The sequence below is a fragment of the Aegilops tauschii genome, chromosome 2 (assembly GCF_002575655.3).
Source record: "Aegilops tauschii subsp. strangulata cultivar AL8/78 chromosome 2, Aet v6.0, whole genome shotgun sequence".
In the NCBI taxonomy this organism is placed as follows: domain Eukaryota; kingdom Viridiplantae; phylum Streptophyta; class Magnoliopsida; order Poales; family Poaceae; genus Aegilops; species Aegilops tauschii.
The window spans coordinates 574,826,366-574,893,497 of NC_053036.3; the positions used below are offsets into that span (position 1 = coordinate 574,826,366).

The 67,132-nt window shown below is 45.9% G+C and overlaps 2 protein-coding genes across 2 annotated transcripts; both read right to left on the bottom strand.

The window, feature by feature from the left end:
• Positions 1-25,868: 25,868 nt before the first annotated feature.
• Positions 25,869-27,714, bottom strand: LOC109762320 (exopolygalacturonase-like). The gene is made up of 4 exons (XM_020321157.2): positions 27,562-27,714; positions 27,271-27,420; positions 26,921-27,097; positions 25,869-26,606 (listed from the first exon to the last, which is right to left on the bottom strand). The coding sequence occupies exons 1-4, from the start codon at positions 27,712-27,714 to the stop codon at positions 25,869-25,871; spliced, it is 1,218 nt and encodes a 405-aa protein (XP_020176746.1).
• A 12,570-nt stretch (positions 27,715-40,284) lies between these two features.
• On the bottom strand, positions 40,285-44,382 carry LOC109762312 (uncharacterized). The gene is made up of 3 exons (XM_020321148.4): positions 43,861-44,382; positions 42,251-42,376; positions 40,285-42,161 (listed from the first exon to the last, which is right to left on the bottom strand). The coding sequence occupies exons 1-3, from the start codon at positions 44,212-44,214 to the stop codon at positions 40,572-40,574; spliced, it is 2,070 nt and encodes a 689-aa protein (XP_020176737.1). The 5' UTR covers positions 44,215-44,382; the 3' UTR covers positions 40,285-40,571.
• Positions 44,383-67,132: the final 22,750 nt, after the last annotated feature.

Sequence of the window (67,132 nt, forward strand, 5' to 3'; positions counted from 1 at the left end):
CTTCAAATCACATAACTCATAATATAAATCATCATCAAACGTTAAGCATGCGGACCCTATGGGTTCGAGAACTATGTAGACATGACAGAGACACATCTCCGGTCAATAACCAATAGCGGAACTTGGATGCTCATATTGGCTCCTACATATTCTACGAAGATATTTATCAGTCAAACCGCATAACAACATACGTTGTTCCCTTTGTCATCGGTATGCTTGCCCGAGATTCAATCGTCGGTATCATCATACCTAGTTCAATATCGTTACCGACAAGTCTCTTTACTCGTTCCGTAATACTTCATCCCGCAACTAACTCATTAGTCACATTGCTTGCAAGGCTTATAGTGATGAGCATTACCGAGAGGGCCCAGAGATACCTCTTCGATACATGGAGTGACAAATCCTAATCTTGATCTATGCCAACTCAACAAACACCATCGGAGACACCTGTAGAGCATCTTTATAATCACCCAGTTACATTGTGACGTTTGATAGCACACAAGGTGTTCCTCCGGTATTCGGGAGTTGCATAATCTCATAGTCAGAGGAACATGTATAAGTCATGAAGAACGCAATAGCAATAAAACTATACGATCATTATGCCAAGCTAACGGATGGGTCTTGTCCATCACATCATTCTCTAATGATGTGATCCCGTTCATCAAATGACAACACATGTCTATGGTTAGGAAACTTAACCATCTTTGATTAATGAGCTAGTTCTAGTAGAGGCATACTAGGGACACTATGTTTGTCTATGTATTCACACATGTACTAAGTTTCCGGTTAATACAATTCTGGCATGAATAATAAACATTTATCATGATATAAGTAAGTAAATAATAACTTTATTATTGCCTCTAGGGCATATTTCCTTCAATCTCCCACTTGCACTAGAGTCAATAATCTAGTTCATATCGCCATGTGATTTAACACCAATAGTTCACATCTTTATGTGATTAACACCCATAGTTCAGATCGCCATGTGACCAACATTCAAAGGGTTTACTAGAGTCAATAATCTAGTTCACATCGCTTATGTAATTAACACCCAAGAGTAATAAGGTGGGATCATGTTTTGCTTGTGAGAGAAGTTTTAGTCTACGAGTCTGCCACATTCAGATCCGTAAGTATTTTGCAAATTTCTATGTCTACAATGCTATGCACGGAGCTACTCTAGCTAATTGCTCCCACTTTCAATATGTATCCAGATTGAGATGCAGAGTCATCCGGATCGGTCTAAAAGCTTGCATCGACGTAACTCTTTACGACAAACACTTTGTCACCTTCATAACCGAGAAATATTTCCTTAGTCCTCTAAGGATAATTTTGACCGCTGTCCAGTGATCTACTCCTAGATCACTATTGTACTCCCTAGCCAAACTCATAGCAAAGTATACAATAGGTCTGGCACACTGCATGGCATACTTTATAGAACCTATGGCTGAGGCATAGGGAATGACTTTCATTCTCTTTCTATTTTCTGCCGTGGTCGGGTTTTTGAGTCTTACTCAACTTCACACCTTTGCAACACAGGCAAGAACTCTTTTTTTGACTGTTCCATTTTGAACTACTTCAAAATCTTGTCAAGGTATGTACTCATTGAAAATCTTATCAAGCATCTTGATCTATCTCTATAGATCTTGATACCCAATATGTAAGTAGCTTCACCGAGGTATTTCTTTTGAAAAAACTCCTTTCAAATACTCCTTTATGCTTTCCAGAAAACTCTACATCATTTTCGACCAACAATATGTCATTCACATATACTTATCAGAAATGTTGTAGTGCTCCCACTCACTTTCTTGTAAATACAGGCTTCACCGCAAGTATGTATAAAACTATATATGCTTTGATCAACTCATCAAAGCGTATATTCCAACTCCGAGATGCTTGCACCAGTCCATAGATGGATCGCAGGAGCTTGCACACTTTGTTAGCACCTTTAGGATTGACAAAACCTTCTTGTTGTATCATATACAACTCTTCTTTAAGAAATCCATTAAGGAATGCAGTTTTGACATCCATTTGCCAATTTTCATAAAATGTGGCAATTGCTAACATGATTCGGACAGACTTAAGAATCGCTACGAGTGAGAAAATCTCATCGTATTCAACACCTTGAACTTGTCGAAAAACTTTTTTCGACAATTCGAGCTTTGTAGATAGTAACACTACTATCAGCATCCGTCTTCCTCTTGAAGATCCATTTATTCTCAATGGCTTGCCGATCATCGGGCAAGTCCACCAAAGTTCATACTTTGTTCTCATACATGGATTCTATCTCAGATTTCATGGCCTCAAGCCATTTTGCAGAATCTAGGCTCATCATCGCTTCCTCATAGTTCGCAGGTTCGTCATGGTCAAGTAACATGACCTCCAGAACAGGATTACCGTACCACTCTGGTGCGGATCTTACTCTGGTTGACCTACGAGGTTCGGTAGTAACTTGATCAGAAGTTTTCATAATCATCATCATTAGCTTCCTCACTAATTGGTGTAGGAATCACTAGAACTGATTTCTGTGATGTCTACTTTCCAATAAGGCAGCAGGTACAATTACCTCATCAAGTTCTACTTTCCTCCCACTCACTTCTTTCGAGAGAAACTCCTTCTCTAGAAAGGATCCATTCTTAGCAACAAAGATCTTGCCTTCGGATCTGTGATAGAAGGTGTACCCAACAGTTTCTTTTGGGTATCCTATGAAGACGCACTTCTCCGATTTGGGTTTGATCTTATCAGGTTGAAACTTTTTCACATAAGCATTGCAACCCCAAACTTTAAGAAACGACAGCTTAGGTTTCTTGCTAAACCACAGTTCATACGGTGTCGTCTCAACGGAATTTTAGACGGTGCCCTATTTAACGTGAATGCAACTATCTATAATGCATAACCCCAAAACAATAGTGGTAATTCGGTAAGAGACATCATAGATTTCACCATATCAAATAAAGTACGGTTATGACATTCGGACACACCATTACGCTGTGGTGTTCCAGGTGGAGTGAGTTGTGAAACTATTCCACATTGTTTCAAATGAAGACCAAACTCGTAACTCAATTATTCGTGTCCGCGATCAGATCGTAGAAACTTTATTTTCTTGTTACGATGATTTTCCACTTCATTCTGAAATTCTTTGAACTTTTCAAATGTTTCAGACTTATGTTTCATCAAGTAGATATACCCATATCTGCTCAAATCATCTGTGAAGGTCAGAAAATAATGATACCCGCCGCGAGCCTCAACACTCATTGGACCGCACACATCAGTATGTATTATTTCCAACAAGTCTGTTGCTCGCTCCATTGTTCCGGAGAACGGAGTCTTAGTCATCTTGCCCATGAGGCATGGTTCGCAAGCATCAAGTGATTCCAAAAGCCCATCAGCATGGAGTTTCTTCATGCGCTTTACACCAATATGACCTAAACGGCAGTGCTACAAATAAGTTGCACTATCATTATTAACTATGCATCTTTTGGCATCAATATTATGTGTATCACTGTGATCGAGATTCAGTAAACCATTTACATTGGATGTAAGACCATAAAAGGTTTTATTTATTTAAACAGAACAACAATTATTCTCTAATTTAAATGAATAACCGTATCGCAACAAACATGATCCAATCATATTTATGCTCAACGCAAACACCAAATAACATTTATTTAGTTCCAATACTAACCCCGAAGGAAAAAGGGAGTGTGCGATGGTGATCTTATCAACCTTGGAATCACTTCCAACACACATCATCGCCTCGCCCTTAACTAGTCTTTGTTTATTTTGCAACTCCTGTTTCGAGTTACTACTCTTAGCAACTGAACCAGTATCAAATACCGAGGGGTTGCTATAACCATTAGTAAAGTACACATCAATAATATGTATATCAAATATAGCTTTGTTCACTTTGCCATCCTTCTTATCCGCCAAGTATCTAGGGCGGTTCCACTTCCAGTGACTATTTCCTTTGCAGTAGAAGCACTCAGTTTCAGGCTTGGGTCTAGCTTTGGGCTTCTTCATGGGAGTGGCAACTTGCTTGCCATTCTTCTTGAAGTTCCCTTTCTTTCCCTTGCCCTTTTACTTGAAACTAGTGGTCTTGTCAACCATCACCACTTGATGCTTTTCTTTATTTCTACCTTCGCCGATTTCAGCATCGCGAAGTGCTCGAGGAATCATTTTCGTCATCCCTTGCATATTATAGTTCATGACGAAGTTCTAGTAACTTGGTGATAGTGACTGGAGAACTCTGACAATCAATATCTTATCTGGAAGATTAACTCCCACTTGATTCAAGTGATTGTATTACTCAGACATTCTAAGCACACGCTCACTGGTTGAGCTATTCTCCTCCATCTTGTAGGCAAAATACTTGTCAGAGGTCTCATACCTCTTGACTCGGGCATGAGTCTGAAATAGCAATTTCAGCTCTTGGAACATCTCATATGCTCCATGGCGTTCAAAACATTTTTGATGTCCCTGTTCTAAGCTGTAAAGCATGGTGCACTAAACTATCAAGTAGTCATCATACCGAGCTTTGCAAAACATTCATAACGTCTGCATCTGGTCCTGCAACAGGTTCGTCGCCTAGTGGTGCATCAGGGACATAATACTTCTGTGCAACAATGAGGATAATCCTTGGATCACGGGCCAAGTCCGCATCATTTCTACTATCATCTTTCAACTTAGTTTTCTATAGGAACATATCATAAATAAAACGGGGAAGCTATATGCGAGCAATTGGTCTACAACATAGATATGCAAATACTATCAGGACTAAGTTTATGATAAATTTAAGTTCAATTAATCATATTACTTAAGAACTCCCACTTAGCCAGACATCCCTCTAATCATCTAAGTGATCACGTGATCCATATGAACTAAACCATGTTCGATCATCACGTGAGATGGAATAGCTTTCAATGATGAACATCACTATGTTGATCATATCTACTATATGATTCATGCTTGACCTTTCGGTCTCTGTGTTCCGAGGCCATATCTGCATATGCTAGGCTCATCAAGTTTAACCCGAGTATTCTGCGTATGCAAAACTGGCTTGCACCTGTTGTATGTGAACGTAGAGCTTATCACACCCGATCATGACGTGGTGTCTCGGCATGAAGAACAGTCGCAATGGTGCATACTCAGGGAGAACACTTATACCTTGAAATTTTAGTATGGGATCATCTCATAATGCTACCGTCGTACTAAGCAAAATAAGATGCATAAAAGATAAACATCACATGCAATCAAAATATGTGACATGATGATGTCTACTACGCAACCTTCTTCTTGTAGATGTTGTTGGGCCTCCAAGTGCAGAGGTTTGTAGGACAGTAGCAGATTTCCCTCAAGTGGATGACCTAGGGTTTATCAATCCGTGGGAGGCGTAGGTTGAAGATGGTCTCTCTCAAACAACCCTGCAACCAAATAACAAAGAGTCTCTTGTGTCCCCAACACACCCAAAACAATGGTAAATTGTATAGGTGCACTAGGTCGGCGAAGAGATGGTAATACAAGTGCAATATGGATGGTAGATATATGCTTTTGTAATCTGAAAATATAAAAACAGCAAGGTAACTAATGATAAAAATGAGCACAAACGGTATTGCAATGCTAGGAAACAAGGCCTAGGGTTCATACTTTCACTAGTGCAAGTTCTCTCAACAATAATAACATAATTGGATCATATAACTATCCCTCAACATGCAACAAAGAGTCACTCCAAAGTCGCTAATAGCGGAGAACAAACGAAGAGATTATTGTAGGGTACGAAACCACCTCAAAGTTATCCTTTCTGATCGATCTATTCAAGAGTCCGTAGTAAAATAACATAAAGCTATTCTTTCCATTCGATCTATCATAGAGTTCATACTAGAATAACACCTTAAGACACAAATCAACCAAAACCCTAATGTCACCTAGATACTCCAATGTCACCTCAAGTATCCATGGGTATGATTATACGATATGCATCACACAATCTCAGATTCATCTATTCAACCAACACAAAGTACTTCAAAGAGTGCCCCAAAGTTTCTACCGGAGAGTCAAGACGAAAACGTGTGCCAACCCCTATGCATAAGTTCACAATGTTACGGAACCTGCAAGTTGATCACCAAAACGTACATCAAGTAGATCACGTCAATATCCAATTGTCACCACAGATAAGCACATGCAAGACATACATCAAGTGTTCTCAAATCCTTAAAGACTCAATCCGATAAGATAACTTCCAAGGGAAAACTCAATCCATTACAAGAGATTAGAGGGGGGGAAACATCATAAGATCCAACTATAATAGCAAAGCTCGCGATACATCAAGATCGTATCACCTCAAGAACACGAGAGAGAGATCAAACACATAGCTACTGGTACATACCCTCAGCCCCGAGGGTGAACTACTCCCTCCTCGTCATGGAGAGCGCCGGGATGATGAAGATGGCCACCGGTGAGGGATCCCCCTTCGGCAGGGTGCCGGAACAGGGTCCCGATTGGTTTTTGGTGGCTACAGAGGCTTGCGGCGGCGGAACTCCTGATCTATTCTGTTCCCCGATGGTTTTAGGGTATATGGATATATATATATATGTATATATATAGGCGAAAGAAGTCGGTCAGGGGAGCCACGAGGGTGGAGGGCGCGCCCAGGGGTGGGCGCGCCCCCCTGCCTCGTGCCCGCCTCGTTGATCCCCTGACGTGCACTCCAAGTCTCCTGGATTGCTTCCGTTCCAAAAATAACTCTCCCGAAGGTTTCATTCCGTTTGGACTCCGTTTGATATTCCTTTTCTGCGAAACACTGAAACAAGGAGAAAAACAAAAACTGGCACTGGGCTCTGGGTTAATAAGTTAGTCCCAAAAATAATATAAAAGTGCATAGTAAAGCCCATTAAATATCCAAGATGGATAATATAATAGCATGAATACTTCATAAATTATAGATACGTTGGAGACGTATCAGCATCCCCAAGCTTAATTCTTGCTCGTCCTCGATAGGTAAATGATAAAAGAAAGAATTTATGAAGTGTGAATGCTAGCAGGTGCACAAGTTTGATCAATGATAATTTCAATCACCTTTTCTAGCATCATTATATGTCATAACAGTAGCTCATATCATAGAACTTTGCATGATCAAGTAACAAACTATTCACATGTTAAAGTATAGATCATAAACTTTCTTGAAAACTAACAAATCGTGTTATTAGTCATCAAACAATTACGATTCATCTTATTTTCAGGAAGAGTCTATGTCAGAGCTTTGATTCAGCAAACTTCACATACTCAACTATCATTTAGTCTTCCATGATTGCTACCACTCAAAACATATTTTTAGAACAAATAGTATTCATTGAACACAGAGAAAGATAGGGGCTTAATGTCTCGCCTCCCAACCTTTTACCTCAAGGGTAATGTCAACAGTAATAATTCATGCTCAAATATATTTGAATGGCCATATATGCTCAGATCTTTCCATCACATGATGCTTGCCACTAAAGAGTGGGTTGGAATGAGAAGGAATACTACTGACTCTTGCATAAAAGTAAAAGATAGGCCCTTCGCAGAGGGGAGTAGGGATTTGTAGAGGTGCCAGAGCTCGAAGCAAAAACAGAGATGAAAATAATTTTGATAGGTATGCTTTCATTGTCAACATAACGACCAAGAGTTCCCAATATCTTCCATACTAGATACATTATAGGCGGTTCCCACGCAGAAAGGTAAAGTTTTTACTCCCCCTCCACCAACATTCACACTCCACGGCTTGTCCGAAACAACGGGTGCCGTCCAACTATCAACATTCCTGGGGGAGTTTTGTTTAAATTATTTGCGAATTTGTTTTTGATCTTTTGATCATAGGACTGGGCATCCCAGTTACCAGCCATTTTCTCATGAATGATGAGCGGAGTCCACTCATCGTGAGAATAACCCACCTAGCATGGAAGATACTGACAGCCCCTAGTCGCTACATGAGCGATTCGGGCATACAAAACAGATTATTATTTGAAGGTTTGGAGTTTGGCACATGAAAATTTACTTGGAACGGCAGGTAAATACCGCATATAGGTAGATATGGTGGACACTCATGGAAGAAACTTGGTTCAAGGAATTTGGATGCACAAGCAGTATTTCCACTTAGTACAGATATTTTGGCTAGCAAAGGATTCTAAATAGCAAGCACCACATGTTAGAGGATCCATAACAATATAACTTCTATACAAATATACCCAAGCATAACTCATTATGTTGTCTTCCTTGTCCAACTTCAACTAATTTGCTCAGGTTTGAAAATAATTAATGGGGCTCACAATCATAGAAAGATGTCCAAGATAGTATATTTATATGTGAAATCTCTCTTCCTTCAATATTCTTTCATGAATTGTTCAAGTGACCAATACAATGCTTGTTAACCTTCAATAAATTTACCACCTCTACTTCTTGTATGTGAAGTCATTACTCCCCAAGGGAAAGGCATATGAAACATATATAATTTCAGATTTATGACATTCAAATCATTCAAGCATTTACTAATAGGATATAAGTGAAGCACATGAGTAAATGACAAACTACTCCAAAAATATAAGTGAAGATCAATGAGTAGTTAAATAATTACGTAGCTATGTGAAGACTCTCTCTCATTTAAGAATTTCATATCTTGGTATTTTATTCAAACAGCAAGCAAAGCTAAAGAAAATAAAATGACGCTCCAAGCAAAACACATATCATGTGGTGAATAAAAATGTAGCTCCAAGTAAAGCTACCGATGAACGAAGACGAAAGAGGGGATGCCATCCGGGGCATCCCCAAGCTTAGGCTCTTGGTTGTCCTTGAATATTACCTTGGGGTGCCTTGGGCATCCCCAAGCTTAGGCTCTTGCCACTCCTTATTCCATAGTCCATCGAATCTTTACCCAAAACTTGAAAACTTCACAACACAAAACTTAACAGAAAATATCGTGAGCTCCGTTAGCGAAAGAAAACAAAACACCACTTCAAGGTACTGTAATGAACTCATTCTTTATTCTTATTGGTGTTAAATATACTGTATTCCAACTTCTCTATGCATCACACAATCTCAGATTCATCTGTTCAACCAACACAAAGTACTTCAAAGAGTGCCCCAAAGTTTCTACCGGAGAGTCAAGACGAAAACGTGTGCCAACCCCTATGCATAAGTTCACAATGTTACGGAACCCGCAAGTTGATCACCAAGACATACATCAAGTAGATCACGTGAATATCCCATTGTCACCACAGATAAGCACATGCAAGACATACATCAAGTGTTCTCAAATCCTTAAAGACTCAATCCGATAAGATAACTTCAAAGGGAAAACTCAATCCATTACAAGAGAGTAGAGGGGGAAAACATCATAAGATCCAACTATAATAGCAAAGCTCGCGATACATCAAGATCGTATCACCTCAAGAACACCAGAGAGAGATCAAACATATAGCTACTGGTACATACCCTCAGCCCCGAGGGTGAACTACTCCCTCCTCGTCATGGAGAGCATCGGGATGATGAAGATGGCCACCGGTGAGGGATCCCCCCTCCGGCAGGGTGACGGAACAGGGTCCCAATTGGTTTTTGGTGGCTACAGAGGCTTGCGGCGGCGGAACTCCCGATCTATTCTGTTTCCCCAATGGTTTTAGGGTATATGGATATATATATAGGCGAAAGAAGTCGGTCAGGGGAGCCACGAGGGTGGAGGGCGCGCCTAGGGGGTGGGCGCGCCCCCTGCCTCGTACCCTCCTCATTGATCCCCTGACGTGCACTCCAAGTCTCCTGGATTGCTTCCGTTCCAAAAATAACTCTCCCGAAGGTTTCATTCCGTTTGGACTCCGTTTGATATTCCTTTTCTGCGAAACACTGAAACAAGGAGAAAAACAGAAACTGGCACTGGGCTCTGGGTTAATAAGTTAGTCCCAAAAATAATATAGAAGTGCATAGTAAAGCCCATTAAACATCCAAGATGGATAATATAATAGCATGAATACTTCATAAATTATAGATACGTTGGAGACGTATCAGATGATATGGCCATCATCATCTTGTGCCTTTGATCGCCATCTCCAAAGTACCATCATGATCTCCATCGTCACCGGCATGACACCATGATCTCCATCATCTTGATCTTTATCAACGTGTCGTCACATGGCCATCTTGCCAACTATTGCTATCGCATAGCGATAAAGTAAAGCAATTATATGGCGCTTGCATCTTATGCAATAAAGAGACAACCATAAGGCTCCTGCCAGTTGCCGATAACTTAAACAAAACATGATCATCTCATACAACAAATTTTATATCATCACGTCTTGACCATATCACATCACAGCAAGCCCTGCAAAAACAAGTTACACGTCCTCTACTTTGTTATTGCAAGTTTTATGCGGCTGCTATGGGCTTCTAGCAAGAACCATTCTTACCTACGCATAAAAATCACAAAAAAATTCGTCAAGTGTGTTGTTTTAACCTTCAACAAGGACCGGACGTAGTCAAACTCGATTCAACTAAAGTTGGAAAAATAGACACCCACTAGCCATCTGTGTGTGAAGCACGGCGGTAGAATCAGTCTCATGAAGGTGGACATGTAATGTCGGTCTGGGCCGCTTCATCCAACAATACCGCCGAATCAAAGTATGACATGCTAGTAAGCAGTATGACTATTATCCCCCACAACTCTTTGTGTTCTACTCGTGCATATAGCATCTACGCATAGACCTGGCTCGGATGCCACTGTTGGGGAACGTAGTATTTCAAAAAAATTGCCTACGATCACGCAAGATCTATCTATGAGAAGCATAGCAACGAGCAGGGAGAGTGTGTCTACATACCCTCGTAGACCGAAAGCGGAAGTGTTTAGTAACGCGGTTGATGTAGTCGAACGTATTCTCGATCCAACCGATCAAGTACTGAACGCATGGCACCTCGGCGATCTGCACACGTTCAGCTCGGTAACGTCCCTCGAACTCTAGATTCAGCTGAGGCTGAGGGAGAGTATCGTCAGCACGACGGTGTGTTGACGGTGATGATGAAGTTACCGAAGCAATGCTTCGCCTAAGCACTACGACAATATGACCGAGGTGGAAAACTGTGGAGGGGGGCACCGCACACGGCTAAGACAAATCTTGGAGTGCCTTTGGGGTGCCCCCTGCCCATGTATATAAAGGATGGGGGAACAGGAGGCCGGGCTAGGAGGGGCGCACCTATAGGGGGGGTCCAACTAGGATTCCCAATCCTAATTGTAGTCCCCTTTCCTTTTTCCAAGAGGGGAGAGAGGGAAGGAGTAGGAGAGGGAGAAGGAAAGAGGGGGGCGCCGCCCCCTCCCTAGTCCAATTTGGACCTGCCCATGGGGGGGCGCGGCCTCCCCTTGTGGCCCTTCTCTCCTTTCCACTAAGGCCCATGAAGGCCCAACACTTCCCCCGGTGAATTCCCGTAACTCTCCGGTACTCCAAAAAATATCCGAACCACTCAGAACCTTTCCGATGTCCGAATATAGCCTTCCAATATATCGATCTTTACATCTCGACCATTTCGAGACTCCTCGTCATGTCAGTGATCTCATCCGGGACTCCGAACAAACTTCGATCATCAAATCACATAACTCATAATACAAGTCGTCATCGAACGTTAAGCGTGCGGACCCTACGGGTTCGAGAACTATGTAGACATGACCGAGACACATCTCCGGTCAATAACCAATAGCGAAACCCGGATGCTCATATTGGCTCCTACATATTCTACGAAGATATTTATTGGTCAAACCGCATAACAACATACGTTGTTCCCTTTGTCATCGGTGTGTTACTTGCCCGAGATTCGATCGTCAGTATCATCATACCTAGTTCAATCTCTTTACCGGCAAGTCTCTTTACTCATTCCGTAATACTTCATCCCGCAACTAACTCATTAGTCACATTGCTTGCAAGGCTTATAGTGATGAGCATTACCGAGAGGGCCCAGAGATACCTCTTCGATACACGGAGTGACAAATCCTAATCTTGATCTATGCCAACTCAACAAAGACCATCGGAGACACCTGTAGAGCATCTTTATAATCACCCAGTTACGTTGTGACGTTTGATAGCACACAAGGTGTTCCTCTGATATTCGGGAGTTGCATAATCTCATAGTCAGAGGAACATGTATAAGTCATGAAGAAAGCAATAGCAATAAAACTATACGATCATTATGCCAAGCTAATGGATGGGTCTTGTCCATCACATCATTCTCTAATGATGTGATCCCGTTCATCAAATGACAACACATGTCTATGGTTAGGAAACTTAACCATCTTTGATTAACGAGCTAGTTCTAGTAGAGGCATACTAAGGACACTCTATTTGTCTATGTATTCACACATGTACTAAGTTTCCAGTTAATACAATTCTAGCATGAATAATATACATTTATCATGATATAAGGAAATAAATAATAACTTTATTATTGCCTCTAGGGCATATTTCCTTCAACAGAGGCCCTGAATTATCAGGGATGCCGGCTTTATTATATTCATCATAATATACATTGTCGAAGTATGTACATCACAAGAGCCAGTGGCTCGGGTGTAATAAGGCCGAAGATGAGCAATATTCCATGGTCGGCGGGTCTCCTCCTCCAACGTATGTGAGTCCTTGTGGTCTCGAACATCGATAAGGTAGTATGACCCGTTGTTCAGATTTTTGCTGACCACAAAGGGCCCTTCCCAAGGTGGGGATAGCTTGTGCATATCAGTTTGATCCTGGATAAGCCGGAGCACCAAGTCACCTTCTTGAAAGGTCCTGGTTTTAACCCGGCGGCTGTGATAACGGCGCAGATCTTGCTGGTAAATCACCGAACAAGCCGCTGCAAGGTCACGCTCCTCATCCAATAGGTCAATAGCATCCTGACGTGCTTTTTCATTATCAGCTTCAACATAAGCCGCCACACGGGGCGAGTCGTGACATATATCACTAGGGAGAACCACCTCTGCTCCGTAAACCATGAAGAAAGGCGTGTAACCCATAGATCTGTTGGGGTGGTATTGATGCTCCATAACACTGAGGGTAATTCCTCCACCCAACAACCCGGCGTCCTCTGCAAAGGGACCATAAGCCGGGGCTTGATGCCTCTCAAGATTTCTTGATTGGCTCTCTCAGCTTGACCATTGGACTAGGGGTGAGCCACTGATGATACATCAAGTCGAATATGCTCTCGTTGACAAAACTCTTTCATAGCACCCTTGGACAGATTAATGCCATTATCAATTATGATGTTGTGGGGAAAACCAAAATGGAAAATCACCTTTTTAATGAATTGCACAGCTGTCGCCGCGTCACACTTACTAACCGGCTCTGCTTCAACCCACTTTGTGAATTGGTCAACTGCCACCAAAAAGGTGGGTCTTTTTATCCTTGGACCTTTTGAAAGGTCCAACCATATCAAGCCCCCAAACTGCAAATGGCCAAGCAATTGGAATCATCCTCAATTCGTGAGTGGGCACGTGAGCTCGTCTTGAGAATTTCTGACAACCATCACATTTACTTACCAAATCCTCAGCATCAGCATGAGCCGTCAGCCAATAAAATCCATGAAGAAAAGCCTTGGCCACGAGAGATTTAGAGTCGGCATGATGACCACAATCTCCTTCATGAATCTCTCGTAGGATCTCACAATCTTCTTCAGGAGAGACACAATGTTGAAACGCCCCCGTAACACTGCGATGATGCTACTCTCCATTGACAATAGTCGTTGACTTAGACCGCCAGGTTATCTGCCTGGCCAAAGTTTCATCTTCAGGTAACTCGCCCCGGGTCATATACGCCAAATATGGAACTGTCCAATCAGGAATAGCATGAAGAGCCGCCACCAGCTATGCCTCCGGGTCAGGAATAGCAAGATCTTCCTCTGTAGGCAGTTTGACTGAAGGGTTATGCAGAATATCAAGGAAAATGTTGGGTGGCACCGGCTTACGTTGGGATCCCAACCGGCTTAAAGCATCAGCCGCCTCATTTTTCCTTCGATCAATATGCTCCACTTGATAGCCCTTGAAATGACCAGCAATAGCATCAACCTCTCGGCGATAAGCCGCCATCACTACTGGAATCAGCTAATTTGCCATCTGCCAACTCTTTGCCGTCTGCTAGCTGACGGCAAAGAAGCTCTTTGCCATCAGCTACCCAAAAGCAGACGGCAAAGAAATGGCAGACGACAAAACATGTCTTTGCCATCTGCGAGCTCTTTGCCGTCCGCTGGCAGACGGCAAAGAGAGAGGAGGCCCCCACCCCCCACCCGTTTGGAAAAAACTTAATGCCCCACCTCTTTGCCGTCTGCTAGCAGACGGCAAAGAGACATAAAGGCGGACGGCAAAGATTGGCGGACGGCAAAGAGGAGAGTACCTAACGGTGCCTACCCCCCGGCCCGTTACTCTGTCTTCTCTCCCTCTCTCCTCCCCGACGCGCCCCGCCACCACATCCCACCCCGCCGCCGCCGCCGCCCGCCGCCGCCAAAGTGCCGTAAACTTGTTGAGCTACCAAATCTGAGTCACCAAAACACCTCACCCAGCTTAAGTTCATCTCCTTAGCCATCCGAAGACCATGGAGCAAGGCCTCATACTCGGCTGCATTGTTAGTACAAGGGAACATCAACCTTAAAACATAACAAAATTTATCACCTCGTGGGGAAGTCAAGATAACTCCAGAGCCCGAGCCTTCCAACTGCCTGGACCCATCGAAGTGAATAGTCCAATATGTGCTATCCGGCTGCTCCTCAGGCATCTGCAACTCTGTACAATCATTTATGAAGTCCACAAGTGCTTGAGACTTGATGGTTGTGCGAGGCATATACTTCAAACCATGGGGTCCAAGCTCAATGGCCCACTTGGCTACTCGACCTGGGCTTCTCTGTTTTGAATAATATCCCCTAAAGGGGCAGAACTAACCACAGTGATGGGATGACCCAGAAAATACTGCTTGAGCTTTCGACTAGCCATGAACACCCCATATACAAGCTTCTGCCAATGCGGATACCTCTGCTTGGACTCAATGAGCACCTCACTGATGTAATAAACCGGCCGCTGAACCGGATATTCCTTGCCTGGCTCCTTCCTTTCCACCACAATTGCCACGCTGACAGCTCGGCTACTGGCATCCACATACAACAACAAGGGCTCTTTATCAATGGGAGCAGCAAGAACCGGCGGCTCAGCTAACTGTTTCTTCAAGGCCTCAAACGCCTGATCAACAGCATCACTCCAGACAAAGTGATCTGTCTTCTTCATCATCTGGTAAAGAGGGATAGCCTTTTCAGCCAACCGGCTTATGAACCGGCTTAAGGCCGCAATACCCGCCAAACGCTGAACATCATTGATACACGCCGGTTTAGCCAGGGAAGTGATAGCCTTTATTTTCTCCGGGTTAGCTTCAATACCCCGTTCAGAAACCAGAAAGCCTAAGAGCTTGCCTGCTGGTATGCCAAAAACACACTTGGCCAGGTTAAGCATCATCTTGTAGACCTGGAGATTGTCAAATGTCTCTTTCAAATCATCTATCAAGGTTTCCTTCTTCCTGGATTTCACTACAATATCATCCACATAAGCATGAACATTACGCCCAATCTGATCATGAAGGCAATTTTGCACACACCGCTGGTAAGTCACCTGGGCACTCTTGAACCCAAAAGGCATACACACATAACAGGAGGCTCCAAAGGGAGTGATAAAAGCTGTCTTCTCCTGGTCCTTAACTGCCATCTTGATCTAATGATAACCAGAATAAGCGTCCAAAAAGCTCAAACGCTCACAACCCGCCGTAGCATCAATAATATGATCAATACGGGGGAGAGCAAAGGGATCAGCCGGACAGGCCTTGTTTAAGTCCGTGTAATCCACACACATACGCCAAGTACCATATTTCTTAAGTACCAGCACCGGGTTAGCCAACCACTCAGGATGAAAAACTTCAACAATAAACCCAGCCGCCAAGAGCCGGGCCACTTCTTCACCAATGGCCTTGCGCCTCTCTTCATTGAAACGGCGAAGGAATTGCTTGACCGGTTTAAAATTTGGATCAATATTGAGAGTGTGCTCAGCGAGTTCCCTCGGTACACCCAGCATGTCTGAAGGTTTCCATGCAAAGATGTCCCGGTTCTCACTGATGAACTCGATGAGCGCGCTTTCCTATTTCTGATCTAGATTAGCACTGATGTTGAACTGCTTGGATGAATCGCCAGGAACAAAGTCAACTAGCTTAGTATCATTCGCCGACTTAAATTTCAACAGGGTGTCATGCTTTGTGGTTGGCTTCTTCAAGGATGTAATATCCGCCGGGTCAACATTATCCTTGTAAAATTTCAATTCTTTTGTTGCACAGACAGACTCAGCATAAGCAGCATCGCCTTCTTCACACTCCAAGGCTATCTTCCGGCTTCCATGCACTGTGATGGTGCCCTTGTGACTCGGCATCTTAAGCTGCAAATAAACATAACAAGGCCTTGCATGAACTTAGCATAAGCCGGCCGCCCAAACAGAGCATGATAAGGGCTCTTGATTTTAACCACCTCAAAAGTCAATGTCTCAGATCTGGAATCATGATCATCTCCAAAGGCAACTTCCAAAGATATTTTGCCCACTGGATACGCCGACTTACCAGGCACCACACCATGAAAGATAGTGTTTGACGGCTTAAGATCTTTGTCAGTCAAGCTCATGCGACGAAAAGTTTCATAATACAGAATATTGATGTTGCTGCCTCCGTCCATGAGTACCTTAGTAAATCTGTACCCTCCAACCTGAGGCGCCACCACCAGAGCCAAATGACCCGGATTATCAACCCGGGGCGGGTGATCCTCACCACTCCAGAGAATAGGGTGTTCAGACCATCGCAAGTAACGGGGAATCGCTGGCTCAACTGCGTTTACTGCCCTTTTATGGAGCTTCTGATCTCGTTTGCATAAACTCATGGTGAAAACGTGGTACTGTCCACTATTCAACAGCTCTGGGTTACTCTGATAACCAGACTACTGCTGTTGATTCCCTTGACCAGACTGTTGATTAAAACCACCTTGATTGCCTTGGCCCTGGAAACCAGAATTAGAACCGCCACCACCATAACCTGGACCGTGAGAGCCGGATCCTGAGCCGCCGTCCGGCCCATGATTGTTCTGGAAAAAATTGGTATTTCTATACTCCCTCATAATGAAGAAATACTTCCATAGGTGAGTGGCCGGCTTTTCCCGCGTACCATGCTTCGGGCAGGGCTGATTCATCATGGCCTCAAGATTGAATTTTGGCCCTCCAAACCGAGGGGGCGGCTTTCCCTTGCGGTGCTGATTATTATTCTGCGTATTGGTGTTGGCCACAAAATCCAAATTACCATCAGCTTTGCGCTTACCATTTCCACCCTGACTTGTCGGGTTATGCTGCTGCCCTTTCGTGTTGCTGCTCTTCTTTCCCTTACCCGGCCATTCATCATCAGACCCGGGGTCTTTGGTACTATCTGAGTCAGCATACTTGACGAGAGCCGCCATTAGCTCCCCCATGTCGTTGCAGTGGCGTTTAAGCCGCCCCAGTTTCTGCTTAAGAGGCATGAAACGACAATTCTTCTCCAACATCAGGATTGCTGAACCGGCATCGATACGACTCGATGAGTGTAGGATGGCTGAGACCCGGCGCACCCAATGGGTTGTTGACTCGCCCTCACCTTGGACACAGGAGTCCAAATCCATGATTGACATAGGTTGCTTGCATGTGCCTTTAAAATTCTGGATAAACCGGACTTTTAACTCGGCCCATGATCCAGTGGAGTTGGAAGGCAGCCCTTTCAACCAAGTACGAGCCGTCCCATCCAACATCATGGTGAAATACTTAGCGCATGCAGCGTCGCCAACATCCAACATCTCCATCGCCATCTCATAACTTTCAATCCAAGCTTCAGGGGGTTGATCTGTTGTGTAGTTAGGAACCTTACAAGGACCCTTGAAATCCTTGGGCAAACGCTCGTTACGCAGATGTGACGCCCCCGATTCAATCGTACACTAATCATACACGCAAACGTGTACGATCAAGATCAGGGACTCACGGGAAGATATCACAACACAACTCTAAAAATAAATAAGTCATACAAGCATCATAATACAAGTCAGGGGCCTCAAGGGCTCGATTACAAGTGCTCAATCATAGACGAGTCAGCGAAAGCAAAAATATCTGAGTACAGACATAAGTTAAACAAGTTGCCATAAGATGGCTAGCACAAACTGGGATACAGATCGAAAGAGGCGCAGGCCTCCTACCTGGGATCCTCCTAAACTACTCCTGGTCGTCGTCAATGGCCTGCACGTAGTAGTAGGCACCTCCGGTGTAGTAGGAGTCGTCGTCAACGGTGGCGTCTGGCTCCTGGGCTCCAGCATCTGGTTGTGACAACCAGGAAGAAGGGAAAGGGGGGAAAAGGGGGGAAAGCAACCGTGAGTACTCATCCAAAGTACTCGCAAGCAAGGAGCTACACTACATATGCATGGGTATGTGTGTAAAGGGGTAATATCGGTGGACTGAACTGCAGAATGCCAGAATAAGAGGGGGATAGCTAATCCTGTCAAAGACTACGCTTCAGGCCACCTCCATCTTGCAGCATGTAGAAGAGAGTAGATGGTAAGTTCACCAAGTAGCATCGCATAGCATAAACCTACCCGGCGATCCCCTCCTCGTCGCCCTGTTAGAGAGCGATCACCGGGTTATATCTGGCACTTGGAAGGGTGTGTTTTATTAAGTATCCGGTTCTAGTTGTCATAAGGTCACGGTACAACTCCAAGTCGTCCTGTTATCGAAGATCACGGCTATTAGAATAGATAAACTTCCCTGCAGGGGTGCACCACATAACCCAACACGCTCGATCCCATTTGGCCGGACACACTTTTCTGGGTCATGCCCGGCCGCGGAAGATCAACACGTCGCAGCCCCACCTAGGCACAATAAAGAGGTCAGCACACCGGTCTAAATCCTATGCGCGCAGGGGTCTGGGCCCATTGCACACCTGCACGTTGCGTACGCGGCCGGAAGCAAACCTAGCCTAGCAGGCGTTCCAATCCAATCCGGCGCGCGCTACTCAGTCGCTGACGTCACGAAGGCTTCGGCTGATACCACGACGTCGAGTGCCCATAACTTTCCCACGTAGTTGGTTAGTGCGTATAGACCAAATGGCCAGACTCAGATCAAATACCAAGAACTCGTTAAGCGTGTTATTTTGAAGTAACCGCGGACGCCGACCAGGGCCAGGCCCACCTCTCACCTAGGTAGTCTCAACCTGCCCTGTCGCTCTGCCACAAAGATCCACACAGAGGGCCGTTGGGACAAAGGTCCTTTCAGCCCCTAATCCGTGAATCACTCGCGGGTGCTCCACGAGCCGACCCGACTTTAGTCACCACATGTATCATGTATAAACTATATAGTATAAACCCGTGATCACCTCCCGAGTGATCACGGCCCGATAGTATAGCATGGCAGACGGACAAGAATGTAGGGCCACTGATGGAATACTAGCATCCTATACGAAGCATTTAGGATTGCAGGTAAAGGTAACAACAGTAGTAGCAAGGACATGCTATGCATCAGGATAGGATAAACGGAAAGCAGTAACAGGCTACACTACTCTAATGCAAGCAGTATAGAGAAGAATAGGCGATATCTGGTGATCAAGGGGGGGCTTGCCTGGTTGCTCTGGCAAGCAGAGGTCGTCAACACCGTAGTTGAACTGGGGGTCGTCGGCAGTCTCGGGGTCTACCGGAAAGAAGTAGCGGAGGGGAAACATAATAAATAACAGAGCAATCAAAGCATCACAAAAGCATAACATGGCAAACGCGGTGCTAGATGTGCCCTAACGCGGTAGTACGTGATACTGACGAAGGGGGGAAACATCCGGGAAAATATCCAGAGTGTTTGGCATTTTCGGATAGATGGACCGGAGGGGGAAAGTTGCGTGTTTGCTATGCTAGGGATGTGTGGCAGGCGAACGGGCTCCGTATCCGGATTCGTCTCGTCGTTCTGAGCAACTTTCATGTACAAAGTTTTTCCATCCGAGCTACGGTTTATTTTATATTAATTTTAAAAGATTTATTCAATTTTTGGATTTAATAATTTAATTTAATTCGAAAACTAATTAATGCATCAGCATGATGTCAGCATGACGTCAGCAGTCAACATTGACCGTTGACCTGACAGGTGGGTCCCATGTGTCAATGACTGTTTAGCTAATTAATAGCAGTTAGTATTTATTAGTAGGTTAAGTAGGTTTAATTAGTGAACTAACAGAACTAATTAAGTTAATTACTTAATTAATTAATTAATTTCGCTATTATTATTATTTTTATTTTTACATAACGTTCTGCGGGTGGGCCCTGGCTGTCATTGGCCAGGGCCATAGCGGGGCGGGCTAACGGGCGCATGCCCGAGAGGCACTGGGCACGCACGACGCACGCCAGCGCCGGCGGCCAGGGCCATGGGAGGCGGCGGAGGGTTGGGGCCGCGACGGGCAGTGGGGGCTGGCGAAGGCACATGGATGGCTGCGGGGGCGCACCGCGCTCGGCAGAGCGAGTAGCAGGCGACGGCGACGAGGCCATGGGCGGGGGCGCGAGCAGCGCGCGGCCTGCGAGGCGCGGGGCGGTCGGGGCGAGGCCAGTGGCAGGGAAGCGGCGACCGGAGCGGGGTGGCGTGTGGAAGGGAGAAGGGAGTAGAGGCCGGAGGTGGCCTCACCGGCGTTGGAGAGAAGCGGGGCGGCGAGGCTCGGGGGCGACCGTTGTGGAGGAGGATGGGGATGAGGCGTCGTCGCAGCGTCGGGGAGGCGGGTGTAGTCCGGCGGGGAGGAGGACGGGGACGCGGCGACAGCGGGGCAGCGTCAGGCGGCTTCGGGTCCTCGTGCGGCGGCGATGTCGGGTCGCGCGGTGGTCGAGGTGGTGAAGAAGCTGCGGGGTGGAGGCGGCAGCCCTCGGGCGCGGGCGTGCTCACCGGAGCAGCGGCGGAGTCGATCGGGACAGCAGGGCACCGGCGAGGAAGGGCGTCGCCGCGGCAGTGGTGGCGGAGGTGGCCGCAGTGCCCCAATCCAGATCGGGTCGCGGGGGAGGAGACGAGGGAGCGAGGGGAGTGGGGGAACATGGGGAAGCGAGTGGGGCGTGGATAAGTTAGGGTTAGGACTCAGGGGCGGGGGGGATTATGGCAGGCCAGGTGGGCCGGCCTGGCTGGCAGTGGCCGCTGGGCCACGGCCCAGCTGGGGGGGCTTTTGTTTTGAACAGTTTTCTTTTTGTTTTGCTTTTACCTTTTTATTTATTTTACCTTTTATTTATTTTAGTTTTGTTTCCTATTATTTTAGTTTTAGTAAAATATACACTTAGTATCTAAATTAGAATTTCAACTTAGCCCATAGTCACAAAAATTCTAGTCCTCAAATAATTAGTTTGACATTTTATTAATTACAAAAGGTATTCAAATAATTGTTTTTACTGTTGTTTTATTCATCTGATAGTATTTAAACATTTTATAAAGGTGTGGTTTCTCCAACATAATTACCTATGCAATATTTGGTTCACTCCGGACATTTTAGTTTAAATATTTGAAAACTTTTATTGTTTGCTTGATTTTGAATTTGAATTGGTTTCGAACTAACGTGAGATTAGCAACAGTAATCGAAGTGATGTGGCATCATTAGCAGAGGGTTGTTGTAGCTTAACTACCCGGGCGTCACAGCAGGCCGGCACTAAACATGGCACACCCAAGGTTCTAGAAGTCACGCCTGCCTCCACCGAAGCTGACGGATAAATCAGAGAATGTTGATGAGCCGCTTGCTGAGCCGCCAGCTCGGCCTCCCGACGCGCTCTGCCCTGATCCACCAAAGTCTGAGCATTGGCACCACCACGCGCCGGGTCATGCCCACGAGGCTGGTTACGGCACTGTTCAATGCTTGAAACTGCTGGTGAGTCAATGTGCCTGCTATAACTTCGGCTTGGACGAGGGGTTGAGTGAATCCGCTCGCAGCTGTAAAATAAGCTGCCTGTTGAGCCACAGCTGTCTGAAGAAGCTCTCTAGCCCTCCGTGTCTCTATCGTCGTTGGAGACTCGCCTTCAACTGGTAGAGCCGCCAGTCGTGTTGCCGCAGCAATCATATTATCCAAAGGGTTAGAATAATGACCCGGAGGTGTCGGAACATGCTGAGGCGGCGTGGCAGGTCCATAGCGCGTGGCTGAACCGGCGCTCCAGTCCTAAGCGCTTCGACCGCCCGGGTCACCACCGGCGGATCACTGGTCCCTGCTCCAGGTGTGTTGAAGAGGTTTCTCGGCTCATAAACCGGGGGTAAATGACTCTGGTGCCTCCTCCTCATGACCTCATTTGAAGCGTTCTGATCCAGTGTGAGCCGGAAGGACTCCGCCTGAATCCGTTGTGCCTGGGCATCCAAAGTTGCCCGCTCTGCAGCCATCCTAGCGTTCTCAGCCGCCAGCTCTTCCTTGGCTTGAGCTATCTCATCTCGCAGCTTCGCCACATCCACCTTGTGCTGTTCCTGGTTGTTCGGGGTTACCTCCACCCCCATCAGAGTCGCCAAGGCCTCCAGTAATTCTGTCAAAGCTTGAGCCGGCGGGCGTGCCGCGCCGCTAGCACCAGCCACCGCCGCGGCCGTTGAGCTGGAGGTCATAGCCGCGGCGGTTGTTGAGCCAAGCGCCGGCTATGTACCGGCCATGAAGATCGCGACCCTATTCAGCGGCTCGTAGGGGTCCGGAATACTGTCACCATCGGAACAGCCCCCAAGTCGGCTGTCTTGCAGTTGATACATTGAATTAGTCTCGCCTGTGGACGATTCACCATTAGAGTAGATGACCATCTCACCACCAGACACAGATCATTCTTCAACTTCCGCCCCATCGATGAAACCAACAAAGGCACGCTTCATAGCGGGTTGAACTCGGGTGGGTCGTGCACGCTGAGCCGTCTCGATGATGTCGGTGCAGATGTCCGGCTCAGGGCCCGATTCGCCGATCTTGCCGATGAAGACGTGGATTCCGCCAAGGGGACCCGGTACCCGTACTCAATTGAGCCAGCCTCGGGGCCCCAGCCTGCATCATCAATGTAGAGCTTGCCGCGACGACTCTTGGTCATCCGGCCCACAGTGTATCCCTTGATCCCTTCGAAGTTGCCCTGTAAGAACTCAAAACCACCGTTCGCTGGCCCCACGGTGGGCGCCAACTGTCGTGGAATTGTCACGGCAGATGTCCTAGCGAAAGGACTTAGTCGTGGAGCCATCGCAACTAGGTTAGCTTCAAGGGCTTAATCGAGACAAAGGACACAGAGAGTTATACTGGTTCGGCCCCTTGCGGTGAAGGTAAAAGCCTAATCCAGTTTGAGGTGGTATTGCTAGGGTTTCGATTACCAGGGAGCGAATACGCTTGACCTAGTTCTCGATCTCTTGTTTCTTGCCCTAAACCGCCGCCGGGTCGTTCCTTTATATACACAGGTTGACGCCCTGCGGTTCACGGGTTCCAGCCGGCTCATACCCAACGTGTCAGGCTCGGTGACTAACTACGCTTGCCTTACAATACAAGTCATACACACATGGCGGTTCATCCTCCTGGGCCTCAAGTCACCTTTGGGTCTTGGGCCGTCAACGGGCTCGTATGATCCGCCATCTTCGTTGGTAAGCCGCCGGTGGTATAACCCGGCACCTCCTTGGCGGTTCATACCCAATAGTCATATCCCCAACACTATCAAAGTACCATACCCCTTTGCTACTGATCACCTTGTGGCACAAATTAAGTCTTTTAGGTGTGATTGAATTGACAATGCAACTGCTAATACTTGTGAATATTCTTTGGCTCCCCTTGTGTCGAATCAATAAATTTGGGTTGAATATTCTACCCTCGAAAACTATTGCGATCCCCTATACTTGTGGGTTATGAAGACCTTTTTCTGGTGCCGTTGCTGGGGAGCATAGCTCTATTTGCTTAGTCACTTGGGATTTATATCTGTTGATCACTATGAGAAATCTTAAGGATGATAGAACCAAGATCGTTCCCTCTAAGACGAGGGGAGATAAGGAACTGTTATCTAGCTCTGTACTTGATTCATCTTCTGTTTTGAGTAACCTTGCAACACTACCACCTTCTATTAATCATGATATGTCGCAAGTAATTGATGATGCTACTTCTGCTATGAATGATGCATATGATGATGCTAGTACTTTGCTTGATAAGACTGCCACTGGGTGAATTTCTTGATGAACAACTTGTTAGAGCTAAAGAAATTGAGAGTGCTGAAACTTATGAAATTGTTGAAACTGAAAATGATGAAACACCTATTAGACCTAGCTCTCCTAGATATGAATTGCCTAAGATACATGAGAGTTATGTTATGGATGGAGAGATAGCTAGAGAATTTCTTGCTTGCAATGATAGAGATGATCCTCAGAAACTGCTCTGTAAGCTGAAAGAAAGATCTCTGAATGCTAGAATGAAATGTGATCCTGAGTTTGCTACGTTTCCCATCTTTGTTACTGATAAGAATTATGAATTCTCTGTCGATCCTGAGTTAATTACTTTGGTTGAATCCGATCATTTTCATGGCTATGAATCTGAAACTGTTGTGGCACATCGTACTAAACTGAATGATATAGTCACCCTATTTGCTCATGAGGAAAAATTTCGCTACTACTACATTCTTAAGTTGTTTCCTTTTTCATTACAGGATGATGCTAAGACATGGTTTAATTCTCTTGCTCCTGGTTGTGTGCGTAGTCCCCAGGACATGCTTTATTACTTCTGTGAAAAATATTTTCTTCCTAATAAGAAACAAGCTGCTTTACAAGAAATATTTAACTTTGTGCAAATTAAAGAAGAGAACCTCCCTCAAGCTTGGGGAATACTTCTCCAATTGGATAGGATAGGGGACATTGGGTCTCCTTGTCTTAAGCCCTTGTGAGTTTAGAAATAATGACCCACATCATCATTCACCTTAATCCCGACAATGCCCTTTTGGATAAAGGAGTCCGCCTACTTCCTCCAGGTTTCATCAAACCCCTTCATGCGCATGGCCTGTTGTAGGAATGGCCATTTGACCTTGTCATATGCCTTCTCAAAATCCACCTTGAAGATCACCGTATCTAGTTTCTTCGAGTGGATTTCATGAAGAGTTTTATGTAAGATAACAACCCCTTCCAAGATGTGACTCCCAGGCATGAAGGCCGTCTGACTCGGTCGCACCACCGAATGGACAATCTGTGTCAATCTATTGGTGCCAACTTTCGTGAATATTCTGAAGCTCACATTCAAAAGACATATTGGGCTAAAGTGCTCATTACAAACTGCTTCTTCTTTCTTTGGCAACAACGTTATTGTTTTAAAGTTAAGATGAAAGAATTGCAAACTAATAGCCCCATAGTTTGAATCGTGAGCAGGCTTACAACCTAGAAGGGAATTCACCGTATCAAACAGTATGAATTTATCAAATTCTACGGCCGTGGGCATGGCCTGTCATTTGCTCTTCTTATGCATTCTTCATTGGCATGTATCCTTTGCCAACTTTTCAAAACTAAAAGTACATCGTCTTTCTTAATAGGTGGTTTTGCCAGCCTCAACTCCGGATCCACACATAGAAAGTGACTCGACGAACTTAGCTGGTAAGCTTGATGGCGAATTTGATGGCCGGGTGAAGGTTTGTTTAACTTGTATATGACGAGCCACTAATCCACTATTATTACAATTGGTAATTAAGTTAGAGATCCTCTTCCAGTAGCCTCGTGTGTATTAGAACTGACTTATTGTGAACTAAATACAATTATTTCATGGTCCTATATATAAGCAACAAGAAACAACAAAACGTCTAGAAAACGCTAACTATAGAAGAAGAAAAAGGAAACCCAATTGGCCGTACGTCTAGATGCATGGCTGTGGGTGCTGGTAGCCAACGTAGGTGGCATTGGCGTTCTCGCAGTGTGACAAGGTGCCTGCCTGTCCGTTGTAGCTGAGGTCGACGTTCTGCAGCACGACGCCGCGGCACGGCACGCCGCACCGGAGCAGCACGGCCACGGGCAACGTCGACGTTCCCTTGATGTTCTTGAACTTGATGTCCTCGATTGTGACCCCGGAGACGTACCTGTGCTCGCAGTTGTAGTAAGGGCAGTACTTCTGGTCGATGATGATGGGGGTCTGCACGTCCTTCATCACCATGTTCTCGAACAGCATGCGCGCGGCGAAGCTCTTGGTAGGGGAGTTCTCCCATGTCTTGATGCGGACGCCGTTCATGGTGCCCTGGAAGGTCATGTCGGTGACGTGGATGCTAGTGACGTCGCCCTCGCCGACGTAGCGGCCGAGGCTACCAACGCTCATGCCGTGGCCCGGGCCGCAGTGGACACGGGCGATGTATATATTGTGGTTCCCCTGGCCGATGGAGATGCAGTCGTCGCCGGTGCCGATACGGGAGTCGGAGATGATCACGCCCGTGTTCCGCTCGATGTGGATGCCGTCCGTGTTGGGGCTGTTCTCGGGCGCGTGGATCCGGAGGTTGCTCATCCTCATGTTGTTGTTGTGCAGCAGCGCGATGTGGAAGAACTTGCTGTTCACCGAGGTGATGTCGCGCACCACCGTGTTCTGGTTGTTCAAGAACATCACACTCTGCACCCCATCCATTTAGACATTTTAATCGTCAGATCCTATGTTATTATAACCAAGTAGTTGATTCTCACTAACATATTTATCTCAACATACAACCGTGTCATCTCATCACGCCATGGAAAATGGCTCACCTCAACACGCAACATTTTTTTAGAAAAGGACCTCAACACCCAACATGCATGCAAAAAAAAGTCAAATGTTTTACTTGCATTATTCTCATCACACTCAATAAGTATTTTGTAATTGCATGTGTGTTTTGTTTTAGTTTCCATATATTGTAGTAACATGCATGGGTGGATAGGAAGGATACTCACGGTGGGAAGGACTTTGCAATCCTTTCGGACGGGACACTTGTTAAATGGCCAGGAGGCGGCGCCCTGGCCGTCGATGACGCCGCCGTTCTGGCCAACCACGGTGAGGTTTGTCACCCACCCGAACTCAATCCAGTCATTGCCAAAACGCTTCAGATCCGTTGCCGCCATGAGCACCCCCTGCAGAACCATATATAATGAGTCCCGTTTTTGTTCCCTATCACGCGGCTATCGTGTCGTGCATGGACGTACACGAGTTTATCAGTTAATTTTGTGTTCCATGTCGGGTTATATAAATTAGTGAGTTAATTATTGAATCAACGTTGATCTGAGGCGGTGAGTCCACGATCGACACAAGTGCTTGCCTGGAGGAAGAAGGTGATGGCGACGGCTTCGCAGGGGCCGTGGAAGTGCGCGGGCCCGATGTAGTAGGTCCCCGGCGGGATCACCAGCGTCACCGTGCCAGGCGTCCCGCACGCTTTCTTCCATGCCGCCACCAGCGCCTGCATGCGCACCGCCAACATGAATCGCACGCACGTACGGATATCGATCGATCGAGCACAACGTAGATCATATCATACCAACGAAGAAGGGAACAAATTAGACGATCAATCTATGGAGGAAACGAACACGCACGCACGTACCTTGGTATCGTCGTCGACCCCGTTGCCTTTAGCGCCGAAGTTCTTGGCGTCGTAGGTGGTCACGTTCTCGGCCTCGGCCGCGGACACGCAGAGAGAGAGGACGCAGAGCAGCGCGTTGACGGCGACGGCCACCGGGCGCGGCCGCGGCTCCATGATCGACTTGGCTGGTGAGCTCGCTCGCCTCCTCACCCGCAATGCGCGCGACCCCGGCTAGCTAGCGGAGAATGAGATCCTGTGTCGACTCGACTTGGCCAGCTACTTAGCTCCTCCTAGGTGAGCAGCACGCCGTCTGCGCAGTTTAGGGCATGCCGGCGTCGATCGGCTTGGGGCAGTTGGGCTGTGCCTGGATCACGGCGGAACTGGAGAGCAGCGACGTGCGGACGTGCGGATGCGTATAGGATGCCCGCGGGGGGCGCGCGGGAGCGCTGGCGCGCCTCACGCGTGGCGTACGAGGGCGGACCCAGCGACTGAAATCTTCGGATCTGGTCTCTAAACATAGATCCCTTCACACCTTATCCAATCAGCCGCCGCGTGTCTGACCTCATGATCATACGATGGTGGATGTACTGTTCCTAATCTGAAGAAACAATATGTTGTTTAGTACTCCCTCGTTTCTTTTTATTTTGCACTCAAGGTTAAACTTTGACTAACTTTTATATTAAAAAATGTCAACATTCATAATATGAATCAATATTAGTAGATGCACCGTGAAATAAATTATTATTTTTTAAGAGTATGCAAATTGCGTATCATAGCTTTATAGAAGAAGAGAATTGTAAGTACAAGACGACTACCACTCACTGCGAACAACCAGTGTAGCAAAACTCCACACCCGGCTAGTCCAGAGGACAGCCACCCACGACAACACAACAACAACAACACAAATGAAACCCAAAAACCGAAAACCTCGCCGCGTCTCGATCGATGTCGGTCACGTCGGAAGAACAACTGCTCCCAAAAGCTTGACACACCATCCCCCCTTGATGCCTAAAGGAGGTGGCAAGAGGATGGCAGGACTCGATCCGACCCGATGAAGGCACCATCGGATTCACCAGCGACGACCGTACATAGCGCTAGAGAAGAGCGACGGGGGCAGCGGCGAACACCGGAGGAGTACACCATAGGAACTCCATGTCTCCCGGCACGATGCTCCCAACAGAGGAACGACGCCGAAGACGCCGCCATCGTATCGATCCATCACTGGATCGAGGCTTTCGCGCGGAGACAACTGTCAACACCAAGCAAGGGAGGGAAATGGCGACACATTCGACGACGCCTCTAGGGAGGGAAACGACACCCACATGTGCCATCACCGCCGGTCCGGCCAAAACCGAACAGGATTTTCATCTGTAATGGCGCACATCTCCACTCCTTCAAGGTTTCGGGCAGCACTATCCAAGATGCCTCGCACCGCCGTCACCGCAGCAATATGACGCCGAAGTCGCGCAACAATGGATCTCCCCCACCCACACTACCGAGAGAACGCGGCCAAGACCAACAGCAACAACACGGACGAAGAGCAACCGCAACCAGCCATGCTGTGCAAGGGGCAGATCAGCCGCGTCAGCCTTCACCCACACCAGGGGACTGCCACCAGATCCGGTCTCACCCGCACCTTCGAGCACACCCCCGCACCAGCTCTCCCGAGGCAGCACCGAACGCACCGAGGATCCTTCCTGGCAGGGCCTCCATGGCACCACCGCCTCCATGGTTGAGCACGCGCCACCACCACAACTAGTGCTGGCGCACCACCCTTGACCACCACCCTGCAGCGCACCTCGCCGGCTCCACCGTCCTATCGTGCCGCGCTCCTCACCGTGCTCCGGCGACCGTCCCCACGAATCACGCCGCCGGCCTCCCTGTTGGAAATATGCCCTAGAGGCAATAATAAATGGTTATTATTATATTTCTTTGTTCATGGTAATTTTCTATTGTTCATGCTATAATTGTGTTATCCGGAAATCGTAATACATGTGTGAATACATAGACCACAACGTGTCCCTAGTAGGCCTCTAGTTGACTAGCTCGTTGATCAACAGATAGTCGTGGTTTCCTGACTATGGACATTGGATGTCATTGATAACGGGATCACATCATTAGGAGAATGATGTGATGGACAAGACCCAATCCTAAGCATAGCTCAAAGATCGTGTAGGTCGTTTGCTAGAGCTTTTCCAATATCAAGTGTCTTTTCCTTAGACCATGAGATCGTGCAACTCCCGGATACCGTAGGAGTACTTTGGGTGTGCCAAACGTCACAACGTAATTGGGTGACTATAAAGGTGCATTACGGGTATCTCCGAAAGTGTCTGTTGGGTTGGCACGGATCGAGACTGGGATTTGTCACTCCGTGTGACGGGGAGGTATCTCTGGGCCCACTCGGTAATGCATCATCATAATGAGCTCAATGTGACTAAGGCGTTAGTCACGGGATCATGCGTTGCGGTACGAGTAAAGAGACTTGCCGGTAACGAGATTGAACAAGGTATTGGGATACCGACGATCGAATCTCAGGCAAGTAACATACCGATTGACAAAGGGAGTTGTATACGGGATTGATTAAATCCTCGACATCGTGGTCATCCGATGAGATCATCGTGGAACATGTGGGAGCCAACATGGGTATCCAGATCCCACTGTTGGTTATTGACCGGAGAGGCGTCTCGGTCATGTCTGCATGTCTCCCGAACCCGTAGGGTCTACCCACTTAAGGTTCGGTGACGCTAGGGTTGTAGAGATATGAGTATGCGGAAACCCGAAAGTTGTTCGGAGTCCCGGATGAGATCCCGGACGTCACGAGGAGTTCCGGAATGGTCCGGGGGTGAATAATTATATATACGAAGTCCAGTTTCAGCCACCGGGAAAGTTTCGGGGGTTATCGGTATTGTACCGGGACCACCGGAAGGGTCCTGGGGGTCCACCGGGTGGGGCCACCTATCCCGGAGGGCCCGATGGGCTGAAGTGGGAAGGGAACCAGCCCTTAGTGGGATGGGGCGCCCCCCATGGGCCTCCCCCCTGCGCCTAGGGTTGGAAACCCTAGGGTGGGGGGGCGCCCCACTTGACTTGGGGGGTAAGTTACCCCCCTTGGCCGCCGCCCCCCCCCCCCATCTAGATGGGTCTTGACCGGCGCCCCCCCCCCCCTCCCAGGGGGCCTATATAAAGGGGGGAGGGAGGGCAGCAATACAACAGCCTTGGGCGCCTCCCTCCTCCCCTGCTACACCTCTCTCTCTCGCAGAAGCTCGGCGAAGCCCTGCCGACATCCCGCTACATCCACCACCACGCCGCCGTGCTGCTGGATCTCCATCAACCTCTCCTTTCCCCTTGCTGGATCAAGAAGGAGGAGACGTCGCTGCACCGTACGTGTGTTGAACGCGGAGGTGCCGTCCGTTCGGCACTCGGTCATCGGTGATTTGGATCACGGCGAGTACGACTCCATCAACCACGTTCATTGGAACGCTTCCGCTCGCGATCTACAAGGGTTTGTAGATGCACTCCTTTCCCCTCGTTGCTAGTATACTCCATAGATGGATCTTGGTGAGCGTAGGAAAATTTTAAAATTCTGCTACGATCCCCAACAGTGGCATCATGAGCCAGGCCTATGCGTAGTTACTATGCACGAGTAGAACACAAAGCAGTTGTGGGCGTAGATGTTGCCAATTCTTCTTGCCGCTACTAGTCTTATCTTGTTTCGGCGGTATTGTGGGATGAAGCGGCCCGGACCGACCTTACACGTACGCTTACGTGAGACAGGTTCCACCGACTGACATGCACTAGTTGCATAAGGTGGCTAGCGGGTGTCTGTCTCTCCCACTTTAGTCGGAACAGATTCGATGAAAAGGTTCCTTATGAAGGGTAAATAGAAATTGGCACATCACGTTGTGGTTCTACGTAGGTAAGAAACATTCTTGCTAGAAACCTATTCAAGCCACGTAAAAACTTGCAACAACAATTAGAGGACGTCTAACTTGTTTTTGCAGCATGTGCTATGTGATGTGATATGGCCAGAAGATGTGATGAATGATATATGTGATGTATGAGATTGATCATATTCTTGTAATAGGAATCACGACTTGCATGTCGATGAGTATGACAACCGGCAGGAGCCATAGGAGTTGTCTTTATTATTTTGCATGACCTGCGTGTCATTGAATAACGCCATGTAAATTACTTTACTTTGTTGCTAAACGCGTTAGCCATAGAAGTAGAAGTAATCGTTGGCGTGACAACTTCATGAAGACACAATGATGGAGATCATGATGATGGAGATCATGGTGTCATGCCGGTGACGAAGGTGCCCCGAAGATGGAGATCAAAGGAGCAAAATGATATTGGCCATATCATGTCACTATTTGATTGCATGTGATGTTTATCATGTTTTGCATCTTATTTGCTTAGAACGACGGTAGTAAGTAAGATGATCCCTTATAATAATTTCAAGAAAGTGTTCCCCCTAACTGTGCACCGTTGCGAAGGTTCGTTGTTTCGAAGCACCACGTGATGATCGGGTGTGATAGATTCTAACGTTCGCATACAACGGGTGTTGACGAGCCTAGCATGTACAGACATGGCTTCGGAACACACGCAATACACTTAGGTTGACTTGACGAGCCTGGCATGTACAGACATGGCCTCGGAACACGGAGGACCGAAAGGTCGAGCATGAGTCGTATAGAAGATACGATCAACATGGAGATGTTCACCGATCTTGACTAGTCCGTCTCACGTGATGATCGGACACGGCCTAGTTAACTCGGATCATGTTTCACTTAGATGACTAGAGGGATGTCTATTTGAGTGGGAGTTTATTAAATAATTTGATTATATGAACTTAATTATCATGAACTTAGTCTAAAATCTTTACACTGTGTCTTGTAGATCAAATGGCCCACGTTGTCCTCAACTTCAACGCGTTCCTAGAGAAAACCAAGCTGAAAGATGATGGCAGTAACTATACGGACTGGGTCCGAAACCTGAGGATCATCCTCATAGCTGCCAAGAAAGATTATGTCCTAGAAGCACCGCTAGGTGAAGCACCAATCCCAGAGAACCAAGACGTTATGAACGCTTGGCAGCAGCGTGCTGATGATTACTCCCTCGTTCAGTGCGGCATGCTTTACAGCTTAGAACCGGGTCTCCAAAAGCGTTTTGAGAAACATGGAGCATATGAGATGTTCGAGGAGCTGAAAATGGTTTTCCAAGCTCATGCCCGGGTCGAGAGATATGAAGTCTCCGACAAGTTCTTCAGCTGTAAAATGGAGGAGAATAGTTCTGTTAGTGAGCACATACTCAGAATGTCTGGGTTGCACAACCGCTTGTCTCAGCTGGGAGTTAATCTCCCGGATGACGCGGTCATTGACAGAATCCTTCAGTCGCTTCCACCAAGCTACAAGAGCTTTGTGATGAACTTCAATATGCAGGGGATGGAAAAGACCATTCCTGAGGTATATTCGATGCTGAAATCAGCGGAGGTGGAGATCAGAAAAGAACATCAAGTGTTGATGGTGAATAAAACCACTAAGTTCAAGAAGGGCAAGGGCAAGAAGAACTTCAAGAAGGACGGCAAGGGAGTTGCCGCGCCCGGTAAGCCAGTTACCGGGAAGAAGTCAAAGAATGGACCCAAGCCTGAGACTGAGTGCTTTTATTGCAAGGGAAGTGGTCACTGGAAGCGGAACTGCCCCAAATACTTAGCGGACAAGAAGGTCGGCAACACCAAAGGTATATGTGATATACATGTAATTGATGTGTACCTTACCAGTACTCGTAGTAGCTCCTGGGTATTTGATACCGGTGCGGTTGCTCATATTTGTAACTCAAAACAGGAACTGCGGAATAAGAGGAGACTGGCAAAGGACGAGGTGACGATGCGCGTCGGGAATGGTTCCAAGGTCGATGTGATCGCCGTCGGCACGCTACCTCTGCATCTACCTACGGGATTAGTTTTAAACCTCAATAATTATTATTTAGTGCCAGCTTTGAGCATGAACATTGTATCTGGATCTCGTTTAATTCGAGATGGCTACTCATTTAAATCTGAGAATAATGGTTGTTCTATTTATTTGAGAGATATGTTTTATGGTCATGCCCCGCTGGTCAATGGTTTATTGTTGATGAATCTCGAACGTGATGTTACACATATTCATAGTGTGAATACCAAAAGATGTAAAGTTGATAACGATAGTCCCACATACTTGTGGCACTGCCGCCTTGGTCACATTGGTGTCAAGCGCATGAAGAAGCTCCATGCAGATGGACTTTTGGAGTCTCTTGATTACGAATCATTTGACACGTGCGAACCATGCCTCATGGGTAAGATGACCAAGACTCCGTTCTCCGGAACAATGGAGCGAGCAACCAACTTATTGGAAATCATACATACCGATGTGTGCGGTCCAATGAGTGTTGAGGCTCGCGGAGGATATCGTTATGTTCTTACTCTCACTGATAATTTAAGTAGATATGGGTATGTCTACCTAATGAAACACAAGTCTGAAACCTTTGAAAAGTTCAAGGAATTTCAGAGTGAGGTTGAGAATCAACGTGACAGGAAAATAAAGTTCTTACGATCAGATCGTGGAGGAGAATATTTGAGTCATGAATTTGGTGCACACTTAAGGAAATGTGGAATCGTTTCACAACTCACGCCGCCTGGAACACCTCAACGAAATGGTGTGTCCGAACGTCGTAATCGCACTCTATTGGATATGGTGCGATCTATGATATCTCTTACCGATTTACCGCTCTCATTTTGGGGCTATGCTTTAGAGACTGCCGCATTCACTTTAAATAGGGCTCCGTCGAAATCTGTTGAGACGACACCGTATGAATTATGGTTTGGGAAGAAACCTAAGCTGTCGTTTCTAAAAGTTTGGGGATGCGATGCTTATGTCAAGAAACTTCAACCTGAAAAGCTCGAACCCAAGTCGAAAAAATGCGTCTTCATAGGATACCCTAAGGAAACCATTGGGTATACCTTCTACCTCAGATCCGAAGGCAAGATCTTCGTTGCCAAGAACAGGTCCTTTCTGGAGAAAGAGTTTCTCTCGAAAGAATTGAGTGGGAGGAAAGTGGAACTTGATGAGGTGATAGTCACCCCTTCCGAACCGGAAAGTAGCGCAGCGCGGGAAGATGTTCCTATGGTGCCTACACCGACTGTGGAGGAAGTTAATGATGATGATCATGAAGCTTCAGATCAAGTTACTACTGAACTTCGTAGGTCCACAAGGACACGTTCCGCACCAGAGTGGTACGGCAACCCTGTCCTGGAAATCATGTTGTTAGACAACGGTGAACCTTCGAACTATGAAGAAGCGATGGCGGGCCCAGATTCCGACAAATGGCTAGAAGCCATGAAATCCGAGATAGGATCCATGTATGAAAACGAAGTATGGACTTTGACTGACTTGCCCGATGATCGGCGAGCCATAGAAAATAAATGGATCTTTAAGAAGAAGACAGACGCGGATGGTAATGTGACCATCTATAAGGCTCGACTTGTCGCTAAGGGTTATCGACAAGTTCAAGGGGTTGACTACGATGAGACTTTCTCACCCGTAGCGAAGCTGAAGTCCGTCCGAATCATGTTAGCAATTGCCGCATACTATGATTATGAGATATGGCAGATGGACGTCAAAACGGCATTCCTTAACGGCTTCCTTAAGGAAGAATTGTATATGATGCAGCCGGAAGGTTTTGTCGATCCTAAGAATGCTAACAAAGTATGCAAGCTCCAGCGCTCAATCTATGGGCTGGTGCAAGCATCTCGGAGTTGGAACATTCGCTTTGATGAGATGATCAAAGCGTTTGGGTTTACACAGACTTATGGAGAAGCCTGTGTTTACAAGAAAGTGAGTGGGAGATCTGTAGCATTTCTCATATTATATGTGGATGACATACTATTGATGGGAAATGATATAGAATTCTTGGAAAGTATAAAGGCCTATTTGAATAAGTGTTTTTCAATGAAGGACCTTGGAGAAGCTGCTTATATATTAGGCATCAAGATCTATAGAGATAGATCGAGACGCCTCATTGGTCTTTCACAGAGTACATACCTTGACAAGATATTGAAGAAGTTCAATATGGATCAGTCCAAGAAGGGGTTCTTGCCTGTATTGCAAGGTGTGCAATTGAGCACGGCTCAATGCCCGACCACGGAAGAAGATATAGAAAAGATGAGTGTCATCCCCTATGCCTCGGCCATAGGGTCTATTATGTATGCCATGTTGTGTACCAGACCTGATGTAAACCTTGCCGTAAGTTTGGTAGGAAGGTACCAAAGTAATCCCGGCATGGAACACTGGACAGCGGTCAAGAATATCCTGAAGTACCTGAAGAGGACTAAGGATATGTTTCTCGTTTATGGAGGTGACGAAGAGCTCGTCGTAAAGGGTTACGTCGACGCTAGCTTCGACACAGATCTGGATGACTCGAAGTCACAAACCGGATACGTGTATATTTTGAATGGAGGAGCAGTAAGCTGGTGTAGTTGCAAGCAAAGCGTCATGGCGGGATCTACATGTGAAGCGGAGTACATGGCAGCCTCGGAGGCAGCACAGGAAGCAGTCTGGATGAAGGAGTTCATTACCGACCTAGGGGTGATTCCCAATGCGTCGGGCCCGATGACTCTCTTCTGTGACAACACTGGAGCTATTGCCCTTGCGAAGGAGCCCAGGTTTCACAGGAAGACCAGGCATATCAAGCGTCGCTTCAACTCCATTCGTGAAAGTGTTCAAAATGGAGACATAGATATTTGTAAAGTACATACGGACCTGAATGTAGCAGATCCGTTGACTAAACCTCTCCCTAGAGCAAAACATGATCAACACCAGGACGCAATGGGTGTTCGATTCATCACAATGTAACTAGATTATTGACTCTAGTGCAAGTGGGAGACTGTTGGAAATATGCCCTAGAGGCAATAATAAATGGTTATTATTATATTTCTTTGTTCATGGTAATTGTCTATTGTTCATGCTATAATTGTGTTATCCGGAAATCGTAATACATGTGTGAATACATAGACCACAACGTGTCCCTAGTAGGCCTCTAGTTGACTAGCTCGTTGATCAACAGATAGTCATGGTTTCCTGACTATGGAAATTGGATGTCATTGATAACGGGATCACATCATTAGGAGAATGATGTGATGGACAAGACCCAATCCTAAGCATAGCTCAATGATCGTGTAGTTCGTTTGCTAGAGCTTTTCCAATGTCAAGTGTCTTTTCCTTAGACCATGAGATCGTGCAACTCCCGGATACCGTAGGAGTACTTTGGGTGTGCCAAACGTCACAACGTAATTGGGTGACTATAAAGGTGCATTACGGGTATCTCCGAAAGTGTCTGTTGGGTTGGCACGGATCGAGACTGGGATTTGTCACTCCGTGTGACGGGGAGGTATCTCTGGGCCTACTCGGTAATGCATCATCATAATGAGCTCAATGTGACTAAGGCGTCAGTCACGGGATCATGCATTGCGGTACGAGTAAAGAGACTTGCCGGTAACGAGATTGAACAAGGTATTGGGATACCGACGATCGAATCTCGGGCAAGTAACATACCGATTGACAAAGGGAGTTGTATACGGGATTGATTGAATCCTCGACATCGTGGTCATCCAATGAGATCATCGTGGAACATGTGGGAGCCAACATGGGTATCCAGATCCCGCTGTTGGTTATTGACCGGAGAGGCGTCTCGGTCATGTCTGCATGTCTCCCGAACCCGTAGGGTCTACACACTTAAGGTTCGGTGACGCTAGGGTTGTAGAGATATGAGTATGCGGAAACCCGAAAGTTGTTCGGAGTCCCGGATGAGATCCCGGACGTCATGAGGAGTTCCGGAATGGTCCGGAGGTGAAGAATTATATATAGGAAGTCCAGTTTCAGCCACCGGGAAAGTTTCGGGGGTTATCGGTATTGTATCGGGACCACCGGAAGGGTCCCGGGGGTCCACCGGGTGGGGCCACCTATCCCGGAGGGCCCCATGGGCTGAAGTGGGAAGGGAACCAGCCCTTAGTGGGCTGGGGCGCCCCCCATGGGCCTCCCCCCTGCGCCTAGGGTTGGAAACCCTAGGGTGGGGGGGGCGCCCCACTTGACTTGGGGGGTAAGTTACCCCCCTTGGCCGCCCCCCCCATCTAGATGGGTCTTGGCCGCCCCCCCCCCCTCCCAGGGGGCCTATATAAAGGGGGGAGGGAGGGCAGCAATACAACAGCCTTGGGCGCCTCCCTCCTCCCCTGCTACACCTCTCTCTCTCGCAGAAGCTCGGCGAAGCCCTGCCGACATCCCGCTACATCCACCACCACGCCGTCGTGCTGCTGGATCTCCATCAACCTCTCCTTTCCCCTTGCTGGATCAAGAAAGAGGAGACGTCGCTGCACCGTACGTGTGTTGAACGCGGAGGTGCCGTCCGTTCGGCACTCGGTCATCGGTGATTTGGATCACGGCGAGTACGACTCCATCAACCACGTTCATTGGAACGCTTCCGCTCGCGATCTACAAGGGTATGTAGATGCACTCCTTTCCCCTCGTTGCTAGTATACTCCATAGATGGATCTTGGTGAGCGTACGAAAATTTTAAAATTCTGCTACGATCCCCAACACTCCCCACCACAATGGCTACCCTGGGGACGTCCAGCTCCGCGCGAAGGGGGGCCGATGAGGGGGCTCAGCCAGCACCCGCCGCCCTCATCAGTTGGGCGCGGCCGCCACTGCCGGCGCTGGCGGCGGCAACGGCCGGGGGAGTGGATCTGAGGGGGACCTAGGGTTTGGGGGGCCTCCGGAGCCGCACGCGCGTGCGACCCGGGAGGTGAGTTGTGATAAGGCCGTGGAATAAATTTTCATATTACATGCTCTTACAATTGTAGATGTTGATGTTTTTTTATATAAATTTGGTCAAACATTGCATAGTTTGACTTCAAACAAATCTTATATACGAAGTAACAAGAAACGGAGGGAGTAATTGTTCAGGGTGCTGTAATTGTTTTTTGGTTCTTTAGATCTGTGCAGCTCCAGACCTACACTTGCTTTGTTGGTTGCCTTTAGGACTGCTGCACTATGCTAATACCAAGAAGCGATGACACCAAGTTACAAGAACTGGTTTTGCTAGGTTTCTCTACTTTATCACCATTTGCACCTATTGCAGATATATGTTTGATAGATGTATCAATATCTTGTGAAGTTGCAATAATTGTACACATGCTTCTAGTTGGCACATGTATTGTTGTTGCAGTTGTGATTTATTTCACGGTTGCAATGTAGTTTACTGACATCGGAACATCTATTTTGCAAAACACGGTACATGTACTTGCTATTTTGTTGTGTCAAGGAAGTGTTATGTAATTATGAGAAGGAGCGAATACAAGACATTATGCATCTTCACCGTCTCACTTCACCTCTTCTCAACCACAAGTATACTTTATACTTCACGCCCTCACTGAAAAACGTTGCTACTCCATTCTCTGCAGAGGACATGGAACAACTGCCGGATGAATTAGCAATGTTTCGATTGGTTTAATCCATAAATAAATAACGGTGATAGCAAAAAAAAATAACTAGGTAATTTCCCGCGTTGCGGCGAGAATTTAGAGATTAATTCCAGAAGAATTATGTATGAAGAAAATGATTTAAACAAAAGCTACTTTTTTTAATGTAGAAATATTTCATCCTTGCATTGCGTGAGAAACTGTGAACAAAGAGTGCATAGAAATAGTATATAATTACGTGAATGATTGAACTGATGAGATTCACATTGATTCACCTATTTATACCAAGGGATAGTAGGTACTCCCTCCGTTCTGATTTATTCGTCGTGGTTTTAGTTTAAATTTGAACTAAAACCACGACGAGTAAATCGAAACAGAGGGAGTACATCTTTGTGAGATAAAATCCAACCGCAAATTGTAGTTGCTACTACGACGTGAGACAAAATGGCAACTGTTATTGTAAGCAGTTGCTAATCTGTGAGAGCAGTCCAGCTACTAATGTGTGAGACAAACTATAACCGCTGGTTGCAGTTATCCTTGGTAATGTGGTTGGCTAGTTAGCACGGCAGTCGGGGCAGACAAAAAATCTGCGCGCCCGGCTCTCCACTCCCCAGTGGACACTGAAACCACTCCCCAGTGGACACTTCAGTCTCCCCTGGTGAACGCCAGTCGGGTGTGTGCGGTGTCACTTTCAGACTAATCACAATGGGAGTAACTTGACTAGTAACATCGCACATTTCAATATAAGATTGCTTATGTGGCAGCTAATTAATGAGAAGAGAGGGGTTTGTAGTAACTTAGCTAGTTACTGTAACATCATACATTTCAAGACATAATGAGTCTATAGCCTAATAAATGAACTCTTTCATGATACCACTCATATGTTACTACCCACTATGGAGGTTGTAACATAGACTAGTAACATCGCCCACTATGAAGGTTGTAACATAGACTAGTAACATCGGCAAGTTACTACTCTATGCTACTCCCCACTGTGAGCAGTCTGAATGAACGAGGCCTGCACCTTCTTGGGAGAAGAACGACGCATACGCTTTCCCAAGGCAGGCCAAGATAGGTTCCTTGGTCACAGCATTTTGCGTCTTTTCACACTCCAAAACGTGTGCTACCTCCAAAATCATTGAAAAAAGAAACGAATCAGGAACGCCGAGTCAGAGCAGCATATATAGGGAGAAGGGAGATAGACGATAGAACACAGTGAAAAGCCTAAAAACATCGATTCCTGGACGTGAACTTTGTCTGAACATTGCTGCCTGTTTATGTCTATATTACATCATGCCCGGATCTCACCGCAGCCTATCAAAATAGTAGAACCATATCCCCAGAGCCACGGTAAGATACAGAAGCAGCACGGCCCACAAAGGCCGACTTGACTCGATTGATCTATTTCGGTTCTTTACTAGTACATCAATTACAACTTACAAGTGACCCTAAGACAACAACAGGAAGAAAAAATCGAAGCGGCGAAGTAATTTCTGAGATTATTTCTTCTAGCCTTGCACCTCTTCACCTAGATCTTCTGCTTGAGCACCTGGCGGAGCTGCACCTTCTGGCTCACCATCCGCGCCTCCATGAGCTTCTCCTTCAGGCTGTGCTTCTGGGACGCCCGCGGGTACTCCATGCAGCCCCTGAAGCCGCGGTTGAATTGGATGTTCATCGAGTCCGGCGAGCTCCACTGCCCCACGCTCGGCGAGCTGAGGCCGATGTCCTGAACGCCGCTCTCGATGGTGGAATGGGTCCCGACCGACAGCCGCACGTTCGATGATCTGCCGTTCAGTGCCTCCGTGGCATCCTTCTTGGAGACATCGCTGTTCTTTGGGCGAGACGACTTCCAGAGCTTTGAGATGGCTGACTCTTTCTTCTTGGGCTGGGTCATGGTCATCAGGTATGCGTCGGCCAGATCATCCTTCAGCTTCTCGATCTCCCCGTACTCGAAGTCGTTTCTGCTCGTCCAGGAGATGCTCCCGTCGAAGATCTTGTTGATCGACGACTGGCTTCCGTCGGGTGAACCACTTGAACCCTGCATCTCTTCATGGCTTATTGTCTCCCAGCTGCTGGCATCTCCAGCTTCACTCTCATTGTGAGGGTTCTTATTCGAGTACACCGCCTTGGCTGGCTTCTCCAGGAATATATCTGTCATTGGGCTGGCCTCTTGGATCTCTGATTCACATACAATGGAGCTGTTCTTGTAGCACTGCTCGATGTCCTTGATGACAGGCTCTTCGCTTGGACGCAGCTCTTCGAAAATTGAGAATATGTCCTCTGATTCTGCTGGTGGCTCATACCTGAATTCAACATCCTGTGCTCTGACTGACTTGATTGCATGTATAATGTTCTCCGCTTGTTCCACTACTGTGATGTCTCCTCTAGCAGAACTGCATCCAGCAACAAAGGCCTCAACATCCTGCTGCAGTCTGCTCAGTTCTGTGTATTTGGCATCCAAGGTGAGTTTTGCGTCAACAAGCTTCATCTGCACCCGTTCTTCGCGCCACACCTCAGCCATCTGCAGCATCTTCCGCTCCTCATCCACCTCCTCTCGCAGCTTCTGGATGTCATGTTTCAAGGCCTCGATCTCGGCTTTGTCTTCCTCCACCTCCCTTGCTAGCTCGTTGCACACCTCCTCGGTGAGCTCCCGAGTCTTCCTCTCCTCATCATACTCTTGCACCAGCTGGTTTGCTGACATCTTGGTCTCCTTCAGCTCATTGACGAGCTTCATGTTAATCAGCTCCAGCCGCCTCCTGTTTTTCTTCTCATGATCAAGGTTTGCCTTCATATCTTCAAGAACAGCACGCATCTTCTCGTGCTCTCTACTGCGCCAAGCTGCTTTCTCCTCGGCAAGCTTCTTGAACAAGTGGTCAAGTTTCTTCTTAGTTGACCGGCGCTCGCTTTCCAGCTCACCCACCCGATCACGTGCTTGCCGGAGTTCTAACTGGAGGTTAGCAACATAGGATGCATCTTGCTGCTCATCCAAAAGATTCAGTTGGCTGGCTATCAGATAGGCATCATGTGATTCCATTCCTTTCATGTTCTCAGGCTCCCATTTTGTTGCTTTCTCCATGGTGGTAACAGGTATCATAGGTGAAGAACCATGAAACTGTACCTGCAGAATTAAATCCATCAGATCTTACAAATAATTTTACATACCAGTACATGCAAAATAGTCGAGATTATAATTAACTTCTGACTCACCTTGTGAAGCTCTTCACTCTTTCGCTCCAAAACAGAAATTGGGCTTGAAATCTCATTCTTAAGACTCTGATGATGACCCAAGGTGTCTTGTTTAAGAAGCTGGACTTGTAGATGCCTCGGGATATGCTGTCATATAGCAAATACAGCAATTATAAGTCATGAGGAGAAGAAAACTCATCAGTTTGTACACTACAACTAATGCTACATGTGCATTCCCTGTTCCATGATTAAGCAAATCAGAAAAGTCTCCCCAAGCCCCAATCCACCCAAGAACGAGGATGATCTGCATGCATTCAAGTTACTGTTTCTCACAGTGTGGCTATTTGAAAGGGACACAAAAGGCTCCCATCATCCATGTACAACCAAAAAGGTGAACTGCTCGAGGGACATGATCAAAAGACATAGAGAATCTGAAGGGGGCCAAACTATCATCACATGCAGATGCAGACCCCTCTCAAATGAGAGCATGCACAGTGAATCCAAATTCCAACCTACCAGGCTACATATACAGTGTCGCGAACATTTATCGCATTTTACCCAAGATTCAATCAAAAATATCTTATGTTGATGGGGCAAGAATAGTCCCCAAGTGGATGAGACAAGCAGCTAGTGGCTTGCACTGGGGTAACATCGCTGAACCCAGGATGCACATGTTTGTTGCCGCACGGCACACGAGTTCAGTCCAATCATTCCGGCTAATTGGGTGCCTATACTGCCTAAACAAACAAAGATTTGGACCGCAGCTATCCAATTACACCCACCAACCTATCTGCAAGATCCAAACTCCAATCCGTGCTCTTCCCACAAACCATTCCGCGAAAGGGAAATAAATGGCCGTTCACCGGCAAAGTGGCGAAGACATACGGACAATGCATTTGTGGCTGCACGGGCATGGGAAGGATCCTATGTATGCCTGGGCCCCAACTCGGGATCACATGACGAGATCCGAGCGCAGAAAAAATGCAAGTGCCTTTTGGATGAGTAAATTTATGGGACAGCGATCACGGCCGTCTCCTTCCCGTGGCTGCACAGCACGGCTGCCTCCATTAAATGGAGGTGTGCTTCAGCGCGACGCGTCCTGCGTTAAGACGGCCAGTAAATGCGTCGACGCTACAACGGGTAGCAATGCTGCCGCCGATACTACATCAGTAAGAAATGAGAAATGGGTTCGTAGATTTGACTAGTCAAGGTAAAATACGCAGCTAAAAATAGAGGAACAAAAATGTACGCGGTTCAGTGGAGAAATCGCACAGAGAATGCCCACAATGTATGCGAGAGATCTGTGGGTTGGAGATACGAATGAGCGCCATTTTAGCTTCGGTTTCTATGCCTGCCTTCGCACGCTTTATATGAAGCTAAAAACACATCAAATCAGAACAAAATCTAAGAGACAGCGCAGGCCTTTTTAGCTTGATTTGACTAAGGCAGATTCACGCAACACGCAGCAGTTAGCTACTAAAGTAGTGCGGGAAACAGATGGTGAGCAAGCAAAGCAGCTGGACAAATTACAGGAAGCACGAGCCTCCAATGAATGAGCAGAGCACCACCTACTCCAACTAGCAGGAAACGAACGAAAACGAAAACGAAAAACCAGCCGCGCGCGCACGCACCTCGAGCCCGACGTGAACCCTGCCCTCGCCGCCGCCGCCTCCACCGTGGCCGCCGACGACCGCCTCCGGGGGCCGCAGCCGCCACACCCCGGCCGCGAGCCGCCTCACCGACACGTCCCGCGCCTTCTCCCGCGGGCCGGGTCCAGGCCCGGCCCCCGGCTTCTCCCCGCGCTTGTCGGGCGCCCCATTGGCGACCCCCGCGTCCCACCTGAGCAGCGGCGTGGCGGGCCCGCTCCGCCGCCCGCCGCCCGACCCCGGGGCCCTGAGCGGGCGCCGGCGCAGGCGCCGCGGCGTCCGGAGCGACGGCGCCGTCGGGGCGGCGGCGGGGGCGGCGGAGCGGTTCCTGGAGCTCATCTGCGGGGAGGGCTTGGCGCGCGGAGCTCCCGCGACATCGGAGAGTGAGAGAGCGCGGCGGCGTGCGGGGGTGGAACAGTGGAGGAGGCGGGGAGGGTCAGGTCAGAGAGACGTTGGGCTGGGTTGGGGTGACAAGTTGGGTCTTGGGTGTGGTCTGGGGGAGGAGGCGTTGGGAAAAGGGAGGTGGGGGGGAGTAAACTAGGCAGGATTCGGCAATGGCGTGGTGTTTGGGTCTGGGGGAGCGTGGCTGCGTGGGGTGGGGTGGAAGGACGGATCTGGGCCTGGCCGCGCGGGGTGGGAGCTCCGCTGGGAAGGGAGGGGATTGATGGATTCCTCGGCTCGGCTGCCTGCGCGGGCCGGGTTTGGTTGGCTTCTTGTGGGCGTTTTCGACTCTTTTGACGATGCCTCAGCTCGTGAGGAGCCGTGACTTGCGCAGTGTGCCCGGGCACTGCACGGCTGCACGAAGATCGCCGAGATAGGCTTATCATCTGAAGGGGCCCGTGGTGTCGTGGGGATGTGTGAAGGAAGCACCACTGATCCGATGATCTGAGAGAGTTCGTACATGGTACATTGCCCGTTTATGCGCATGTAAATGCTTGTACGACGAAAATAGTGCGAGCAGTAACAAGCTACAGGCGTCAATATTTTCTACATGAACACGAACGTCATTATTTTACAAAACATCATCATCAGGTCCAGTGGTGCACTAGTCCTTGTGCCCTCCTGCTAACTCATCTAGGAATTCCCTCCCTCTCGCCTCTCGCCGGCGCCGCCCCTGGTTCACCTCGTCTCCTATGATCCTTGTACCATGGAGGCACGGTGGATCCCGGCCCTTTGTCGGCGGGGGCTTCATTTTTAGGTTATTTTCTGAATCTTGTTAGGTTTGTGATATGCTCAAGAAGACGAGGCGGCGGCGTCTTCTTACATATGGAATAAGGTCCTTCCCGTCTGGCCCCGTCCCGATGATGTTTCAAGTGTCGTTGGAAGGCATGTGTAGGTTTGTCTCTGACGGATCTCGTGGGATCCGGTCCAGCGTTTGTCTTCGATGGATCCGACTGGATCCATTTTTCGTTCGTCTACGTCCGTGTGTCTGCAGGTTGGATCCTTTCGATCTACACCCTTCTTCATCGGTGATGATTGTTGTTCTGATGCACTCGTCCTATGGGGCCTTGGCACAACGACTTCTCGACTGTCTGCTACAACAATGTTTGCCCGACCCCGACGAGGAAGGGGCGATGACGACGTGTGACACCCCAAAATTTTGACCTTATTTTATTTTATTAAAATTTTGCCAGGAAATAAAACTTTTCCAATTGTCAAGATTTACCCTTTTGTTATTGTGGATTTTTACTTCAAGTGGAAAACTTTCAAGAGGTATTGTTGGACTTGAATACTCTCTATGATAAAACAATTCTTTATCAGTGGATTTAAATTGCAAGATTTGTTTTCTCAGAGCTTTATTCTTTTAAAATGATTTCTTTTGAATTTGGAGCCTGTTTTGCACTACAACCATTTGACAAATGCATTTAAAATTTCCACCAAAATTTGGGGATGTCATGTGATGTTTCCACATCACTTTTTTGCAAAAATACCTTTTGGCCATTAGAGATTTTGAGCTCTACACCAACTTTTCCAATCTGGTCCAGTAGGCACTTTTGCACTACAACCTATTTAAATATTTCTTTAAAAATTATTCCAAGTGTTTGGAGATGTCAGTAGATGCATACAATTCAACTTTATACCAAAACCCAGAGTTGTTCTTTGAAAAATTTGAGTAAAACAACCTCTTTTGCATTCTGGTCCAGTTTCATGATTTGAACTGCAACCTTATTTTATTTTGCTCTAGTGACCCTGAGCTTTTTCCTACTTGTAGCCCTCCCTTCAAAACCCTTAAGTCCAGGAGAGTGGACTCATTGGAGGTTTTTAAGTGCATGCAATAAACCCTTTTTCTTTCTGTCCAAAACTGAAGTTTTGCAAAACTTGCACTAACAAGTTTCTGGTTTTGCCCATATGATCTTGCCTTCACCATCCACACCTAAAGAGACCCTGATCTGGAGATTTTGGCCACTCCAAGAGTTGCCTAAGTGCACTTGGCATTCTGTCGAGCACTTGGTGTGCACAGTCAGTTTTGGGCATGTTTCCTAGTTTGCACTGTGAACTTGCTCCAATGACCCAGCAACCTTGTCCACTGAACTCCTAGGTGTCTCTATCCTAGTCCTGTTAATTGCCAGCCCCACCCTCGCGCTCTAGACCACCCTGGCATTTCGTCGAGCAGGTTCCGTGCGTGCTCTGGGCGCGCCCAGAGCGCACGTTTTGCACGCGCGCGCACTGAGCCGTCGCGCCGCACTGCCGCACTCGACGCGACCCGTCCCTGGCCCCTGCTCCACCGCTGAACCGCGCACTAGCTCGCCCCCTCTCCACGCCATCTCTGGCGCCCTGCAGCGCCGCTGGCAGAGCGTTTGGCGGCACGCCGGCGTCGGCAGCGAACCTCTGACATGGACGGCGCCGCCCAAACCACACCAGCGCGCCAGCCGCCCCCTTGAACAGCTCAGTCTTATCTCGAAGCTCGTCGGCACGCGCTCGTCGCCGCCACGTCGCCCTGCAGCTACAGCACGGCTGTCGCCGGCGATCTTATCCTCAGCCGCCGCGGTCCAACCTCGAGCGCCTATTTAAGGGATCCCCGAGCTCGTTCAAGACCTCAGGCAACCTCAGACTTTGCTCCTAGCGCTCCCCAAGCAGTGGATGGACCCGTAGTGGCCATCTTCCTCGTCTCCGGCCAGTGCGGCCGCCGCTAAGCTCCGGTGCAATACGTCGCAGCCAGCCACTCTCTCGCCCAACCAGCGCCACCAGTAGCTTCCCCTTGTCCTTGCGGAGCTGCCCAGCAACCCAACCTCGATCGGAGACCACTGGACCCCAAAAACCACTTCACCACCATAGCCCCCTCTGCCGCGGAGCTCGCCGCCGGTGATTTCTTCCACCCCCGACGACCCAGCGACCACCAAGCGGACCGCCTCGGTCTGGCCGGTCCATCCCCGCCCTCAGATGCCCTCGAGGAGCCGCCGTTCGTCGCCGGCGATCGCCGGAGTCCCGCTCCCGTCGGGCAAAGAAGAGGAGGGAGAGGGAAGAACGGTCAAACCTGACCAGTGGGCCCTCTGGACCCACTGTCAGTGACCCGCGCGCCATCTCCTCTGTTTAAGTGAAAGCGTATACCCACGGAGTACGTCTCCCCTACCCCGAAAGCGTATTCCCCTCGAAACGTTTTCTTTTCTGGTTTTATTTTAAAAACAGAGATTTGACCAAACTTTGACTGGCTATAACTTTTAAAATAAAACTCCAAATGGGTTGATTCTTTTTCCTACCTCTCTCAAATTTCATCTAGTTTATTTTAAGATTTATTTCAAAAATATTTGAGACAACCTTTTGTACTGTGTTTGAGATATGTGTTGTTTGGATATTTCTCAAAATAGGATTTTTGGAGAAAAGGGAAAGCTTCCAAAAAGTGCATCCCTTGCATACTATTGAAGGCAAGCATTTCTGAACTCTGGCATAATATTTTGTTGTAGTGTTCTGATACGATTACAACACCATTTGGCTTGGAGTATGCGTTATCTTTATGTAACGATAAAGTCTCGTGCATGAGTGCTTTTTGGAGATATTTTGTGGTCAGCAATGGATACGCTAGTGATTTGGATCATCCTCGTGAGCTCCTCATGCATGCCGGTAGGAAGCCGGGAAAGTCGTGGTCTTGGGTAGACACGAGCTTGTCCCTAGTCCCTCGTCGAGACGAGTATGTCCGGTATGGCATGGTGAGGCTTGATGAGTGGTGATTTATTCCACTAATGGTAATATTGTTGGAGGATACTTGCACCACCTGAGTCGGTCGTAGATCGAGTCTTGATCAGTAACTTCCTTATTTGTTGGTACTACCACTTGTCCCTGTCGCAGACGGGGTATGGTTCAGTAAGTTGTCAACCCCTTACCAAAGCACACACCGTACAGAGAGGCCATAGTGGAAGATATCGGAGGCCTCCGGTAGGCATGCCACTTGGTCCGGGGGCATGGGTGTTTCCGGTTGGGACCGAGAGGGGGGGCACCCCTTAGAGCGCGCGAATATAAATTTGATCCCATGCTAAGTCGAGGTTGTAGCCTCCCCACTTAGAGTTTTGCTTGGCAGGTGTCGTGGGTGATTCCAGACACCGATGAGTGAAGCTGGTGTGTGCAGGTCAGGCGTGTTTTCAATTAAAAGGCCGTAGGCGGAATTAGTCCCGATGGACTAAATAATTCCGTTACTCGTGGGAAATCGTACTCCCTCTGCAGAGGATATATCCTGTTGGATAGCCATGTTCATAGTTAAGGACCACAGTCTGAGTGGAATCTAGTAACGGTATTCGGATGGAGAACGAATTAGCTAGAACTCAGTGACGGTTTTTCGGATGGAGACACGGTTAACTGGATCATAGTAACGGTATTCGGATGGAGAACGAATTAGCTAGAGCTCAGTGACGGCCTTCGGATGGAGAAACGGCTAGACTAGATTTTCAATTATGACCTGTGACATCTGAGGATCATGCTTTAATTTTATTATTAATATGGACTAACCATTTACATTATGTATTTTATTGAGTATCCCGGGATGGTTCTACCTCCTGGATATTCACTGTGATTATTCTTTTATAAGCCCTTTCTGTGGTGTCGCTCAGACGCCCGACTGCGGCATGCTTGTTGTTTATTTATTCTTTTATAAGCCTTTTATGTGGTGTCGCTCAGACGCCCGACTGCGGCATGCTTGTTGTTTATTTATTCTTTTATAAGCCCTTTATGTGGTGTCGCTCAGACGCCCGACTGCGGCATGCTTGTGGTTTATTTATCTTTTATAAGCCCTTTATGTGGTGTCGCTCAGACGCCCGACTGCGGCATCGTTAATTTATTTGCAACCTTTCGAGGAGTCATTTTAGACACTCGCTCAGTGCATTTCTTTTACTTCCGTATTGCACGTCCATATTTTCTCTGCACGCGTGCATCACAGATTTTTTGTTTACTTCATGGCAGACTTATCATCATAAGTGTTTTGGAGTGTGATTATCTCCTGTTATATTATACCCGTGTTCTTAATGTTTGTGAGTACATTCAAACGTACTCACTGGCTTGTCCCTGGCTATTGTCTTGGCCAGATTTTCGCGCATGGGGATAAGCATCGCGGTGACAGCCCCGGAACCTACGTATTGACGATAGCAGCCTCGCGAAGATAGGAGTTATCCTGGTCAGCTGTTCTTGTGGGAATGGAGTCCCATAGACGCAGTTGTATCGCAGACCGCTTCCGCCATCAACCACTAGAAATCAAATGTTGTACTCCTAGGCCACAATGGTCTTGTACTACAGATTTTTGTACCTTGCTTGGAATTCTTGTATCAAGTTGGTGTCTCATCAGCTAACAGTAATCCTGGGGCTGGTGAGCACAAAGGCCGTTTTCTGAAGAAAAAAAAATCCCGAAAATCCGGTCGTGACACGACGGCGCGCCTTCGGCTCGCACCAATGCTTATAATCATCGTTGGGTGGTCTACAGACCTGGATATAAATTTAATTATAGTGTTCTTTTCTACTTCCTCTCTCTCAGTTTACAGGGCGTGCGCGTACCCCTAGATCGTCAATTTGACCAACCTAATACAAGCCATATATTATAAAAAATATACCAATATAAACTTCAGATCAGAGGCGGAGCCAATGGGGGGGCGAGCGGGGGCTAGACCCCCCTATGGTTCGGCCCCCCTAGTGAGTTGCAGCGGGGACTGTACTAATTAGCAGGCTTAATTATCTGACTATTAGCAAATATATGGGCTAAACTAATTAGTGTCAAGCCCAAAAGGCGAAACGAATTTGCAACATGGCTAAGCTGCACGTAGGGATGAAAATGAAATGGAAAGTTTTCGCTTTTCCGGAGGAAAAATGAAAACGGAGAGGAAATATGAAAATGAAAATTTACAAAACAAAAATGAAAATGGAATATTTTATGCGAAAACGGAAACAAAAACAGAACAGTGTTTTTAGGTGGAACAGACGTGGAAACGGAACTTTCCGTTTCCGTAAATATGGAATTTCCATTTCTACTATAGGCCTATTGCTGCTTTTTAGCCCAACTATCAAACAACACACAACGACGCAATGAGTAGAATGAGCAGAATGGATCATTTGAGGACCAACTTTTACTACCACACACGTACTCAACTAGACCCTATACGAAATTGTCATGCACTACTACAATACTATCCTATGTTACTAACACAACCATATTATTTTGTAGTCAGGTTAACAATTCCATAAATTTGCTTGTTTTTGTCTATATTTCTCTATGATTCAAAGGGGTTTTAAGTTCTAGTCAACAAACCGTTTTGTTTCTGTGTCCGCTCTGTATTCACTCCGTGTCTGTTTCTGGTAGTATTTGTTTCCGTATTCGTTTCCGGGGTTTCTGTATTCGTTTCCGCTTCTGCAAAAAAATATGAAAACAAATATGGTAGCACCTAGTTCCGTCTGTTTCCGCGCCGTTTTCATCCCTAGCTGCACATACTCGCTAATCGATCAACAACTCACACGCACGCGGTCTGACGGTTGAGGACTTCGTGGACTGTTTCTTTCGCGACGCGCTAGGTCTTCCTTCTCGCCGGCCGCTGGGGGTCGCGCCGTCAGTGCTTGGTGATCAGCAAAGCTACCTGGCTGCCACTTGCCGCGCGTCAGCTGAGTAAGGCTGGTCATAGTGGGAGTAACATAGATGCCACATAAGCAAAAAGAGTGAGGTGGCAAGTAGTTAATGAGGAGAGAGGTAAATAGAGTAACATAATATGTTACCGTCACCTAGCGCTTCCCAATGCAAAATGAGTCTACAAAGTAATAAATGAAGGTATCTGTGTTACCATATATATGACACTACCACTATGAAGATAGTAATATAGACTAGTTACATATGCATGTTACTAGTCTAAGTTACTCTCCACTATGACCAGCCTAAGACTATCCACAGTGGGAGTAACATAGGTAGTAACATCACACATATCTAGATAAAATAGATGATGTGGCAAGCAATAAATGAAGAAATGGAGGAAAATGATAACATAGCTAGTTACTAGTAGTATAAGTAACATCACACATATCTAGATAAAATGAGTTTATAGCCTAATAAATGAAGTGTTGCATGTTACCACACATATGTTACTCCTCGCTATAGAGGTAGTAACATAGACTAGTAACATGTGCATGTTACTAGTCTATGTTACTAACCATTGTGACTAGTCTAATGGAGATTGTACAGATATACGGACTACGACCAGCCGGACGGTACATCCACCCAATTCCTACTTGATCCCATGAATCAGACTATCAGATGAAGGTATTATTGTCTACAGCTTTATACAATTGTAGTTGTCACTTGTCGGTCAATTTGATTACACAAAATCAATTAATCAATTGTTACTTGTTCATATATTTTGTCACTTGTCAGATCAGTTACAAATTGCAAATTTGCTTTTTGTACTAATATTAGAATTGCGTAGGTCATGAAGAGAAAGACTTCACCGATTAGTAATATTTTAGGGCCAACTGCAACAAACCCTAACTCTACTGTTGAAAACGCAAATCCAGATGGGGATGTAGATATCACAGAGCAACCAACTGGACATAATGTCCTCAATTCAATGCGTTGATGAGATTACTGAGATTACTGATTTGTTTGATCAACTGAGGGGGGGGGGGGGGGGGGAGCATAGATCCTCATTCAAACTAGTAGAAATGTATTCCCTTCGATCTAAATTAATTGATGTTAGTTTACTATAAAATTATACTAACTTTGTACAAAACCAACGTCAATTAATATGGATCGAAGGGAATAGTTTTTTATTGTAAAGCTTATACTGTTACGTAAGAGTATTTGATATCCCTACAATATTTAAGACTTGAAATATTTTATGTTATGTCTTTTGTGTGTTAAAATGTGTCCTTTGCCTCCTATGGTCAAATCCTGGCTCCGCCCCTGCTTCATATGTTCTATTTTCAAACCGTATAATTTTGGTGTTATATAGTTTATATTAAGGTGATAAAATTGACAACCTAGATATACGCGTAGGACTTGTAAACTGAAACGGAGGAAGTATCTTGATGAATAGATCGGATTTTTTTAATAAAAAAACATGAGCGTCATTGTCTCAGCAAAGACACCATCAAAAGGCGTCCCACACCAGATGTCCATAGGATTAGAATCTATGAAGCCGAGCGCACCATGATCAATGATCAGATCGCCGGGATCCGACCCGCCGCTCCACGTAGCTCCAAAACGGAGGGCAGCAACGGAACAGCCTCCCCTCCATGTCGTCGGGTCCGTCCACCCAATCCAGTCACCATCCAGATCCAAGCGAGCGGCGCACCCACCACGTCGTCTGTCCAGGTCCAGCAGCGAGCGTAACGTGGCCGCCGCGCGCACGTGCGGACCCGCGGGAAGGCATCCGAGGCGCGGAGCACGAGGTGAGGCGACGCAGCCGCGCCACGCCAGACGCCGGGGGCCGGGCCCCGCCTGCCAGCGACGGCGCGCAGCCCCACGAGGGATGGTGTGGGTTGGGGAAGACGACGCCGTACGTGGCCCGTGCGCCTCTGTCGCTCTCCCCGTCTGAGCGCTGTAACTTTGGCAGCGGCAGGCACCGAGCGCTGTGATTGTCTGCCAATGCAACAGGGTAAGATTTTTTGAAATTTAAACCGGTCGATCGAGGGCGTGATGGTGAAAATGAGGCGCCACGAACGCACCGTGATCGGTGGTCTGTGCGCTGTGTCCCGCCGTCTAAGCCACACGGCCACTGGCATACATTGCATATTTTTCTCCTTCCGATGGATGGCATCGTTCAAGGTGTGGTAGGAGGGAGACAGCTGGGTGTAAACAATGTCGAGCCCGGAGCGAACGACCCGATGGAATACGGTGTACGGGGTCAGGGGACAGACCAAGGGAATACGATGCAGTAGCACGTACGCCGCCGAAGGGAATACGATGTGGGTTGGTTGACGTGTAGGCGATAGGGAGGAGGTAAGGTCGCCGTCGACCGTAATTTAATTACTGTGGATACTCTCGCGCGTCGCGCCTTCTGCATGTGCGTTGTCGATGGTTTTAGTCGACGTCGCATCATTGGTGTTCGGTCGGCGTCTGCTGGCTCCGTAATCATAGGCGTGGTTGTAGATCTGGGTCAAGAGCCTCAGGCGGCCGTCGTCCATGCATGTTTATCTGACTGACTGACTGACCGGCCGATCGAAGATCGGCGTGATCGGGCTGTTGGAACATTTCGTCAGAAGCATGGTGGTTAGATCGACCGTGAAATGGTGCGTGGTGTGGTTGGGTGAGCGCTTGAGCTGGTCGACGGAGCAGCGCCCAGTGTATCTGTGCATGTACTGTGTCTGTACTCTGTAGAGAAGCGGCCTTCTTGGATTCTCGTAGCACGGCTGCAGTAATAACTAGGACTACACTTGTGCGCGTTCTCAGTTAGAGTAGCATCCTCCAACTGTATGCGGGGCACGCCGTTTTGCCACGGGAGTGATCAGGCCGTCGTCACCATCCGTCTATCTATCACTATGACCGACTCCTCATGTATCGATTGGAGGGGGGGACCGGGGAAGAACAGTCCGTCGTTCTCTTCGAGTCGCGGCGGAGGAAAGGGGATCGCCTTACGTTAACGTGTGAGATGATGCTTTCTGGCCCTCGCCTTCTCCTTGGGCCTGGGCCTCTTTCTGGGCCTGTCCGATTGCACCGAACAAATGCGAGTTTTCATCATTAAATAAATAGAAACCCTTTTGGATTTTTTTTCATTGTATTGAAAGAATTTCCTAAATTTAAACGAGAAATTAATTAGAGTGGTGAGCCTGACTCATGGATCAGCTAACAAATGGTTACCCCTGAAAGAAAACTAACAAATGGTTACTCATGGATCTACTTTTCGCTTTTATTTTTATTCATTCTTTTTTTTTTGAGTTTTTTCATGAAAAAAATTGTCAAAGCCTATTAACGTGGGATTCAGTTTTGAAGATCTCGATACGAGAAATCCATCGGTGAAAATAGTTCGTGATTGCGACAAGTGACGCAGATGCAGTGTGCCCACTTGTCAAGAGAAGGTAAAAAGTGACCTTTGCAAGGGGTAGCCTTTAACTAGTGATCTCGCTCATTCATGGTGGCATTTGCTCATCGACTACATCATGGCGAAGTGCATATGGGCGCTTGTAGATAAAGATGTGATAGACACCTACTGTGACCAAATGTAATGCTTCGCTTAGTTAAAGCATCTTGCGTGGAATCAACAAGCATGCTTTTGTTTCAGGTAACGTGATTGGTACATCTATTGTCCATCACCCATTTAGTGCCCCCAGACACATAGCCCCGCGGAAGAATTAGTTCTTCTTAACTACGCACATTTGGTTGAGTAACTTAGAAGCATTTGAATGATACATATCATTAGAGGAATAACACGTGAATCATTTGAGTAATGCTTGGAGCAGAGTTAGAATAATCAGGTAAATATGCAGAGTAATTATTTAAGGTTTTGTGCACATAGTAATCTGAAAGATAATGCTCATACTCATAAGATGAAGGGTTAGCACGTTTGTCCTTTGAAGACTTTGCAGGGTAGCCTTTCGCCTGCTTGCCTCCATTTGAAGAATTTCGGCCAAATGCCTGTGAATTTTTTCCTCGTGGGGGTGATGCTCATCACCCTATGGATTCAACATGACATTCACATGAGTGTTATCAATAAGCTCCTTGGTGCTACGTCCATTTTGCATCCTGTTTTTCTACTGTTATTTATTTAATTTTGAATCATCATTTTCACTTTATGATGCAATTATAATGCAATTTCTCTTTTATTTTACAAGTTTCACATGAAGAGCGAGATTGCCGGCAGCTGGAATTCTGGATCTGAAAAGACTACAACAGAGATAGCTATTCTGCACAGCTCCAGATGACCTGAAAATTTATGGAGAATTGTTTTGGAATATATAAAAAATGTTGGTGAAGAATTGCTAGAAGGGGGGTCAAAAGGGAGCGACGAGCTCAGGGGGCGCGCCCGGTGAGCTCGTGGGCCCCCTGGCAGGCCTCCGGTGCCCATCTTCTGTTAATGAAGTCATTTGCCCTAGAAAAAATAGAAGAAGACTTTCGGGACGAAGCGCCGTGTCTCAAGGCGAAACCTGGGCAGGAGCACTTTTACTCTCCGGTGGAGCGATTCGCCAGGAAAACTTCCCTCCGGGAGGGGAAAATAGAAGCCATCGACATCAACAAGGATCCTCTCGTCATGGGAGGGCCAATCTTCATCATCATCTTCACCAGCACCAGTTCATCTCAAACCCTAGTTCATCTTTTGTATTCAATCTTTATATCAAAACCTCATATTAGTACATGTGGGTTGCTAGTAGTGTTGATTACATCTCGTAGTTGATGCTAGTTGGTTTATTTGGTGGAGGATTAAATGTTTAGATCCTTAAGCATATTCAATACCCCTCTGAGCTTGAACATGAATATAATTTGTGAGTAGTTACTTTTGTTCTAGAGGATATGGGAGAAGTCTTATTGTAAGTAATCATGTGAATTTGGTATTCGTTCGATATTTTAATGATATGTATGTTGTTGCTTCCTTTATTGGTGTTATGTGAACGTCGACTACATGACACTTCATCATACTTGGGCCTAAGGGAAGGCATTGTGGAGTAACAAGTAGATGATGTGTTGCTAGAGTGATAGAAGCTTAAACCGTAGTTTATGCGTTATTCCGTAAGGGGCTGATTTGGGACCATATGTTTCATGCTATGCTTAAGTTTATCTTAATTCATATTTTGTAGTTGCGGATGCTTGCGAGAGGGGGTAATCATAAGTGGGATGCTTGTTCAAGCAATAACACCCAAGCACCGGTCCATCCACATATCACATTATCAAAGTAGCGAACGCGAATCAACTAAACATGATGGACGTGATTAGAAAACAATTCCCGTGTGTCCTCGAGAACACTTTGCCTTATATAAGAGAACCTTCCGGCTTGTCCTTTGATATAAAAAGAATTGGGCCACCTTACTGCACCTTGTTACCTTTGTTACTTGCTATTCGTTACGAAATATCTTACTACAAAACTATCTGTTTCAGCACGAGCGCAGAAGGATCGAAGATGATCCAAGTAGAACACTTTAAGTGGATCCATAGCAATAGATTTTTAGCAAGCAAAGATGCAAGCAAATAGAAGGCACATGGAAACACAAACAAAAAGGCATACGGGAAGAAGGCGAATAAAACGGCAAGGGTGAAGTGAGGGAGAGGAAAACGAGAGGCAAATGGCAAATAATGTAATGCGGGAGATAAGGGTTTGTGATGGGTACTTGGTATGTTGACTTTTGCGTAGACTCCCCGGCAACGGCGCCAGAAATCCTTCTTGCTACCTCTTGAGCACTGCGTTGGTTTTCCCTTGAAGAGGAAAGGGTGATGCGGCAAAGTAGCGTAAGTATTTCCCTCAGTTTTTGAGAACCAAGGTATCAATCCAGTAGGAGGCCACACACAAGTCCCTCGCACCTACACAAACAAATAAATCCTCGCAACCAACGCAATAAAGGGGTTGTCAATCCCTTCACGGTCACTTACGAGAGTGAGATCTGATAGATATAATAAGATAATATTTTTGGTATTTTTGTGATAAAGATGCAAAGTAAAGAAAGTAAAATAAAAACGGCGCCTGAAATAGCTTGTTGTCGGGAGATTAATATGATGGAAAATAGACCCGGGGGCCATAGGTTTCACTAGTGGTTTCTCTCAAAAGCATAAGTATTACGGTGGGTGAACAAATTACTGTTGAGCAATTGACAGAATTGAGCATAGTTATGAGAATATCTAGGTATGATCATGTATATAGGCATCACGTCCGAGACAAGTAGACCGACTCCTGCCTGCATCTACTACTATTACTCCACACATCGACCGCTATCCAGCATGCATCTAGAATATTAAGTTCATAAGAACAGAGTAACGCTTTAAGCAAGATGACATGATGTAGAGGGATAAACTCATGCAATATGATATAAACCCCATCTTGTTATCCTCGATGGCAACAATACAATACGTGCCTTGCTGCCCCTACTGTCACAGGGAAAGGACACCGCAAGATTGAACCCAAAGCTAAGCACTTCTCCCATTGCAAGAAAGATCAATCTAGTAGGCCAAACCAAACTGATAATTCGAAGAGCCTTGCAAAGATAACCAATCATACATAAAAGAATTCAGAGAAGAATCAAATATTGTTCATAGATAAAGTTGATCATAAACCCACAATTCATCGGTCTCAACAAACACACCACAAAAGAAGATTATATCGAATAGATCTCCACGAGAGAGGGCGAGAACATTGTATTGAGATCCAAAAAGAGAGAAGAAGCCATCTAGCTAATAACTATGGACCCGAAGGTCTGAAGTAAACTACTCACACATCATCGGAGAGGCTATGGTGTTGATGTAGAAGCCCTCCGTGATCGATGCCCCCTCCGGCGGAGCTCCGGAACAGGCCCCAAGATGGGATCTCACGGGTACAGAAGGTTGCGGCGGTGGAATTAGGTTCTTGGCTCCGTATCTGGTAGTTTGGGGGTACGTAGGAATATATAGGAGGAAGAAGTACGTCGGTGGAGCAACGTGGGGCCCACGAGGGTGGAGGGCGTGCCCTGGGGGGTAGGCGCGCCCCCCTACCTCGTGCCTTCCTGATTGCTTTCTTGACGTAGGGTCCAAGTCCTCTGGATCACGTTCGTTCCGAAAATCACGTTCCCGAAGGTTTCATTCCGTTTGGACTCCGTTTGATATTCTTTCTCTGCGAAACTCTGAAATAGGCAAAAAAACAACAATTCTGGGCTGGGCCTCCGGTTAATAGGTTAGTCCCAAAAATAATATAAAAGTGTATAATAAAGCCCAATAATGTCCAAACAGAATATAATATAGCATGGAACAATCAAAAATTATAGATACGTTGGAGACGTATCAAGCATCCCCAAGCTTAATTCCTGCTCGTCCTCGAGTAGGTAAATGATAAAAACAGAATTTTTGATGTGGAATGCTACTTGGCATAATTTCAATATAATTCTTCTTAGTGTGGCATGAATGTTTAGATTTGATATGATTCAAGATACAAGTTTAATGTTGACATAAAAACAATAATACTTCAAGCATACTAACTAAGCAATTATGTCTTAACAAAATAACATAGCCAAAGCAAGTTATCCGTACAAAATCATATAGTCTCGCAATGCTCCATCTTCCCCACACAAAATATTCATATCATGTACGACCCCGGTTTTAGCCAAGTAATTGGTTCATACTTTTAACGCGCTTCAGCCTTTTCAACTCTTACGCAATACATGAGCGCAAGCCATGGATATAGCACTATGGTGGAATAAGGTATAATGGTAGGGGTTATGTGGGAAGACAAAAAAGGAGAAAGTCTCACATCAACGGGCTATGGAGATGCCCATCAATTGATGTTAATGCGAGGAGTAGGGATTGCCATGCAACAGATGCACTAGAGCTATAAGTGTATGAAAGCTCAAAAAGAAACTAAGTGGGTGTGCATCCAACTTGCTTGCTCACGAAGACCTCGGGCATTTGAGGAAGCCCATCATTGGAATATACAAGCCAAGTTCTATAATGAAATTTTCCACTAGTATATGAAAGTGACAAAAATGAGAGACTCTCTATTATGAAGATCACGGTGCTACTTTGAAGCACAAGTGTGGTAAAAGGATAGTAACATTGTCCCTTCTATCTTTTTCTCCCATTTTTTTATTTGGGCCTTTGCTCTTTCTTTCTTTTTATGGCCTCTTTTTTTTCTTTTTTTTAGTCCGGAGTCTCATCCCGACTTGTGGGGGAATCATAGTCTCCATCATCCTTTCCTCACTTGGCACAATGCTCTAATAATGATGATCATCACACTTTTATTTACTTACAACTCATGAATTACAACTCAATACTTAGAACAAAATATGACTCTATATGAATGCCTCCGGCGGTGTACCGGGATATGTAATGAATCAAGAGCGACATGTATGAAAGAATTATGAACGGTGGCTTTGCCACAAATACAATGTCAACTACATGATCATGCAAAGCAATATGACAATAATGGAGCGTGTCATGATAAATGAAACGATGGAAAGTTGCATGGCAATATATCTCGGAATGGCTATGGAAATGCCATGATAGGTAGGTATGGTGGCTGTTTCGAGGAAGATATAAGGAGGTTTATGTGTGATAGAGCGCATCATATCACGGGGTTTGGATGCACCGGCGAAGTTTGCACCAACTCTCAAGGTGAGAAAGGGCAATGTGCGGTACCGAAGAGGCTAGAAAATTGCGGAAAGGTAAGTGTGCGTATAATCCATGGACTCACATTAGTCATAAAGAACTCATATACTTATTGCAAAAATTTATTAGCCCTCGAAGCAAAGTACTACTACGCATGCTCCTAGGGGAAGGGTTGGTAGGAATTAACCATCGCGCGATCCCGACCGCCACACTGCTACCTCTTGAGCACTGCGTTGGTTTTCCCTTGAAGAGGAAAGGGTGATGCAGCAAAGTAGCGTAAGTATTTCCCTCAGTTTTTGAGAACCAAGGTATCAATCCAGTAGGAGGCTACGCGCGAGTCCCTCGCACCTACACAAAACAAATAACTCCTCGCAACCAACGCGATAAGGGGTTGTTAATCCCTTCACGGTCACTTACGAGAGTGAGATCTGATAGATATGATAGGATAATATTTTTGGTATTTTTGTGATAAAGATGCAAAGTAAAATAAAAGCAAAGTAAAAAAGCAAAGGAAATAACTAAGTGTTGGAAGATTAATATGATGAAGATAGACCCGGGGGCCATAGGTTTCACTAGTGGCTTCTCTCAAGAGCATAAGTATTTTACGGTGGGTGAACGAATTACTGTTGAGCAATTGACAGAATTGAGCATAGTTATGAGAATATCTAGGTATGATCATGTATATAGGCATCACGTCCGAGACAAGTAGACCGACTCCTGCCTGCATCTACTACTATTACTCCACTCATCGACCGCTATCCAGCATGCATCTAGAGTATTAAGTTCATGGAAACAGAGTAACGCCTTAAGCAAGATGACATGATGTAGAGGGATAAATTCATGCAATATGATAAAAAAAACCATCTTGTTATCCTCGATGGCAACAATACAATACGTGCCTTGCTGCCCCTACTGTCACTGGGAAAGGACACCGCAAGATTGAACCCAAAACTAAGCACTGCTCCCATTGCAAGAAAGATCAATCTAGTAGGCCAAACCAAACTGATAATTCGAAGAGACTTGCAAAGATAACCAATCATACATAAAAGAATTCAGAGAAGATTCAAATATTGTTCATAGATAATCTTGATCATAAACCCACAATTCATCGGTCTCAACAAACACACCACAAAAAGAAGATTACATCGAATAGATCTCCACGAGAGAGGGGGGGGACATTGTATTGAGATCCAAAAAGAGAGAAGAAGCCATCTAGCTACTAACTATGGACCCGAAGGTCTGAGGTAAACTACTCACACTTCATCGGAGAGGCTATGGTGATGATGTAGAAGCCCTCCGTGATGGATGCCCCTTCCGGCGGAGCTCCGGAACAGGCCCCAAGATGGGATCTCGTGGGTACAGAAGGTTGCGGCGGTGGAATTAGGTTTTTGGCTCCGTATCTGATCGTTTGGGGGTACGTAGGTATATATAGGAGGAAGGAGTACGTCGGTGGAGCAACAGGGGGCCCACGAGGGTGGAGGGCGCGCCCCCCTACCTCGTGGCCTCCTCTTTTGTTTCTTGACGTAGGGTCCAAGTATCCTAGATCATAATCTTCCTAAAAATCACGTTCCCGAAGGTTTCATTCCGTTTGGACTCCGTTTGATATTCCTTTTCTGCGAAACTCTGAAATAGGCACACAAAAACAGCAATTCTGGGCTGGGCCTCCGGTTAATAGGTTAGTCCCAAAAATAATATAAAAGTGAATAATAAAGCCCAATAATGTCCAAAACAGTAGATAATATAGCATGGAGCAATCAAAAATTATAGATACGTTGGAGACGTATCAGGCATCCCCAAGCTTAATTCCTGCTCGTCCTCGAGTAGGTAAATGATAAAAACAGCATTTTTGATGCGGAGTGCTACTTGGCATAATTTCAATGTAATTCTTCTTAATTGTGGTATGAATATTCAGATCTGAAAGATTCAAGACAAAAGTTTAATATTGATATAAAAATAATAATACTTCAAGCATACTAACAAAGCAATCATGTCTTTTCAAAATAACATGGCCAAAGAAAGTTATCCCTACAAAATCATATAGTCTGGCTATGCTCTATCTTCACCACACAAAGTATTTAAATCATGCACAACCCTGATGACAAGCCAAGCAATTGTTTCATACTTTTGACATTCTCAAACTTTTTCAATCTTCACGCAATACATGAGCGTGAGCCATGGATATAGCACTATATGTGGAATAGAATGGTGGTTGTGGAGAAGATAAAAAAGGGGGAAGATAGTCTCACATCAACTAGGCGTATCAACGGGCTATGGAGATGCCCATCAATAGATATCAATGTGAGTGAGTAGGGATTGCCATGCAATGGATGCACTAGAGCTATAAGTATATGAAAGCTCAACAAAAGAAACTAAGTGGGTGTGCATCCAACTCGCTTGCTCACGAAGACCTAGTGCATTTTGAGGAAGCCCATCATTGGAATATACAAGCCAAGTTCTATAATGAAAAATTCCCACTAGTATATGAAAGTGACAAAATGAGAGACTCTCTATCATGAAGATCATGGTGCTACTTTGAAGCACAAGTGTGGTAAAAGGATAGTAACATTGTCCCTTCTCTCTTTTTCTCTCATTTTTTTATTTGGGCCTTTTCTCTTCTTCTTTTTTATGGCCTCTTTTTTTTCGTCCGGAGTCCCATCCCGACTTGTGGGGGAATCATAGTCTCCATCATCCTTTTCCTCACTTGGGACAATGCTCTAAAAATGAAGATCATCACACTTTTTATTTTCTTACAACTCAACAATTACAACTCGATTCTTAGAACAAAATATGACTCTATATGAATGCCTCCGGTGGTGTACCGGGATATGCAATGAATCAAGAGTGACATGTATGAAAGAATTGTGAACGGTGGCTTTGCCACAAATACGATGTCAACTACATGATCATGCTAAGCAATATGACAATGATGGAGCGTGTCATAATAAACGGAACGGTGGAAAGTTGCATGGCAATATATCTCGGAATGGCTATGGAAATGCCATGATAGGTAGGTATGGTGGCTGTTTTGAGGAAGGTATATGGTTGGTGTATGATACCAGCGAAAAGTGCGCGGTATTAGAGAGGCTAGCAATGGTGGAAGGAAGAAGGGTGCGTATAATCCATGGACTCAACATTAGTCATAAAGAAATCATATACTTATTGCAAAAATCTACAAGTTATCAAAGCAAAGTATTACGCGCATGCTCCTAGGGGGATAGATTGGTAGGAAAAGACCATCGCTCGTCCCCGACCGCCACTCATAAGGAAGACAATCAATAAATAAATTATGCTCCGACTTCATCACATAACGGTTCACCATACGTGCATGCTACGGGAATCACAAACTTTAACACAAGTATTTCTCAAATTCACAACTACTCAACTAGCATGACTCTAATATCACCATCTTTATATCTCAAAACAATTATCAAGCATCAAACTTTTCTTAGCTTTCAACACACTCATAAGAAAGTTTTTACATATCTTGAATACCAAGCATATTAGGATTATTTAAGCAAATTACCATGCTATTTAAGACTCTCAAAATAATCTAAGTGAAGCATGAGAGATTAATAGTTTCTATAAAACAAATCCACCACCGTGCTCTAAAAGATATAAGTGAAGTACTAGAGCAAAACTATATAACTCAAAAGATATAAGCGAAGCACATAGAGTATTCTAACAAATTCCAAATCATGTATGGCTCTCTCAAAAGTTGTGTACAGCAAGGATGATTGTGGTAAACTAAAAATCAAAGACTCAAATCATACAAGACGCTGCAAGCAAAACACATATCATGTGGTGAATAAAAATATAGTTCCAAGTAAAGTTACCGATGGAAGTAGACGAAAGAGGAGATGCCTTCCGGGGCATCCCCAAGCTTTGGCTTTTTGGTGTCCTTAGATTATCTTGGGGGTTCCATGGGCATCCCCAAGCTTAGGCTCTTGCCACTCCTTGTTCCATAATCCATCAAAATCTTTCACCCAAAACTTGAAAACTTCACAACACAAAACTCAACAGAAATCTCGTGAGCTCCGTTAGCGAAAGAAAACAAAAGACCACTTCAAGGTACTGTAATGAACTCATTATTTATTTATATTGGTGTTAAAAATACTGTATTCCAACTTCTCTATGGTTTATAAACTATTTTACGAGCCATAGATTCATGAAAATAAGCAAACAACACACGAAAAACAGAATCTGTCAAAAACAGAACAGTCTGTAGTAATCTGTAACTAACACAAACTTCTGGAACTCCAAAAAAATCAGCCAAAATAGGACGAGCTAGAAAATTTGTTTATTGATCAGCAGCAATTGGAATCAGTGTTTTATCACGTTCTGGTGATTTTTAACAATTATTTTCGTGAACAGAAAGTTTCTGGAAATTACAGCAAGATCAAATAACTATCATCCAAGAAGATCCTATAGGTTTAACTTGGCACAAACACTAATTAAAACATAAAAACACATCTAACCAGAGGATAGATCAAATATTTATTCCTAAACAGAAGCAAAAGCAAAAAAACCAAAAATAAAATTGGGTTGCCTCCCAACAAGCGCTCTCGTTTAACGCCCCTAGCTAGGCATAAAAGCAAGGATATATCTAGGTATTGCCATCTTTGGTAGGCAATCCATAAGTGGCTCTCATGATAGATTCATATGGTAATTTTATTTTCTTACTAGGGAAGTGTTCCATGCCTTTCTTTAATGGAAATTGGAATCTAATATTCCCTTCCTTCATATCAATAATTGCACCAATCGTTCTAAGGAAAGGTCTACCAAGAATAATAGGACATGAAGGATTGCAATCTATATCAAGAACGATAAAATCTACGGGCACATAGTTCCTATTTGCAACAATAAGAACATCATTAATTCTTCCCATAGGTTTCTTAATAGTGGAATCCGCAAGGTGCAAGTTTATAGAGCAATCATCAAAATCACGGAAATCTAGCAAATCGCACAAAGTTTTGGGAATAGTGGAAACACTAGCACCCAAATCACATAAAGCATAGAACTCGTGATCTTTAATCTTAATTTTAATAGTTGGTTCCCACTCATCATAAAGTTTCCTAGGGATAGAAACTTCTAACTCAAGCTTTTCTTCATAGGATTGCATCAAGGCATCAACAATATGTTTAGTAAATGCTTTATTTTGACTATAAGCATGAGGAGAATTTAGCACGGATTGCAACAAGGAAATACAATATATCAAAGAGCAATTTTCATAATTAAATTCCTTGAAATCCAAAATAGTGGGTTTAGCAACATCTAGGGTTTTGATTTCTTCAATCCACTTTTATCAATTTTAGCATCAAGATCTAAAAACTCTGAATTTTTGGAACGCCTTCTAGGTAAAGGTGGATCATATTCAGTCCGATCATTATCAAGATTCGTATTGCAAAACAAAGATTTAATAGGGGACACATCAATAACTTTTAGATCTTCATCTTTATTTTCGTAGGAATCCGGTTTAGCGGCCATCTTATTAACTAAGGTAGCCTGCTTATCCGATATTTCAGCTATCAACTTTTCAAGACGAGCAATTTGGGATCTCAAACCATCAAATTCTTTAGACATATCATCGAGCTCTTTATTCATATAACTCATAAAGCTTTTTTGTTCCTTAAGCTCGTTTCTGAAGAAATTATTATGCTCAATTGCAAAACCATAAAACTCCTGACGTTGCTTTCGATCTCTTCTAATCTTTTAAGGTGAAGATCACCGAATCTAGGTAGGGCCATTGCGACAAATAAGCAATCCAACACACGAGCAAACAAGAAGTAAGCGAAAAAGAGGCAAACGAAAAAGAGAGGGCGAATAAAACGGCAGGGTTGAAGTGGGGGAGAGGAAAACGAGAGGCAAATGGCAAATAATATAATGCAAGAGATAAGGGATTGTGATGGGTACTTGGTATGTTGACTTTTGCGTAGACCTCCCCGGCAACGGCGCCAGAAATGGCTCGTTGTCGGGAGTCCAAATCTTGACTTGACCTTGGGTAAGCCTCCCCGGCAATCGCGCCAGAAATTCTTCTTGCTACCTCTTGAGCACTGCGTTGGTTTTCCCTTGAAGAGGAAGGGGTGATGCAGCAAAGTAGCGTAAGTATTTTCCTCAGTTTTTGAGAACCAAGGTATCAATCCAGTAGGAGGCTACGCGCGAGTCCCTCGCACCTACACAAAACAAATAACTCCTCACAACCAACGCGATAAGGGGTTGTCAATCCCTTCACAATCACTTAAGAGAGTGAGATCTGATAGATATGATAGGATAATATTTTTGGTATTTTTGTGATAAAGATGCAAAGTAAAATAAAAGCAAAGTAAAAAAAGCAAAGGAAATAACTAAGTATTGGAAGATTAATATGATGAAGATAGACCCGGGGGCCATAGGTTTCACTAGTGGCTTCTCTCAAGAGCATAAGTATTTTACGGTGGGTGAACGAATTACTGTTGAGCAATTGACAGAATTGAGCATAGTTATGAGAATATCTAGGTATGATCATGTATATAGGCATCACGTCCGAGACAAGTAGACCGACTCCTGCCTGCATCTACTACTATTACTCCACTCATCGACAGCTATCCATCATGCATCTAGAGTATTAAGTTCATGGAAACAGAGTAACGCCTTAAGCAAGATGACATGATGTAGAGGGATAAATTCATGCAATATGATAAAAAAAACCATCTTGTTATCCTCGTTGGCAACAATACAATACGTGCCTTGCTGCCCCTACTATCACTGGGAAAGGACACCACAAGATTGAACCCAAAGCTAAGCACTGCTCCCATTGCAAGAAAGACCAATCTAGTAGGCCAAACCAAACTGATAATTCGAAGAGACTTGCAAAGATAACCAATCATACATAAAAGAATTCAGAGAAGATTCAAATATTGTTCATAGATAATCTTGATCATAAACCCACAATTCATCGGTCTCAACAAACACACCGCAAAAAGAAGATTACATCAAATAGATCTCCACGAGAGAGTTGGAGAACATTGTATTGAGATCCAAAAAGAGAGAAGAAGCCATCTAGCTACTAACTATGGACCCGAAGGTCTGAGGTAAACTACTCACACTTCATCGGAGAGGCTATGGTGATGATGTAGAAGCCCTCCGTGATGGATGCCCCTTCCGGCGGAGCTCCGGAACAGGCCCCAAGATGGGATCTCGTGGGTACAGAAGGTTGCGGCGGTGGAATTAGGTTTTTGGCTCCGTATCTGATCGTTTGGGGGTACGTAGGTATATATAGGAGGAATGAGTACGTCGGTGGAGCAACAGGGGGCCCACGAGGGTGGAGGGCGCGCCCCCCTACCTCGTGGCCTCCTCTTTTGTTTCTTGACGTAGGGTCCAAGTCTCCTGGATCATAAGCTTCCTAAAAATCACGTTCCCAAAGGTTTCATTCCATTTGGACTCCGTTTGATATTCCTTTTCTGCGAAACTCTGAAATAGGCAAAAAAACAACAATTCTGGGTTGGGCCTCCGGTTAATAGGTTAGTCCCAAAAATAATATAAAAGTGAATAATAAAGCCCAATAATGTCCAACACAGTAGATAATATAGCATGGAGCAATCAAAAATTATAGAT

Excerpts from the sequence above, each read along its gene's own strand:
- LOC109762320 (XM_020321157.2), bottom strand. The coding sequence starts at position 27,714 with ATGGAGCCGCGGCCGCGCCCGGTGGCCGTCGCCGTCAACGCGCTGCTC. Across the intron at positions 27,098-27,270 it reads TCCTCCAGGCAAGCACTTGT|GGGGTGCTCATGGCGGCAAC; the intron begins GTCGATCGTGGA and ends ATGGTTCTGCAG. Across the intron at positions 26,607-26,920 it reads ATTGCAAAGTCCTTCCCACC|AGTGTGATGTTCTTGAACAA; the intron begins GTGAGTATCCTT and ends GATGGGGTGCAG.
- LOC109762312 (XM_020321148.4), bottom strand. The coding sequence starts at position 44,214 with ATGAGCTCCAGGAACCGCTCCGCCGCCCCCGCCGCCGCCCCGACGGCG. Across the intron at positions 42,377-43,860 it reads GGGTTCACGTCGGGCTCGAG|CATATCCCGAGGCATCTACA; the intron begins GTGCGTGCGCGC and ends GCTATATGACAG. Across the intron at positions 42,162-42,250 it reads AGAGTGAAGAGCTTCACAAG|GTACAGTTTCATGGTTCTTC; the intron begins GTGAGTCAGAAG and ends TTAATTCTGCAG.